The following is a 72,089-nucleotide window of genomic DNA, read 5'->3' on the forward strand; positions in this document are numbered from 1 at the left end:
ACATTTAGTTCCGTTTTAGAGTCTCTGTGATATTCACATCGTCTCCAAGATCCCTAATGTGACCGAATACTTGAGTATTTCCAATGTGGGGAAACTTGCTGAAAGCCTGAGAGCTTTATTATTGTTCATAATCAGAAATATGGTGACTGATTTTTTTTCCAGAGCTGATAAAATATTTGCAATGTAATGCTGTCTCTGTCATATTGTATTATTGTAGGGTCTACCTCACAATATAAAAAGCACCTTAAGGCGACTGGTTGTGATTGGGCTCTGTTTAAATAAAACTGAATTTAATTTAATCCGTCCTTATATTGAAAACTGAATGATTGTAAAAGCACCCACAGTGAACTAATGTCTTACTTACTCATTACACTTGAGTACCACCTAATGTGTGTGGGGTTGTTACAGCAACCCGACTGAAAGTCCCATGACGTCATTTTGTATGTGACACAAACTACACATCAACGGAGGATGTCAAGGCGATGGTATACCTGCTTCTTGGTGTATTACTTTTTGGCCATGCCATGCCATAGGGCAGGAGGCAGGGTACACCCTGATAGATTGATAACCATCCAGTGTGTCCCCAATTTCTCGTCATATAACAGACTCCAGACCAACCAAAATCCTGAAATGGATAACTGCAAGATTTTGAATGGAAGGATGGAAGTTATATATGACATTATATTCAAAATTATACAATGTAATTATGTAACAATCTAAGAATGTATTGAATTCCCAACTTATAAAAGAAAGAACTGAACTACTAAGAGACCTGATTAACCAGCGGTTTAATATTACCAGAATGGAACAGAGGTGTGTAGATGGAAAAAAATAAATAAATAATGACCTACGCACACGGTTTTATTTCATCACAGTGTTTTGGTCCAACTGACTTTTGTCACAGCGTAGTATACTAAGTATTGTTAATATTCTCCAATTGGTTGATAGAATTCCACTTGGTGTCCGAGTGTGAACGTATATGTAAATGATTGTGTGAGTAATTATATGAACTGACTATCCACAAAAATAAAAAGTGCATCACACCACACAAATGTACAGCATTTCATTGCTACGCATTGCTGGTAAATATATCCACATTATTAAGACAATAATTGTCACATGGTTTACTGACCATACTAGAGTGAGACTCCAGCAGCAGAACAGATGCAACAAATCTTTCTGTTTGCTGCTATGAATCGACAATAAGAACCAGAAGATATTCACAGTGTGATACAGAGAAAATCAGAATGAGATAGCCAGCGCTCAAGAAATAGATCCAACTTCATACCAACTCTTTCATTTGATCTTAATGATAGCCATTGTATTGATGCCTTTCGCGATTATTTCCGCTTCTTGCAACCTCCTTCGGCTCGCCTGGCTGCCGGCCTGTGTGCCCAGCTCCAACACATGACTCCTTTAAAGAGCTTGAAGGGGTCTTAGAAATGGAGCAAAGCAACAGCAACAGAGGAATACAAGAGGATAGAGTAGAGGAAGAGACAGACGAGCAGGGGGAGGAGGAGGGGAGCTGGACAAGATGAAAGAAACAGCTGTATACAAATGACAGGCTTCCATACCTCCCCACCACCAACAACAACACCAACAGATCCCCCCACCCCACCACCACCTGTGGTGATGTTGCCCTGTGCGGTCATCGAACAGCTTCAAAGAGCCAGGCAGGCGAGACGAGGCGAAGCGAGCGGGCCGAATCCTCAAAGAGACAGCCTCCCTCTCCTCCTCCGCTAACACCACGGCCTCTGACACACAAACACAATCTGCCTCGTCCACACTGCACACCCTCTTTACTCCCCACTCAGTACCCCCCACCCCCCATCACATGTAAATAGCCAGCAGAAGGAATACAGAAGGAGGAGGAGGAAGGCAATGAAGTGACTTTATCACAGCCATGTACTCAGTAGAAGTGACAGGCTCTGTTGTGGGGCGAGACCAGCAAACATGCAGCATACGTAGTTTCTGCATAAGGTATATTTTTATATACCTTATGCTTGTACACTATATCATTAAATCTAACCACAGGCTTATTTTCTATGTGAGACAATAAAAAATTGTTTAGAGAACACTTTTTTTCAGATTTTTCAGCTACATTTTACATCCATTGGTGTAAATTATTGACAGATTACATTTTACTTCAACACACTTAAACCTTGCATAAAGGAGGCTTTGTTAAACAGTGGTATGTTATAGACCTTATGGATAATGTGTAAAGAAAGAGTTCTTTACACATCCAGCAGACACAGAGGACACTTAACATTAATCTGAATTTGTATATACAACTTAAATATATTGCTCTTTAATGGCTAACTGCATCATTGTCTTCACAGGCTATTTCTTAGCTGCTAGCATACAGCATGCGTATGTAGGCAGAAGGGTAAAAGAATGATGGTAGCAATGATGGCTTTGTTTGTGTCCTATGTGGCAGGAGTGTAGTTTTTGGGTCCGGTGCAGGGGAAAGCACTGTATGCACTACAATAAATGAGAAAAAACACAGTCTGAATCCGGTGTGGGTCCTCGTCTCTTTGCATTGGTGCCAAAACCCTAAGTGGTCATGTCAGGACTGTAGCCCACGCAGCTCGCGCCGCATGCGCAGCCGCTGTGCCTGCTGACGCAAATGCTGGCGGAGATTTGCTGCAATGCATCAGAAGCAGCTAGCGGCACACAAAGCTCAGCTGGACTGGCTCCAGGCCTTCAAGGGAGGACTTGCTGCCTCCGGTGATTTGCGCCATGGAAGATTTTCCACTGAAGCAGTCTTGTATGACACCTTACGCCCATCCTTTGACCAAGTGATAGAGAATGGTGGTCACTTGTGGCGCCCTGAAGGCACGCGGACCTTCATATTGTTAAATGATAGACTTTATCAAGTGAGTCATGACACTTGCACAGAGGAGAAACACACCTAGTTAAGTGAGCCACCGGGAATCGGTATCAGGGCACATTGTTCATGTCTCGCACACTAAAGGAAATGTATGAAGTATTGGGTGTTAAATCTGTTCGGACTAGTGTGTACCACCTTAGACTATCGGGTTGGTGGAGCAGCTGAATCAGAAGTCAATGATTTGTAAGTTCATTCACAAGGATGAAGACAATTGGGATTGCTGGTAAGACCCTCTGTTGTTTGAGGTGGAGGTGCCCCAGGCCTCTACAGTCTGCTGTTCAGCAGGAAGCCACGGGGGGTGCTGGACCTTATTAAAGAAAACTGGGCGGAAGGTCCAAGCCCAGCCAAAAAATGAGATTCAGTACGTTCCGGACCTGCGAGCAAGCTGCACAGTTAGGGGAGGCTGTCAAGGGAAAATCAGCAGTGGCAAGGACCCTTTGAGGGCACACAGCGGGTAGGCGATGTTGACCATGTAGTGGTACGGTTGGACAGGGTAGGAGCTACACAGATATATCACCTCAATCTCCTTAAAGCATGGAGAGAGGCTGAAACCGCTTCTCTGGTGAGCCTGGTTAAGGAAAGAGAGGAGCTGGGGCCAGAGGTGCCAAATTCCACCATTCCCACCTCCCTCCATTGTGAAAGCCATCTGCATTGCAAAGCATTTTGCAGATGTGTTCCCTCCCTTGCCCAGCCGCACGGCTTGTTTGGAGCCCCTGCCACTTTCCAGTGCCTCGTGATCTGGGTGCTGCGTGCACACGCTGCTGCCTACCTGGATGATGTTATCATCTACAGGGACACCAGGGCAGAGCATGTGCAGTGGATGGCTGCGGTTCTGAAGTCTCTGAGGCAGGCGGGGCTCACGGTCAACCTGAAGAAGTGTGCAGTTGGATAGAGGAAGGTACAGTATTTGGGGTACCACCTGGGAGGCAGGCAGGTGCGTCCACAGGTGGAGAAAATGGGCGCCATTGCATCCTGCCCGTGTCCTAAGTCCAAAAAGGAGGTGAGGTGGTTCCTGTGGCTGGCCGTTTATTTTCGTGATTGGGTTCGTGGACCTGACCCACCACTTAACCCACCTCACCCACAAGGGTGCCCCAGATCTGGTCCAGTGGATGGAGCGGTGCCATTTGTGCAGGTGAAAAAAAAAACCTCTTTTCAATATTACCTCCTGGGACGCTCATTCACCCTCTGCTTAGACCACGCCCCGCTGTACTGGCTCCACCGCATGAAAGATGCCAACGCACCCAGTGGTATCTGGCTTTGCAGCCCTTTAAGTTTAACGTGGTCCATAGGCCGGGGGCGCACATGGTTGTGGCTGATTTCGGCCAGATGGGGCCCCTCAGGCGTGCATTGGGGGTGTGGTCTTTGGCTGGAGGTGCAACGGGTTCAAGGGGCAGTGTCGAGAAGACTGATGGGGCACTGTAAGCCCTACAACCAACAAGGAAAAAACAAAATGCATCCGGTGTGGATCCTCGTGTGTTCACATCCTATCATTACATTGTTTATATACATTTTTACTAATCAATACTTGACTGCTTTTATTGATGTAATTTATTGATGAACACAGGAATGCAACAGACTACCAAGCTAAAATCTAACAACAGACGGGAAATCTTGTCAAGAACCCAGATGTTACGCAGGAGGGGGTAACACAACAACTCCAGAAACTCGGTACAAGTGTAATAACAAAAACAAGTTTAATGGCAGCTTTCTCACAAAAACAGTAACCCAAATTCATACATGCGGGGGAGAAAGGGACAGTTAGGTTGTGCCAAAAAAAAAAAAACCACCAAAAAGACAAAACCAAAACTTAGCTGAGCTCTTATCCTAGAAAATCAAGAAAAGGAAAAGACCCTAACCCTCAACTCAAAACAAGCTCAAAATTACATGGGTGGCACCAACCTACTTACCCTAGTGTTTCTAACAGAAAGGACTCTACGTGAGGAAGTGTATGGGGTCCCCAGACTTACCTAGTCCTCTTTACTCCCACCACAACCTTCAAACAAAAGAAAGACACCAGAGGCGTATTACATATGTGCCAAACAATTCTAAGGGAAGAGAGCCACACCCAGCCACAGGTGAGTCTCCTTATCAAGGTGTGCACTCCTGGTTTGTCCAATCAAAGCCTCCTTCCTCTGATTAGCTGGAGATCCCCAAATTGACACCAGCCTGCAGTATGTGTACCTGAGGAAATGGCAAACAAAAGAAGAGGGAAAGAAAGCATTCAGCCTGCAGACACGTAACACAAGAAATGTCTTTCACTTGTGTGAAGATGAGCAGCTTCAAAACTGACATTGTGACATAACATTTATATATTTAGTGCAACTTAAAAAGATGCAACAATGTCTCTCTGTTTGGGATCTGCAGTAGAGTAGCTGGGCTCGACATGAAAGTGAAATAGTCAGATGATTTTAAACAGAGGCACAGCTATTGATATTAGAAATCTTCTCTATAAATCACCATTTAACCAAAAACGAAACCCTTCTTGGAAAGCTGGACGCATCATATATAGTCATCACCCTGACTGACAAACTATCAGACTTTCTTATCCCTAAGTAGCTTAATACAACTTACACATCCAAACACGTTTACATTGTTCTTTTATGAACTTTATGTCTTTCTGTTCCTCACATTCAAATTAAGAAGTCCACATATGCAATGCTGTATAATCAGTTCAATCAAGCCAACACAATTATTTACTGTACAGATCAATTAAATTAATGTTGTTGCACTCACAACATAATGTTTTTTTTGTATGTAATTTGTATAGTATTTTTTTCTCTCTTATTTTCTTTTCTAAATGTACTTGTATATTGTTCACATGTTGAAATAAATTACCAATCAATCAATCAATCAATCAATCAATCAATCAATCTTACTTCATCTTATTCTTTTTTTTCCATTGGTTAGTTTCTAATTGTTCTGTTTGGGGCTAGCTAAGAAAAGCTATCTGGAGCATGTACAAAGTGATATTTTAGTAGGGCTGTCAAAACTGATCTTAGTTATCTATCTTAGTTTGAGTGGTCACATGACTGCATCATGTGATTAAAATCCGTCATCATTTTCGAAAGGCTCCGGGTTCGCTGTCCACACTGCAACGTGAAAACGGCGTTTTCAAACGTATCCGCTTTGGAGAGCGTTTTTAAAACGCCAAAAACGGCGTCTCAGTGTGGACAGAAGGCCAAAACGGAAAGAAACAGATGCGTTTTCAAACCAAAGTTTAGTGTGGACATGGCCTGGATGAACCAGCCAGTCATCGGCATCACACCCATTTGCATGTATTTAATTCCATCCAGGTGCATTACAGAGCAAAATTGAAAAAGGTGATGACATTTTGAGATGGCATTCACGAATACAGTGTAAAAGTATAATGACCATGTTTAGTCAAAATAAATATGAAAAAGACATTTAATTATAAAACAAATAATCTGACACAAACATAAAAACATTACCAGAAATGTATAAAAAGTAACTGATTTGAGATTGTAGTGGAGAAAGCTGGCACAAGTGTAGGTGTGACAGACAAAGATAGAGATGGATGGGTTACAAATGCCAATTTGGCTGTGAAACAAACAACCTGAATTCACCTCAACCCTTCCCCTCCGCCATACCTAACTACCTTGATCAGGAATGACAGAGCTTGGGTGCAGGCCAGAGCCTTTTAACTGACACATGATGGATATGGACACATCTCTCCAAAGAAAAACATAGTAGGGTAATTCCAGAAAGCCATGTTGCTGTTCTTTTTCTCTTCTTCTCTTTAAAAATGTATTTCAGAAAATCATGTCCCATCCTCTTTTTTTTAAACCACACCACCTGAACCTCCTCAGTCTGGATGATGGAAGAGAAGGAACATTTTTGAATCTGAGAATGTCATCATCAAGAAAACGAGCTGCTGGATGAGCTCACACTACAACCTTCAATCACACACACTGTGCGCCTGCATGCACACACATGAAAACCAACCCCTCACTCACTCAGTCCCACCCTTTACTGGCCTGGGCTGGTAAATAGGGCCGGGTGTGTGAGAATCTCATTACCGCAACACAAAGCCGAGTTTCCTCTGAGGATTGGTGAAAGAGAGAGTGAGACAGTGTTTGTGTATGCAAAAGTGAAATAGAGCACAAGTGTGCATGTGCAGGCATGGCTGTTTCCAAAGTGTGTGTGCGTGTGCATGTGTACATTTGTGAGTGTGTGTGTGTGTGTGTGTTAGGCAAGCTCAATCAGCAGCAGGCTGATGGTGAGGGAGAGTGAGGCAGCTGGGGCCTCCTGCCCAGGCCTTCAATTTCCCTCCCAGTCCAGCCACTGGAGTGTGTAATTACTATGGGGCCGGCCTGGGGGCTGGCATGGAAGTGCAAACACACACACACACACACCATCTCTCAGTATCCACCCTACCGCAACCGCTACCACCCCCCAAGTCACACACCTCCCACTAATAGCCTCCACATACACAGACACACATACATATATAGATATATACACACACAGTTAAGAAACACATCAGCCTCCCTCCCTTGGCCTGTAGTTCATCCTGATGCCCCATGTTGCCCTGGGGTGGCTGAGCATCTATGATCCGCAACTGAGAGCACAATATGAAATCCCTCGCAGCTCCCACTTCACAGACACGCTGGAAAGTATCCACTCCTCCACCATGACACAAAGTATGGATTTCATATTAATCTATACTATATTTCTCCTTGTGATTTGCTGTGGCATTTAAAGCTATTTTTATTAGTTTTTTTGAATAAAAGTATAACAGTTTGTTCAGAAGATTTGTCTCTTGTCCAACCAAAAGAGTAAAAAACTTTCTCCTTGATTTAGTGGAATTAACATGTTACTGCAAGTATAACTGCAGAAGGACACCGTGGGATGGGAATGACCATATCGGACTACATCTGGATATCGTCACTTCTATATGTGATCACATGTCAGCCATGAGTAAATTCAGTATGTACAGCAGATCCACAATCTTCCTGCTTCTCTTGACAAAAGATGGCTGACCAGTGAATACTGAGGTACTGTAAATAAAAAACAGTCATCTTTGGGTTCTGTACTCTGCCGCCATGTTTATTTTTTGATTTTTGGTTAGCAAGACGCAAGGATAAACTGTACAGGTGAAATACGCAGACACAGATATGTGGTGATTAGTGGTAAGTAGCATACTAACAAAAATACATTTTCACTCACCAAGAAGTGGGCAAAAATTTGCTGTTGTGCAATTATTCAATTAAAAATACTCCAAAAGGAAGAAGCAGTACAAACACCGTCAGGAGATCCACTTCAGAGACTGCAATTAGCAAAGGTTATTCCTAACAGAGAGCAGTCAGCTACAGATTCCCATCAATGCAGCCACATCCCTTATTTTAGGCTGTAACACTATTCAAATGCATGAACTGCAAATCTGGCATAAAAATGAGAATTTTGACTCCAACTATAAAAAGAAGAAATGTCACACAGAGTCTTGATCTTAACAACTTAGAGGAAATATTTAAGGTGCAGAGGTTCCATCAAGCTCCTCGTTTTCCTGAGACAAACTGCAGGAATCTCCGAGGCGATGGTGGCACTCGGCTGGTAGGTTGGAGGTTATAAATCCAGACTGTCCTTTGTCAGAGCATTGCTCTCTTCTCTTCTATGTTCATGTTTTTTGGACGACAGGACGACGAAGATTCTTGTTACTTTCTGTTAGATTTCTGATCCCATGCATTTTGGATTCAAACTCAAATAAAGGTCCATTTTTACATTCACCTGTTTATCCCAAGAGTCTGGTCCTTAGTGGCAGGTACCTAATAGGTTGTTGATTTCTTCTGCGTTGTCTTTTATAATCCAAGACTTACTCAATGGTATTAAGATCAGAGCTCTGTGAGAACCAAACCTTCTGTCACAGGATGGTTAGTGTTGTAATTTTTGTCTGCAAGTTGTTGCTATATTCTACTTAACCAAAATAATAAAGTCGTAATGCAAAAAAAAAAGAAAACCGTTTTAACTTTAAAGTATGAACACAGCCTTTGTAATGTCACACATCAGTTTTTGACGTTTAATATTTGAAACCATGAGCAAAGTGTTTTTCTGGGGGATATTTAACAAGCTGCGCTTCATGCTCACATGGTAGATAACCTTTCAGTCATAAGGTAGGCCCACCCACAACCATAGTTTTTATTGTCTTTTCAGACAGTAATGACAAACAAACGTCACAAAATAAGCATCGTGTCGTATTAAATAAGATTAGAATTGTATGAACTCACCAGAAAAACATTCAAAGACGGCATGGAGCTCAGGGATCTCAGTCTGGTAACATTTGCGATCAATCCAACCAGGCAAGATGATCTCAAGATCATTTCAGGGATTTCTTTTGTACAACCAGTTCTTGTTAATATGTAAAGGGATTTTATGGCATGTGCATTGAAATGATGTTGGCACAATGTTTCACTGGTCATCTTCTAAACATGCAGATAAATACCTTAGGATCTGTACATTTATTCTATTCCAATTTTTTGGATTAAGAAATTCGATACCATGTGCATGATTAAAGATAGAAACTAATTTGTATGTAGTGGCAAATCAAGATGCAGCATGTCTATTACTAAAAAAAGATTTAGAAGAAGCAAGTGCAGACTTAACACTCTGTGTGATGGTTGATTCTCTAGTTGCTGGTGTGAAGCTGCAGTTTGTAAATCTGCGGGTGGGATGTGTGCACTTGTTTCAGCAGCCTTAAAACAATAGGCAGACTTGAGAGAGGCTCTTTGATATAACCACATTTTAATGGGACACACACTTATAGCGTGCTTGACAGTATCTGATTGAGACACTGTGGTTTTCTCCATATCGTGATGCACTCACTTCTTGTGTCTAGCTTGTGAGTGTGCATATGTGCACGTGTCCTCCTCGACGCAGTGGGAACACGCACATTCGCTCACTGGTGGGCCCTGGGACAGGCAGACAATTAAACAGGTCAGCGTGGGGTAACCGTGGCCAGCCTGCGGGGGGCGGTAGACGCGCAGCTGGAGGTAGCAGGACAGGCGAGAACAGCAACACCTCCAACGGACATGCTCTCTGTTTCACAGGCAGACACTGAGGGACACACACACATACAAACACACACACCCAGCCGGTAGGAGAGAAAGATGATTAAGAAGTTAGAGTGGAGGAGATGGAGCACTTCTGGACAGTGACATGAACTCTGAACCTCTAAAATTACACAAAGAGGTGATTTCACAATTTTGCCCAAAAATGCAACAAAACATAAAATTTAACAGACAATCATTTCTTCTCCTTTAACCATTTCCCCCTGAGGTTTTACAGTATTAATTCATAGTTATGGAAACAGAAGAGCACTAGATGAGGGAGCTGAAGCTTTCTTGACCTGTACATGCAAACTGAGTTTTTATTGTCCTTTTGGCCTTTACCCTGCGTTGTTCTCTAACTCCTGAATGCTATTTTACATGTTTTTCTTTAACCTTTGCTCCACTGAGAGTGTGGGGGGTTTTTTTGCTGCAGAGATGTTACAACAATTAAGAAAACAGGTGCCTCACAGTGTCTAACAAACTTCAGCCGTGGCTCCTCTGTGATAAAAGCAGATTAAAGCTTTTCTCTATGTTTGCGTGGTAACTGATTGCCAAGGCAGTGCTATTCTTGTTTGCTATTGCAGCCGAGGCGGAATTACCTCGATTTTGTACAAAATAGTCAATTAAATTAACTGTGAAAGGCTATTTATTTTGACCTGGGGATACATTTTTTTTCTCTCTTTTTCTTTCCTCTCATACGCGTTGTAAATGGGGTGGGGGAGTGAGGGGTGGTGGGGACAACAGAAGATGAGAAATTGGGAGCAGAACAAAGACAGAGGATTCGGCTGAAGTCCCAGAGTTGGAGTCACACTGCCATCAGGTGGACATCAGCTAACACTGCAGATCTGACAGGAAATGTGTAAGAAAGTATTTCTGTGAAGGAGAGTGCAGCCACAGTGCTGTTTTCATTTATGCATCGTCTCCACATTCAACAATCTTGTTCTCATGATAACCATAATTAGATATTTGTGTGCTGTGCTTCAGCAGTGTCATGTGGGCCTACAAGTTTTCTGCATCACACTGCACCTGGTTATATCGATAGTGTGCAAATGTTTTAATGATGAAAGATGTAACTAGTACTTTAATTTGACAGGGAAAAATTCAAATAGAAAAATACTCAAAACAGACTAGATTTGCCATTAGTTAGGAGTTACTGCGGCACGGTGGTGCAATGATTAGCAGCTCGCGGCAAATGAGATTTAGTTGAAATATTCTAGCTGACTGGAACTTTAATGTTTGTGGCATGTTCTCCCTGTACATGTGTGGGTTTCCACTGGGTACTGCAGCTATGCCACACAGTCCAGAGATATACACGTTAGGTTAACGATGGTTTCAAATCGTCGCAGGTGTCAGTAAAGGTAAAATAAACAGCTTGTTGTATAAAAGCACTCTGATGGCCTACTAGTGCCATTCCATTCCTTATACAGTAGAAGTCAAAGTGCCACTTCAATTCACTTTAACGAATAGAAACATATATTTATTACATCTAGCTTCGGTGCATGCAACCAGAGCAAAGCATTCTGCTTTCGTAATTGTCTCTTTTCCTTTGCAAAGGACATTAGAGTTAAGATGGGTTGGGTTATCTTTACTTAACCTTTCATTTACACTTGGCTAATATCTGGACGTGGACTATTCAGTTCATTTCAGTATTATTTATACAGTGCCAAATCACAACAGCAGTCACCTCAAGGCGCTTTGTACTGTAAGGGTAGACCCTAGAATAAAATAATTCTTCAACAAGCAAAAATCTAAAAGGCGTTTTGTGTGATGGTTTTTTGCTATTGTTGTTGTTTTCTCCTTGTTTAACATTACAGTTTCACACTATACATGAGAACCTTTAAACTTGATCAATTTAAAATAAAGAGGAAATCTGTAATAATGCAATCAAAATGAATATCCAGTCATTTTACTGAAATTACCCAAAAAATATATCTGTGTACAATTAATACCAGCAGTGCAAATGCAGACTAGTCAGCCATATATGGTTTTGCATCACCAACTGAATGCATGTAAACTCCCTGTGGTAATACAATTCTGACAGTGTGAGCTATGGCAAGGCTTTGTTTTTTGCCTATATGAGACGCCTTCCCTCACCTGAGAATCTGCAGTGCTCTTACAGCATATTGTCAGAAAAAAGGTGAATTTATTCTGAAACTCTGACCATAACCTCCACTGGAGGGTGTTAGATGTGGAAATTAAAGTTAACACGAATTATTCTTTTTTGTACTTTCACAACAAGAAAAAGTCCAGTACTGAAAAATATGGTAATGAAACACAAACTAACAATTCTACAAACGTCAGATTGTAAATTAAAATGCTATTAAATTCTGGTTATTAGACATATGTCACATGTGTCAGGACTGCACCGAGTTAGTTAATTATTCTAAAAAAAAATGTTTGACTTTGTCAAATTAAACATGAATGTTAAGAAATGGGTTTTCAGGGCCTTCACTTGTCCCTCACTACACCCAGCCAAACAACCAAACTTTACCCATGATGTAGTGTGGAGGCATGTCACAAAACAGGAAGGATGTGGTCACAGCTTTTATCCAAACCAGCCTATCGATGATTTGGAATTAAAGGACACAATGCTGCGTTTACAGTAAAATGTATTTTCATACAGTTGTCTTGATCCAAATAAGATGTCCACACACACACAAACACATATCAAAACCTCATTCCAGGTTTAAATAGGATTTAAAAGAATGTACAATACAATGATGTTTGTTAGTACAGCTCAGCATGAGGGAGATTTATCTTCTAACAGATGCATCCCAACACCAAGTGACATCCCAATGAAAACAAATAGACAAAAAACACAATACAGCAGCAGAAACATAAGGGTTTGCACACATGCATGCGCACATGGTGTCTAGTTAAATGAGGCATGTGATACACTGTAGTGGAATGTGTGTGACAGTAAGACAGAGAGAATAATTGTGACTGCGAGATAGAGCAAATGATGAGCTGGAGGGGAAGTAAACAATGCCAGTTCCTGTGATAGACTGCAGAACACTTTCCATCTCATTGACTTTGAATAATTTTTCACATCAAATGAAAAGTAATTACATCACAACAACTCATGCTGAATGGTTTCCTCTCACTCTATCTTTGTGTATCTGTGTGTGTAAACCAAGATGAGTATTTATGTTGGTCAGTGATTCAATTGACTCATTCATTATGTCGAATAAAAGGTGATGGTAGACTTTGCTGTTTGTAGTGTACCTCGTGTTTTGAGAACGAAACCCTTTTGAGATGCTACATTGTATCTAGGACGAGAGTCACAAGAGTGAATGCACAATGAGCAACATATGCTAAACTGTGGCATGTAAAAATGCAGCAAGTACAACATTGGGATTCTTTCTGTGTTTATGTATATTTTACCCTAAAATTTGCTCAGCATTTTGAATAAACTCTGTTTTAACTAATGACACACGAGCCATGTTACTGTTTCTACCTCCATACTGAAAACATCATCCACGCATTTGGTGTTGATGTCTCATTTGGAAAACAAACTTGCACGTATGAATATGGTTTTAGCAGAAAATCATCCAATAATTAGCTTATGCTGGTTATAAAGAAATATTACACCCAAGTTTAGTCTAATGCCAGACCTGAAAGGCTCCCTCTCTTTGCCCTCAGTTTTGCAGCTATGTACAGTATGCCTATCATTTCCACCCTTGTAATATAAGGTAACACCTTTCTCACTGAGGTCAGCCAGTTCTGTCTTTCAGTTTAATCTCACTTACTTTGTTAGCTCAACATTAGCTAATCCCGATTACACCTTCCATAGTGCATGGATAATATTGGATAGGAACTACAGTATATAAGGCAAAAACAGAGTTTGCACCATTTTAACAAGCTTGAAAGTTGACATTTGGCATTTTCTTTATTCTTCAAACCCGCCCAAACTCTCTTAAGCACACCTGTTTTGGAATTCCTGCTTCCTTCTAGTGGAACCAGGTCACTAGTGTTTAATGATGTTAATAAATATAACAGGGTATTCTGGATCTCTAGTCTTCTTGAAGAACATTCAAAGATGCTCTTTTTTATGTTGGCTGCCTTTTATTCTATTCTCTGTTAAGATGATCCCACACGGCTTCAATAATGTCGACATCTAGGTTGGGGAGGCCAGTCCATCACTCATAGGCTCCTAGTGTGTATTTTTCTATCCAGGTGGGTTTTTACTTCATTGGCAGTGTGTTTGGGATCACTGCTATACAGAAAAATGAAGCTGTTGCCAATCAGATGCTTCCCTGATGGGACTGCATGGTGGATCAAAATTTGACAGTATTTTTGTGTTTAAAATGTCATCAGTGTTGACAAGATTCCCAAGAGCACTGGCTAAAATCCAGCTCCCATCTGTGAAACAGCATCCCCTGTGTTTTAGAGATAATCATAAACACTCACTGTTGCCTCTGTCCTGACCTCATTTGCACATACTGATGGCAGTCTGGACCAATTCTAAGTCCGATTCATCCCTCTATATGCCACTGATTTTCAGTCCACTTCTTGTGTAACTTGGCTCCTCAGGCTTTTCGTCCCGCCTGCCTTCCTTAAGAAGAGCTTCTTGACAGGTAACCTCAAACAGAGGTTTTCAGCAGTTGATCAAACCAACATTTGAAAATGAGTGAAAATGCAGCTAATGTCCAAAGAAAAACTATGAAAGAACTTTGGAAGCTTTGGAGAACTGCTGCTCAAGATCATGTTTAAAAACTACATGAAGGTCTGGCTCCCTGCAAGCAAAATATAATTAAATGACCAATGGTTCAAGACTTGCACAGCATTGCATATAACAAGCTAAATGTTTCAAAATCAGCAAAGCAAATCAGAATTTTAAATGTCTAATTGTTAACATAAGACATGTGTATAGCATGAAGTATACATAAGTCTATAATTTGTTGGACAAGACACTTTTCAAAAACTTTTTCTCTTTACACCACCACAATATATTTCAAATAAAACAATCAACATGTGATTCAAGGCAGACTTTCAGCTTTAATTTAATTTAATGGTTAGGAAGTACAGCACTTTTTATACAAAGATGCTGGTTTTCTAATATTTTCTAATACTTGGATGAAAATCCTTAATATCAATGACTGTCTGAAGAAGCCATGGACATCACCAAATGCTGGACTCCCTCCCTTGCTCTGCTAGGCATTTGCTGCAGCCACCTTCAGTTGTTCATCGTGCTTATTTGTGGGTCCTGCTGACTTCAGAAACTGAAAAGCACACTCTGAGATTAGGTGACTGACTTAACCATTACAATTATCCCAGATATGACAGAACTTGTAAAAACAGTCTTGACCTGGGGAAACGGGAAGGCTTGGCAGCAGTTCCTGTCAAAGGCAAACAAGGAACACGAAAAGTGTCAGGAGAGAGGCAACATCATTGGGAAGGTTACTTTTCAAATGTATTCCACTACAGATTGCAGAATACATGCCCTAAAATGTATTTTGTAACGTATTCCGTTACGTTACTCAGTGAGAGTAACCTATTCTGAATACTTTGGGATTACTTGAGATATTATCATGCTTTTTACAACTACATGAATGTACTATTGCTGTGTGATTTATTACTATTACTGAAGGTACTCACCATTTTTGCAGCGATCTCATATAGAAAATTATTCCGTGCTTATATAAAACAGGTCAGCGGCCGTAGTAAAGGGACCTCTGGCTAATACGTCGTGTTCGTGTCGGGCTCGTAGCCGAAAACTAGCTTTACTGTGTTGTCTGGGTCGACTTTGCTAGCGAGAGACAGAGAGAGGCGTTGAAAGGCTGCTCCAACAAAACTTATTGTTTCAGAGGAAAACACGAACACAGTGTACAGTCGAGTCTTAATAGCTTACTTACAACTGGGTTCGTCAGGCACTCTTTTCGGCTGCAGTGGTTATTATTATATTTACATGCTTCCAGCTCCCGTTTCTGCTCAGTGACAGCTCGTACTTTTCCACTCTCCTTTTTCTCCCTCCCTCGCTCACAGACACATAACGGGTATGGCAGTCCATTCTCCCTGCAGCACGGACTACACTGCCCACGAGGCTACATTCTTTAGGGCGATGCCTGTAACACTCTGCCTATTGCCTTCATATTAAATAATTTTTTGCATAATAATTTTTAAAAATATTTCTTCATGTCATTAGAGGTGACATGGGCCACGAGATTGAGACACAGGCATTAGAGCCTCTTAATGCGTGTTTTGTTTGTGTTTCCACCAGCGTGGAATTACCAAAAATAGAGAGGGCAAAAGGAAAAGGCCGCCATGTAATCCCTTTATTTCAACAAAGTAACTGTATTCTGAATACCACCTTTTTAAACGGTAACTGTAACGGAATACAGTTACTCATATTTTGTATTTTAAATACGTAGCATTGGTACATGTATTCCGTTACTCCCCAACACTGAGTGTAACACCATGCAGCTTGCTGCTTTCCACGTCGCTCCACTCAAGCCCTCTCTCCACAGCTCTTCAGCTCTGCAGCAGCAGCTTTGGCAAAAGGACACCAAGGTGAATTTAAGCAAAGTGAGTATGCAAGCGAGGGAGCCAAGGTTGAGTAATGAGTCCAGTGCAACGATTTGGCGACAACTGAGGAAACAGGATAGGAAACAGGAATGTAGCCAGAATGAAATCAGCCTGGCTGCATTCAGGTGTGTAGTTCGGTAGCCGGTGTATAATTAACAATGGGCTAGACTAAACTGGTGTAAGTTGTCAGGTGGACTAATAAAGCAATGTAGCTGATAGTGTGAAGCACCCAGATACTCCAGATTACATAAATAGTAAAATGTTGTGTCAAGTGGTGTAACTAAAGCGTAGTTGTTTGTGAAGAACGTGCAACATTTGAGTTTAAAAGTAAATCATATCAAAGATATAATCATGCTAGAGACAACAATGTTTTTTAAAGCTGTCATTTCTAAACAGTTAATGCACCAACTTTGTGAAAGCCCTAATGTGTGACACCTTAATAACTGTATTTGCATCTGTTGCTGCTTCCTGTATTTTTGAATTAAACAACCATGAGGTACAGAAATTAAAACAAAACACATCTCTGTTTATTTCTGTTCCAACCCACGGTCTGCTTTTCATGGAGCACGTCATCACTTTGTCCATTTTTACTTTTTTTTTTTTGTCCTAAAACAAGCCGAGCCCACCAGCATTCTGAATGAACAGTATGATGACCAGGTCCGCGTCGACCTCATTGATAAACTCTTGATTCCAAATGTGCTCTGCCCAATCATAGGCATTGGTTGCTACCGACAACAAGAAATAAAGCAGGGCTGAACCATTTTCTAATAGGGGAGGGAGGATAACGCTATGCAATATATTCATTTTTTAGAATTTATATTCAACGTTCATTGCAGCTAGGCTCAAAGTGTTAATGCTAGCTTATTTTAATAAACAACATGTCATATGCAAACAACTAGGGTGTGGCAAAGATTATTTTAGGGTGGCACATGCCCACCCAATGCCACCCCTGTAGATCCACCCCTGTCAGTACTGAACTTGCTGTCTCAGAAAGTGAAAACCAAACTAGAGCTCAAAGTGGATCTAGAACAAGGCTGAAAATAACAGGCATAAACACTGAGTTTGTTCTTAGAAAATCTTTCTGTATTTACAGGTTTGAACAGACAAGCAGGTACAGACAGAGTGCTTATATACACAGCAGCACAAGATGTTAAAATGAGTGCTAAAACTATACGGTATTTACAGATGGACTACAGCGGAAAGTACAGACTAAGAACAAGTTTTATCACAAAACGTCTGGTACTCTACACAGTATCACAAATTCAATGAGCTGTACAGTTAAAAACCAAAAAATGGCAAATCTACATGAAATCCAATGTTTCTCCAATCGAGAGGCACTGAATTAAAATGTATTTACATTATATATACATGTTATAGTGTATAAGCATGTATGTTTTCATACATATATAGCTACCTGTGGTGCAAAAGCAGCAAAAGAAATTAGAATGTATGGAATTGAATACTACAAAGAAAAAAAAAATGTTTGTGCTAAATGGGCTGACTGACAAAAAGGTTACACCATACATAACTAATATACTGGCAAAAACAAAGATTGAGCCCAAGGAAGTAATGTTTGCTCAAAGTCCTAACGGTCCTAACGGTTACGTCAGTCATTTAAAAGAAAAAAGAAAAAAAGAGATTGTCAATAATACTTCAAGTTCATGCAAAGATATAAACCATTTAAAAAAAAAAAAGAAAAAAAAAGAAGAACTTTTCCCTGTTGACCAACCAGCTGTGCAGCTTTCCCTTCATCGTGACACAGAAGGTGCAAAATAAGAGGGAGGGCGGGGCTTCCTGTGCGGATTATGGAACAGAGTTAGAACGCAGTACGGGCACTTGGTGGGGAGGTACAGTCTCAGAGTCAGCCTCATCCTGGTTGGAAAAGCCGCTTGTTGTGGCAGTGCTGGGTGGTGGTGGTGTGGAGGTGTTAGCGGTGGTGCTGAGGGTGGTGCTGATGACACTGCTGCTGCTGGTGGTGGTGCTTGTGCAACTGGCAGCAGGTGTAGTGGCCTGCTCCTCTTTGGGCTGCTTACTGGCAAACTCAGTGATGCTAAAGACAAATTGGAGGCAGCCCAGTTTGATGTAGCTGCCATGGTGGAGCAGGGCCGTGCCCTCCCAGCCCGCCCCGCTGCCTCCAATTAGACTGGAGCTACTCGCTTTGCAGCTACAAGACGGCTCAGCACCACCCTGACGTTGGCTACTCATCACTCCTCCTACTGGCAACAACCCCACCATGGAGTTGGCTCCCTCGTCCTCTTCCCGTTTCTTACTGCGACCTACGCAAAGAAGAAATGCAGCAGGTCTGAGAAAGACGTCTGTACAGACTAGTGTCACAGTAAACTCCATTAATGTGGAGACAATGCAACCATGAAAAGATTTCACTGATTACATTTTATCCACAAAATAAAAATTAACACTTTGTCTTGAAAATGAGACTAAAATCATGTGGAAAGCTGAACTCTGGCAAACATGTTTTACACTCATCATCTATAAACAGTTTCAGAGAAATCTGATTTAATGCTGTTTCACACTGCAGCTCTTTACTAATCAAACATCTGTCCAAATGATCTTTAATAACAGATTAAGACTGGAAGCTTTATGTGATACAGCAACATTCAGACTTTACATAACGTGGTCTGCCACAGAACAAGTATATCTGACTGTAGGGCTGCTCAATTAATCGAATTTTAATCACGATTACGATCTGGGCTTTCAACGATCATTAAAAATGACTGAGCCGATTATTAGCCCCTCCCTCATTTATCCGCGACACCTTAAAGGCCGGTCCGTGAAAATATTGTCGGGCATAAACCGTCCGTGGCGCAAAAAAGGTTGGAGACCGCTGATTAAGAGGACCCGAGGGAAGCCCGGAAAGCTAAGCAGAAGTTATTTGGAGAGGAGAGTGACTGCCGCTGGTTGAAAAGAGAGGTAAAAAAAAAAACTTCAGTGGTGTTGCACACTATTTTATATTATTTTTTAAAGTCATTGTTAACCCTTTAAAGCCGGTCAGAGCAGCACGCTCCGTGTTGTGTAACTATTTTTAAATCCCTGTAGAACCTGAACCGTGTAAGCTAGCGCAATAATTTGTTTTGCATATGAAACCGGAGGAGTTGTACTTACATCTGATGCCATCAGCTTGTCCTCGGTCACGGTTTCCTTCCACATAAAGCTTTGCAAAAATTGCATAAAAAGCTCTTGCAGGAACAAAAACATAATATTCCAGAAACACGCTTTGCCGATCCGATCAGCTGTTCGTAACACTTCCCACAGTGAAACAGATGTCAGCGCGAACGATCGCATGTCCGCCATTACCTGCCCGAAACCGGAAGTGACGTCATTTTCGCGGAAATTGTAGTTTTTTACTTGTAGGCCTTAAAAGCCTATACTGGTCATGTTTGACCTTTCTGAATAGTTGCTGGGATGCTTAGAACTCGAATTGCACTGCTGGAAATAGTTTATTTTGATGCACATGCTGTTTTCTTTGCAAATTTGCATCATAGGATTGTTTTTTCGTTTTTCCTGCAGTATATAAAAATTGGTGTATCTCCAAAATAAAACTATGAAGACACTCAAAATAAATTTCCTGTGGTGGGAAACTATTTTTTGCAACTTTTTTGTATTTAAAGTTTTGAGGGATAAACCTCTTAAATTTCTCCAAGTAGAAATACATGTAAAAAAACAAAAAAACAAAAACGATTTTCAATTTTTTTGTAGTTTATTGCACTTTTTTGCAATTTATGTAGTTACTATGGACTTAATGCATACATATTATTAAAATATGGGCTATAACAGTTGCATAGCAAATTGAAATGCTCCCACAAACGGCACTACAACATGTAAAAAAAATAATATAAGCTCTGGCGGACTTGGTTCTATAGTAGGTCTTAAAGGGTTAAATAAATATCGTCAAATAATCGCGATCTCAATTTCAGTGAAAATAATCGTGATTATCATTTTTGCCATAATCGAGCAGCCCTATCTGACTGCTCATTTTACACTTTATTTATTTACCTTTCTCATTGCTACAATGCCACATGCACCAAGTTTACCACTGTACTGTACGTTTACTGCATCCTTACTTTTACTTTGAAATTGCAATAGCTAATAATAAGCCAGCCCGTTCTTTCCCATTTGGTGTTTTCTCTACCAGCAGGCTCGCTGGCTAGATCGCCATTATGGATGGAGATGAACTCCAACACCAAACTCGTGGTTTGTTTTTTTCCTGCACTTCAAGCTGGCACTCTAACCAGAACCTACAACAGACGGAGAACTGGTTCTCTACTCAAACTAATTACATGTACCCATTAAGAATGACAAATGTGACCTTGACCACAATTTGGATGAAGAACACTAAAAGCTGACCAATACTGCAGGAGCAGTGTCAGCGTAACAAACAGGACACTGACATTAAGCACATGGGGGGGCTACACTTCCTGAAATTCTAGCCAAACTAAAACTGATTCTTTTCAGTATTAGAGTATAAATTAAAGTATTCCTTTAATTTACAGACGCAATGATGTTATGATTTCTTCACAATTAAAATTTTAACTATTTTAACCAGAACACATACAGATGAGTGGCTAAGTGGAAGAAGATGGATGGATATTCATAAAAGGTTCATACAAAATCTATGAGTGACGACCTCATCAGCAGTCAAAGTCAAACTGGGCACACAGACCTGGGTTCCTTCAAGCCAATCCAAACAGATGACGGAGATGTACTTACGAATGATTCCTTGGACTTTGGCTACCAGGCCACCGGGTGGACATGGTGAGGTCTTCTCAGAGAAATCGCACGAGTACAGGACATTATCCACTGTGGTGCCATGCTCGCTATAGTTCAGAAGCTCATAATGCTTGGTGTTCTGAAGGACGACAAACACACACACACACAATTTACATCTTGGTCACTAACAACCACAGGAGTGCTCTGCAGAGTGATGTAGTTTAATAGCCTCACCTCGTCATAGAAAATACAGGCATGTTTCCCCGATACGTAGTTGCAGTGACCGTAGTTTGTAAGGCACACATCCATGTCAGCACCTTAGAGAAACAGTTAAAGACTTAAACACCCTTTCCCACAACACAAAGAATACAGATTTGCAACATGGATTTTTTTTCTGCAATATTGCCGTGTCAAAATGTATTTTAATGACCTGCACTCCAATGTGACATATTGTGTTTTTGTTCAGTAGTTTTTATTCCACATGGTCCTGTTGTGACCCTCACAGGTCTAAGAACTTACTTTCACAGACAACTTGCTTAAAATACTCCGATTTAAAGATGACGGTACCAACTATCACTCAACCTGACTAATGATGCAGAGATTGGGAGCTAGTACAGGCTCAGTACATTATTATATTATACTCTGTCGTGTACTGCTGCCTGTCGTACAGAAGTACAGTCATGGTTAAAAGGATACCTTCTGTCAAGGTTTACATATTGGGACAAAATAAAAAATCATCTTGTTTTTAGCAGGTCTTGAAATTAAGTCTTGATATATAACCTCAGATGAACTATAAAATATGACATTACTGTCATGTATTTGACAAAAAAGAAGCCAGAATGCAGAATTAGTGTATGAAGCACTAAGCAAACCCTTGTTGCTTCCATAGAAATAAAGATGACAAGTAGCAGGTACATACTGCTGATCAAACACAACTGATTAACTGATTATCAGCACGAGTGACCACCTCTATAAACTCAGAAGCATTCTGGTGTGTGTCGACATAATGCCAAAGAGGAAAGATGTCTTAAAGAATAAATGAGTGCTGCATGTCAGTATCTGAAGTTGCATGAAGCCAGTCCCAAACACGCTCATAATTCTACCATGAGAAAGATTATTCACTATTCAAGTGGAAAACATGCAAGACAACTGCAAAACATTCCCAGGAGTTAAAGTCCAAAAACAGTCACCAAGGATCAGGCAGTGCAATGACTCCAAGCACGTCAGCAAATCTGTCTGGTGGTTCTGCAAGCTGATGAATGATGGGGTGACCATCACACTGCTTCTGCATCACTTCCCAGTTTTATATCTGTAGGAGTGATTAGCTCAGAGCCAAGACACCAAACCAGGGGCCGTGGTACACCTGCTGTGTTGGCAGCTTTGTGTGTCACCAGTAAGACCATCACACAGCTATATCCATTCATGCTAGCTGTTACGGTGCATGTACGTGCTGCAGTATTCTTCTGAACAATAGGTGTTGCCCGTCCTCCAAATCAGCGCTGGTATAGAAGGAGAAGAAGTCAAAGTTGGAAGCCAAGGAATTTTAAAGTTTTTGCCAAGTTTCAAAGTTTCAACATCTCCCTCTGTGAAACCTGTGAACCTCTAAACTTCTGTACTGATATGATGTTAGGATGCCATTAAAAACAGACTTTAACCCAGCTGCAGCAGCAATGCAACAACACACCAGATTATAAAAATGCAGAAGTGCATGACCAGCAGAGATGACAGCTTACAACATGTAACATCAACTTTGCTGTACGGTGACATTTGCCAGGCACCACACAGCAGGTATGATGGGGGCCTACCTATGTTCTACTTCGGTCTTATTAAACTTTAGTCACGAGGCAAGAATATAACCTAAATCAAACATGATTAACTGGAGTTTGGTGAACTGGTATGATTTCAAAAAACTACGTGAGAGCAGCTTTAATGCTGTTCTCCTACGTGAACCTTTCCCCATCACAGATGAAACCTAAGAGTGGCTCAGAGCCAGGGCACAGAATGCAGCAGGGTCAAAGTCACAGCGACTGAATGTCCTACCTGATCCTATGTGTAACGTCCTATAGCACATGCTGACAGCTGCTCCTCTTCCTGTCAGAGGGTAAAAGACCGCTCTGGCTTGCACCTTTTTCTGACCTGGGAGGAGGAGAGTGTAGGTTTTAATAATTACAACAAAACAGCAATCAAACAGCAGAAAAACTGACTTCTTGACAAGTAAACAGACTAAACTGTAGTGCAAAGGTGTCTTACTGTTTGGGTGGGGTGCTGAGGTTTTTGGGGTAGTGCTGGTGGTGGGGGGAGGTTGAGTGCTGGCCACTTTGGGAGCAAAGAGCTGCTGGATCCTCTGATAGGCCAAGAGCTTGATCATCTCTGCATCCAGTGTGTCCAGCTCGATCAATGTGCACAAAAACACAAACACACACAACCGCTAGAAGCTAATTACATCTTCGTGTGTTTCATAGCAGAACACAGCAATACGAAGGCTCTTAAACTGTCACATGTGGCCGCAGAGTGACAAACTCACCCCCATCCTCCTCTTTTCCATCCTTCATGCAGCTGGACAGGTTGGTGATGGAGGGCAGTGTGTTGGGCAGCAGTGAGTCCGTCAGTGCAGGAGCAGCCTTTATGTCTGAGGGACAGGAGAGGAAAAAAGAGACAAACTGATGAGATGAGATAAAAGAAGGACCAGAAAAAAGACAGTTTTTGATAGTTCACTATAAAGGAAAAAAGTGCACAGGAACTATTACTGAGATAGAAGGCAAAGCAAGTTGTATCTGAATAACTTTTTTTTCTTCATAACTCAGTAACTGAAAATAAAATGTGCTCTTAAATGGCCATGTATCCTTTTGGTAAATGGGGCTGCACGACACAAAATATGCAAGAAAACTGTTAGCACCATCGATTATGTCAGCAGTGAGTATTCAATTAATAGCAACAGTAAACATTCAAAAGAGAGAAAACTCAGGTCTTTTAAAATGAACGTTTCATTTGTTTCCACTTTAGAAAATGCTTGTTTTGATAGTTTAACAATACACAGTATCTGCCAAAAGAGCTCAACTCTTTCACTGTATTTACATCCCATATCACAATCACATTTCCACTTTCTTGAAGAAACATTTTCCTAAAGACAAAAACTGATAAATTATTAAAAGTAGAAGTAACAGAATCACAATTTTAAGTGATCTGCCAAATAAAATAAGCTATGCATCCTAGACTGAGGCATGAAATAAAAAGGCCTTCTTCCCATCTGCTTGGAGCTCTTTCTTACATTATAAGGGGAAAAAAAAGAGTTCTGACAGTATTGCATCTCCTGGATGAAGCAGAGTTGGTCAGTGTGCACGCGTGTGAATGCATGTGTGTTAAAGTGTGCGAGTGAATGTGTGTAAGCCTTCAAACAAGCATGTAGTGGCTGCAGTGAAGAAAGGTGAGCATATAACCATTCTCAGTTCTGAGGCCTTCTCTGTGCTTTAATGCAAAACAGACGTTATGAAAGTGGAGATGTTAATACTAATAATAATTCAGCCTAACAGCATGACTATTAACACAATTTCTTAAAGTTAAAAATGTATTTATATTAATTTAAATATGCAAAATAATGTTGCTATAGCCTCAAATTAAATGTTCTCTCATGCACACCATGGCCACCGTTACATGTATAATGAGGAGAGAGTAACATAATGATTACTTGAGTATATTATTACTATTATTATCATCATTATTATTATTAGCTGTATAAAGTGATACATTTAGACTGCAGCTTTGACATTTCTGATGTGTACCTGGAGTAGGTGCTGATCCAAACTTTACTGTGTCGTGCTCCTGGCTGCCTCTAGATGGTGCATCTGTGAAGGAACTGCTGGTGATTGAGGAGGGCTTTTCATCGGTGCTCACACACTCCTCCTGGGGCTCTGTCTGGCTCCTGTGGTTCTGTTGGCCACTGTGGGGCCATATCGTGGGGGCAGTGGGGCAGTTCTGTTGGGCACATGCATTTACAGTGCTCTCGGGTTCCTTCTTAACCGTTTCTGTTCCTATGTGGTTCACCAGTCCAGGGGCAGAAGCTGATGCCGTTCTCCCAGCCTTCAGTCTGTTCTGTAGCTCAGCCTGCCTGCAGGAATCTGAGGCACTGTTACAGTCTACAGGTCCATTGGCTCTGGGAGGCTGAACCAATTCCAGAGGCCCATTAGGTTTCCTACAGTTCTGACATGGTGTCACGGTGCATTTGCAAAGAACTAGCCCTGATGGGCTGTCCTTGGAAAGAGAGGCCCCCTGGGAGTCACTGGGTGTACTGCAAGCTTTAGAGCAGGGGTCAGGGGAAGAAGTCCTTTCTAATGAGGCCTGAGTTTTCATGTCTTCTGATGCTCCACTTGATTGTGTATTTGCTTTCTGCTCAAAGTGCCACTCTGTTGATGAGGCCTTCTGTTTGATGGATAGGTGTCGCATGATACTGCACTGGAGAGCGATGACATCCTGAAGCCACTGTTCAACACAACACATGTATGTTTTTATAAAGAAGCAACCAGCAGTTCTGTTGAGAGGCCCTCCCCTTCATCAAGGATTCATTTATATCACACAAACAAACAGATACCAGAATTTATCTTTTGCTGCAATTTTCAAATTACTCAAAGCTCTACAGTCTGTGAAAAAAACAGACTTTCTAATGCAACTGTTGCAAAGTGCCGTGAAGCAGTTGGTTCAGCTTTCAGAACTTCTGAAACTGAATTTTCTGTTACTTTCTGATAAACACAGTACACAGGATGTGTCAGTGTTTCACTCATCTACACCAAAAATCTAACTCTCTAAAAACTTCTTGTCCAAACTCTCATCCAATCATCCAAAATGAAAAGGAAAGCGATCAATCATCCTTAACCTCCTAGGACCTGGTGTCCACATATGTGAACATCACATTTTGGGTTGGCTAGACCAAAATACTAAATGTTGCTCTACAAAGGCCTGATTTCCACATGCGAGGACGTTATACTGCCACTGTTCTATTGAAATTTAAATCGAATGTCCTCATATGTGGATCTCATTTTTCTCAGAAACAAACATCAGGTAAAAAATAAAATCTGATAATTCTTTGGTTTTACATTCATCAGGTCCCAATCAGCCCAAATAGCAAAGAGAAATTAAAAATGCATGCTATGAAAGAGTTTGGGTCTTAGGAGGTTACGCTGCTCTCCTATTAATCTCACATCCTATTACATCAGATGACACAGATTGTAGCACACAAAAGCCTGTTTTGAGGGAACTATCATTACAATCTGACTTAAAGAACATGTTAGGCAGCTGCTGGTTTCTCTTGTGCCTACCTCCTGCTGCTCAGCCTCTGTGGTGAAATGCTTTGTGGGCTGATGGTCAGGAATGCCACTACAAACCAGCTCCAGCTGGCGCACCCCTGCAGGAAGCAGCATGGGCGGAGGATTCTGGTACTGGGACTTGATGGCATCTGGCACCTGAATAAAAACACTGACTGTTAGAGACAATTTTTTTTTTTTTTTTTGCCTGTCCCGTTTGGCTCTTTTGCCATCAGAATTGTTGTCTAAAGGCAAAGAAAGATGCCCAACGGATTTACTTTACCAAACTGACCATCCCAGCCTTGCCGTAATGGTCCATTTGATTCACCTTTTATTGTTTATTTTATTTTCACTTACTGAATACGGGACAGACTTGACTGGGGGAAAGAAGGGGAGAAAGAAAGAGGGAAAGAGAAACAGCTGAGAAGAGGGACGGGGGAGAAGGGCAAAAGACAAAAACCAACAGGACGGGCAGAGAAAAAAAAATGCATATATCAATCACCTGGATCACCTGCTGAGAAAGAAAAAAGAAAGCAAGCAGAAGAGAACAAGAGTAATAGAATAAACAACATCACAATGATATATGGGAATATGACAGTAAATACTAAATGTTAAACATTATTGTGCAGCACATAAGGTCAACAGAACACAGTGTGCTTTGAGGTAGGAGCCAAAAAGGGTGTAGTTTGTGGGTGTGATCACCCGTGTGTACACCTGTGAGCATGGACGCGCTTGTTTTTTGTTTTTTAAAAGGTTCCTTCATGTAATGATCTGCTCGAGGGTGTGGGGGGGCCACAGCCCCGTCCTCCAGGGCGTGAAGCAGGTGTGGAGGAGATCAAAACTCCAGACATCCAGAGGCCCCCAGAACACAAGAGACCAAGGAAGACCAACAGAGGGGCAGCCGCGCCACTGTCCCGGAAAGAGCTGAGGAGAGTCCCAGATGAGGGCTCACTCAGCAGCCGCGGAGCAGAAGCCAGGGGGAGTTGCAGTGACGCGCCCGTGAGCTCCGCCGGCAGCCAGCTGCGCCTGAGTGACCGAGCCCCAGGCCGAGAGGCCGGGGGCACCCCACCTCCGAAGTGGCCCGAGCGAGCCCCAGGCTCCAGGCCCCGATAAGCGGCCGCCAAGGAGTGAGCCGGTGTGTACCTGGACGCCCATCCCCGGACACAAAGAACCACCAACGCACCGATGTCTGAGGGGGTCCGCCACTGGCAGGGGAAGTGGTGGTAGGGGGAGATAGGCCTCCAAACCTTGGAGGGCCTGAGATGTCCCCAGAGAGGTGGCGTCTGACACCCAACCTGACATATAGACACAGACATACAGGCACACAGATACAAACATCCATTCCCACCCTCATGCTCTCATATGCACTTACTCCACACTCAACCAACGTGGAGACAGACATAAAGAGACGCTGTACACACGATCACACTCCCCAAGCGTACTCTACAAACCGGGTCTAGGTACCCTTGCCCCTGGAGGGGGGAACTGCACCCAGACCCAGGTGGTGTTTCCCTTTTCCCTGCGGTGGGGGGAGGCAGACCGCCCCGACTCCGCAGCAGCAGGAAGGCTCCACACTCCAGACCGCAGTCGGACGGCCAACTCCTCCTCCTAGTCCTAGCCCCCCTGCTCCAGCAGGTCGCAGAGAATGGGGGTGAGAGAAGACTCCAAACCTCCCTCCACCCGCTCATTGTAGTGTTGATGCATGTGTGTTCTAAGGTGCATTTAAAACCCAGGAGGGCTTGGAGCTACCTGCCAGAGAGCAGCAGGTAAGCGCATGGTCCCTCCTGCTAGCCCTCAATGTCTACGTGTATTTAAAATTGAGAGGTGGGCAACGATGCCAGGGGTGGGGTGTACACCCTGATGGTAATTTGGACTCCGTGTATCGTGCCCACCCCCAAGATCCTATATGTATGTGTAATGAGAGTGTGAGTAATGTGAATGTCTAAGTTGTGGGATAAAATTGAGGCAGAGGCAGCCAGAAGGGGACAGAGGGGGGTAGCCTCCTCTGCACCCTGGTGACATACCCCTACTCCAAGGCCCTGCATGTGTGGGTGGTTGTGGTGGAGCGGGAAGAGGGAGGCAGCTGGAGATGGGGAGGGAAGGAAGGGAGGGGCAAGTGACCCCTCCCTGGGGCGAGCTCCCCCGCTGACCCCAGTAGGCACCCCCATACTCCGCGACCCGCCAGGGAAAGGGGGCCCAGGCCCATCCAGACTGGGCCCAGTGCAGCAGCGCCGCCCGGCCCCACAGAGCCCGGGACAGTCCACCCAACCCCACCACAGAGAAAACTGCACCCACCCCACCATCCACTCATCTTCCAGACTACATAAGACAATAAACACCCAGGCTGAGATCTTCCTCCACCTCTCCTGTATCTCCCCCTCCTGCAGAGAGAGCTCCTGAGGAGAGGAAAGCTCCTGCAAGATGTGACAATCTCCCCCACCAGTTGAAGAGCCCCCCAGGTGGCTCGACGCACCGGCGGCACCCTGCTCCAGGGCTGGGCCCCCATGCACCCACCCGCCCACAACCCCGGCAACACACCAACCAGGACCCAAGCCCCCGAGGCCCGGTCCGGGTCCCAGCCCAGAGACGGAGCGCCCCCAGAACCTCACGCCCATCCCGGACCCACCCAGGGGCAGCCAGGCTACCAGGTCAGTAACCCACGTCCGTCAGCACAGACCCTCCCCTAGCCCCGCTGCACGCAGCCGCGAGGAAACAGTCACCTGAGAGCCAACAGAGCCCCTAACCGGACATGACCGCTACCCCGGGTTGAGCCCCCCAAGGAAGATGCCTCCGGGGAACCCCCCCGACGCCCTAAGCCTGTCCCTACCCCCACACCAATCACAACAGTGAAGGCGGGACCAAACTATGACCCCCCACCCCCACTAGGTGATGGAGCTGATCAAAGGAGCCCAGAGCAATTGATCTGATGTGGTGGCAGAGGCTGTATCAAGACTAATGTAATCTAATAGATAATTTCTATATTGGTTAGAATTAAGATTATTTTTATTTTTCCAGTTCATGAGGACTGTTTTCTTGGCTATGCATAGGGCAGTGAAAACCATATGGGCGATATTCTTTTCTGAAGTGACATTATCTAAGCTGCCCAGTAAACACACTAAGGGGGAAGTTGGAATGTTACATTTCAGACACTTCGATAAGTCTTCACATATCTCGCGCCAAAACTTCTGAACTGGTGGACAGAACCAAAGAGCGTGGATATAATTGTCCGGTGAATTGGTTTGGCAGTGTGAGCAGTTGTTGGTAGACGTAAAGCCCATCTTGAACATCCGATGACCTGTATAGTGCATTCTATGTAATATTTTGTATTGAATTAATTGAAGACTGGGATTTCTAATTAGATGAAAGGTTTTTAAGCAAATCTGAGACCAGAAGTTTTGGTCTAAGTTAACTGATAAATCCGCTTTCCATTTTGCAATAGGAAGTGATATTGATTCATCTGTTTTAGAAAGCATTCTGTATATTTTGGATAGTAATTTGGGGGGGTTAAGAGTAAGAAATTGAACCACACTTGGTGTTAGAGACAATTTAACACTTTCTAGCAAATTAACCAGTACGTTCAGATGTGTCTAAACATAGCATCACTTCATATACAAGTGCACAACTGCTTAAATTTCAGAAGCTGAAAAAAAGACAGTATGTCAGTATCTAGGTAGAGCAGGGCGATATGACCAAAAATATTTCAATCAATCAATCAATCAATCAATCTTTATTTATAAAGCACTTTTCATACAGAAAAAATGTAGCACAAAGTGCTTTACATAGTTAAAAGCAGCCCACCCCACCCTCCAACTCACTCCCCACACTCTCAATACACATATATCCCCCCACCCACACACACATACACACACGCACACACTTAAAGAGTAAAAATTGGGCTGGGCTCGCATGAGCCAAGTGAGGAAACATTATAACAGAGAGCCGTCTGCACCGGGAGCCGGTCACAGGCACACAGCAGGAGGGAGGCCAAGGAGCCCCCCAACCAGGCTGAGAGGACCCCAGAGACCCAGCAGCCACGGTCAATAACAGCCCCGGTGCAGAGAGCGCCCTCCGAGGAAACACTGGAGATATGACGCAATACAATATATACAGGGTAAAATGATAAAATAAATAACAACAGGATACAATATAAATATAAATATAAATAGAGTAAGAAGATTAAAAAATGAATAAGAATAAAATCAAAAAATATTAGGTAAATCCTAAATTAATAATAGAATAACAGGATAGAATAAATAAGCATAAAAAATAAATAAACGCTAAGTAAAAGCTAAATTAAAAAGGTGGGTCTTGAGCCTGTTCTTAAAACTTATCACAATATACATTTGAAAATTTGCGATAACTATATAATTGACACTAGACAAAACACTTTACAACTCCTCAACTTTATTAGTGCAAAGAAAACCCCATCAATGTATTTTCACTTAATCAAGCAGCTGTTTTTTATGTGCATTAAAGTTATATAAAAATGTAACAGTGCAAATGCAAATTCCTTGCTGACAGTTTAACCAAAAAGACATTTCCAGTGGAAATTGGCCGACATATCCTCAGCATAACCATGTATAATATCCACAAAACTTAAGAGGTTATACACACAGTGTACGGTAATATTATGTTGAAGCACAGTACATATCACTCCGTGAGGCTCCTGCCTACGACAGCCGTAACACTCCGACAATCCATCAAGCAGTGCAGCTTCGTAGCTTAGCAAAGTTGTACTGAAACATTTGACAGATTTTCGAGCGCCGTGTACATAAAATCGTTTCGAGGTCAGTAAACACAACCAGAATTCATACATAAGGCGCACGGGATTATAAGGGGCACTGTCTATTTTGAGAAAAATCAAAGGATTGATTTTAAGTGTGCCGTATTTTCCAAAAAACACGGTAATAACGTCGGCCCGCTAGCATGCGCTACCAAAAATAGTGCTTTGTTGTGTATCTGAGGTACGAAAGCTAAACCAGTTCCACCACTGAAGTTGAAATTATTTTTTGTTACAGTGCTCCATTTTAAACCAACATTAAGACAAGACAGACAATACGCTAACTAAGAATAGTACAATATATACATATATATACATACATACATACATAAGTCACTTATAAATAAATAGTTGGAAAAGAAACATGTGTAGTTGTAGCAGCAAACAGTGTGTTAAGTGGATGCGTTGTACAGGGAGATGGCCACAGGCAGGAATGATTTCCTGTGTCGTTCAGTGGTGCTTTTCGGTAATCTCAGTCTCTCACTGAACGAGCTCCTGTGACTGACCAACATGTCATGGAGTGGGTGGGAGGTGTTATCCAACATTGTCTTTATCTTGGACAGCATCCGCCTCTCCGACACCACCTTGAGGGAGTCCAGCTCCATCCCCACAACATTGCTGGCCTTACGGATTAGTTTATTAAGTCTGTTGGCATCTGCGACCCTCAGCCTGCTCCCCCAGCATGCAACAGCATAGAGGATCGCACTGGCCACCACAGACTCATAGAAAATCCTCAGCATTTTCTGGCAGATGTTGAAGGACCTCAGTCGCCTCAAAAAATAGAGACGACTCTGGCCCTTCCTGTAAAGTGCTGTGGTGTTTTTAGCCCAGTCCAGTTTATTGTCAATGTGTACTCCAAGGTATTTATAGTCCTCCACAATGTCAACACTGAGCCCCTGGATTGAAACAGGGGTCAAGTGTTTCCTGGTCTTCCTGAAGTCCACGATCAGTTCCTTGGTCTTTGCCACGTTGAGCTGCAGATGATTCTGCTCACACCACGTGACAAAGGAGTCGACCACAGCCCGGTACTCTGTCTCATCATCCCTGCTGATGCATCCAACCACCGCAGAGTCATCAGAAAACTTCTGAAGATGGCAGGTCTCTGTGCAGTGGCTGAAGTCTGTGGTGTAGAGGGTGAAGAGGAAGGGGGAGAGGACAGTCCCCTGTGGTGCCCCTGTGTTGCTAATCACCTTGTCAGACACACACTGTGGGAGACGTACATATTGTGGGCTTCCTGTCAGGTAATCAACAATCCAGGACACCAGAGAAGCATCCACCTGCATCGCTGCTAACTTATCACCCAGGAGGGTCGGCCTGATGGTGTTGAAAGCACTGGAAAAGTCAAAAAACATGACCCTCACAGTGCTCGCCGGCTGGTCCAGATGGGTGTAGACACGATTGAGCAGGTAGATGATGGCGTCCTCTGTTCCGAGACGAGGCTGATAAGCGAACTGAAGAGGATCCAGATGTGGTCTTACTATGGGTCGCAGCTGGTCCAGGATGAGCCTTTCCAGGGTCTTCATGATGTGGGAGGTCAATGCCACGGGCCTGTAATCCTGGGGGCCACTGGGACGAGGCGTCTTTGGTACAGGGACGAGGCATGATGTCTTCCACATCACCGGGACCCTCTGCAGACTCAGACTCAGCATAAACAGTTTATGAAAGACTCCACACAGCTGGGGGGCACAGGTCTTGAGGACAAGGGGACTCACTCCGTCTGGTCCAGCAGACTTGCCTGAGTGAAGTCTCCTCATTTGCATCTCAACCTGGTATTGAGTGAAGGTGATGGGTGGGGGAGGGGTGTCAGGAATCTCACAGGAGGCAACATGTGAGGAGAGAGGCTGGCACAGTGGTGTGGCTCTGGATTCCAGGCTGACTGCAGGTGAGGTTGTGGGGGTGGGAGCAGACACTGTGGTGTCGAATCTATTGAAAAACAGATTCAACTCGTCGGCTCTATTCTCACCTCCCTCAGCTCCCCTGCTGTTGGTTGGCCTGAATCCAGTGATGGTCTTCATGCCCCTCCACACCTCTCTCATGCTGTTCTGCTGGAGTTTCCACTCCAGCTTCCTCCTGTAATTGTCCTTAGCCTCTCTGATCTTGTCCTTTAGTAACACCTTGCACGTTGCCTGGCGGAAGGATCGGGGTTCAAGAGTGGTATGTTGGTCACATGTCCGTCCGCCAGGCAACGTAGTCCCGTACGAAGTAGCGCGAAAAACAAACTTCAAAGTAGCGCTACGCATTCAGCGGGAGGCGTGGATGACGAGCGGCGATAAACTTGCGAAAAGCAAGTTATGCTCAACTCCACCGGTGGATTCTGACAGCGTGGAAAAGTGTGAAAACATCCACGATCACCAACGGATTTTGCTGCATGATGGAGAGGACACTGCCACGGCCCTTCTGAGGGTGTTCGACTCTGACACTGACAACGAGGATTTCTTTGGTTTTGAAAGTGACAACGAAGGAGAGAAGCGGAGAGTGGATGACGAAGCCATCCTGAGCCTGTTTGTATCCGACACTGGAGAAGAGGACTTTGGTGGTTTTAGAGCGCAGGAAGAAGAGAAAGATGGTGAATGACTGACTTTTCTTCTTGTTAAAGCCGTGTCGCTGCACCTGAGCCTAAAAGGTAGTCTGAATCTATTTTTCTGGTGTGCTGTAGGTTACTGTTATGTACTACATGTGCAAATATGTACCCATAACTTGTTTTTCAAAATATTAATAAAAGGGGTGTGTCTCCAAACAGCCATCTCTTTCCTGACAATTCCCTTTGTGCATATTCTCTTACATATGATAAGTCAACATTGAAACACCTGCGGCTTTTAGTCAGGTGCGGCTAATGTATGTACAAAACAGGATTTTCCCCTGATTTTAGCTTGTGCGGCTAATATTCAGGTGCGCTTTGTAGTCCGGGAAATACGGTATATTATTAAAGCCATTCATTTCCTAGATCTCCACCTGTGTTCCAGTGGCCAAGAAAAAACGATTATATGAAATCCAACACACTGCACCGTCACACTGAGACGTACGTCTACCTTGATGGTTTTCTTGTTGCGCTGGTGAGTGGTGGTTGGGAGCATTTTGTCGATGTACTCTACGCAGGAAGTCCAACTTAACTGCGTGCTGGGACATCCTGTCCTGGAACTGATCGAAGAGCTGACAGCGGCTGGACAGGCTGAGGCTCCTCTGATTCAGCTGCATAGCAAACAAAAATATATCAATAAAAATTTACATCAATAAAAGGAAAGGGAAAGCAGCTTTAGCTTAGAATCAGCACAGTGCATCTTACTACTAAGTGCTCCACATGGTTTGGACACATCCATTTGCCGGCAGGTAAAGCTGTGAGTGGAGGGTCCAGACAGTCCATGTGGAACAGGAGGGGACAGTAATCGCACTGGATCAATGGAGCCAACCTGCAACTCCTGAGAGACCAAATAAATAGAATTAGTACCTGCTGTCATCACTTCAGGGCTTCGTCTACCTCTTTGCACTGTGCTCCAGAACTCCTGACCTGTTGCATGAAAAGCAGATTTTGACTGGCAAAGGGACTAGACCATTGGGATCCAGTTCATGCTGAGGCCGCCTGAAGGGCTTTCCAAGCAGCTCTTCTTTTTTCCTCCGTTTACTGCTGCCTAGAAATCCAAACAAAAGAGCAACATTGAAGAAACAGTCTAAATTGCATATATAAAGAGGTATTTTAAACTTAGGGTGCTGAAAGAAATCATATTTTGGTGGTCATTATGACTGACTGACCTGGTAGTGCAGTGGTGCACGTGAGCTCACTCGGCAGCTGAAACTGAGTGGGGTTTCTCTCCATAGCAGCCGCTATTAGGAGCTGAAAGGGCCTCTTGAGGAGTCGCGGGGTCGGAGCAGAAACTGTAGAACTCTCGAGCTCTGCACCCTGAACTTCATCCTCAGGCTCTGCTGCCTCCTCCTCTCCATCGTTCTGCTCCTCTGAGGGGGTTGGGGTGGATGAAGTGTTGGAATTTGTCCAGGTTAGCTGCTTAGCCTGCTGCTGGTTCTGCGGTCCAACAGTTGTACCTGGGCCACTCGTAGACAAGGGCCTGCAGCTCCGGCCCCCGGAGGAAGACCCTCAAGCCGCAGTGGGCCAGCGTTGAGCTCCAGTTTCATGGCTGGAGAAGCAGAGCGCTTGGAGGAGGATTTCTCTGGCAGGCCGCTGGTCTGTTCAGACTTCTGTTCTCTTTTCTGTACATATTCGCAAACAAAACCCAAACACGGATTTAAAAAGCCATCTCTTGACCCTGCTGTCTTAGCAAATTATAGATGAATCTCTAATCTTCCTTTCATCTCAAAAATTCTTAAAAAAAATAATTTTTAAAAAGCTAACAGATCAAACTAAGGGCCCTGGTACACCTGCTGTGTTGGCAGCTTTGTGTGTCACCAGTAAGACCATCACACAGCTATATCCATTCATGCTAGCTGCTACGGTGCATGTATGTGCTGCAGTATTCTTCTGAACAATAGGTGTTGCCCGTCCTCCAAATCAGCGCTGGTATAGAAGGAGAAGAAGTCAAAGTTGGAAGCCGAGGAATTTTAAAGTTTTTGCCAAGTTTCAAAGTTTCAACATCTCCCTCTGTGAAACCTGTGAACCTCTAAACTTCTGTACTGATATGATGTTAGGATGCCATTAAAAACAGACTTTAACCCAGCTGCAGCAGCAATGCAACAACACACCAGATTATAAAAAGCAGAAGTGCATGACCAGCAGAGATGACAGCTTACAACATGTAACATCATCTCTGCATCCAGTTTGTCCAGCTCGATCCCTGCACACACACACACACACACACACACACACACACACACACACACACAACCGCTAGAAGCTAATTACATCTTCGTGTGCTTCATAGCAGAACACAGCAATACGAAGGCTCTTAAACTGTCACATGTGGCCGCAGAGTGACAAACTCACCCCCATCCTCCTCTTTTCCATCCTTCATGCAGCTGGACAGGTTGGTGATGGAGGGCAGTGTGTTGGGCAGCAGTGAGTCCGTCAGTGCAGGAGCAGCCTTTATGTCTGAGGGACAGGAGAGGAAAAAAGAGACAAACTGACATTGAATATGACGGCCCAGCTGTGTAAGTGTTTCAGTGTCTAAAAAGTCACTCCAACTGGTTGATACACTTGCAAAATTTCTACAAAAAGACTTCATTTAACACACTTCAAAGAGTCACGAGAACTTGTTGCAACATTATTTCATCTCCTTTAACTATCATGAGTGTGTTTGGGGTTTTGGGAGTCAAGGATCCCAATAAAAATCAACAGCACATCTTACTGCTGTGTCTACTGCATGAAGAGTTACAGCAAACTGACAGAAGCACTGTTATCAGAAGTAATTTCTGAGCACACCAATGTCCACTTTTTTCCCAGTTAATGCCAGTCGTTTATCTGGACCTCTCTCCTATCACATCGAAAATGAATCAAAACTCAGAACCTCCGATCGATACGGTCTTGCCCATGTCAGTTATTTTGGTTTGTAAAATCTGTCAATAGTCCACCCATGATTTACTGTCCCCTTTGAGACAGACATGTATGTTGTCACCTGACACTGCTCTGTCCAGTCTGTGGCAAGTAAACGTAAAGAGATGTCAGATACCAAGTCAGCTTCCCACCTGAGCAGTCTGTACCAAATAAAAATGCTGTTTTTTGTCTTACTCTTAGTAAACTAAATAAATAATTCACTGACCAAACACCATCCACTCTGATAATTTTGCATCTGCTGGTGAAAGAAACTGATCTGACATCAGTGTTAAGTTAACAAGCTCTATGTGACAAGCTCTAAAGAGTCATGCATTAAATGAAACAGCAGGAGTATTTCTTGTAATCAAATTACTCGATGAATAGTTGCAGCCCTGGCTAGTACTACAGGCAGAAACAACAAGCCTGTATGATGACTTTAGAATTACAAGTTTAGTTTACTTTAATTACTGTTAAACTACAGTGTTATGTTTTTACTTGTACTTACAATTTCCAGAGAAAACACTAAAGGCTGTTTTTGTGCTTAGATTTAACTCGTGCTGTGTCACTAATATTGCACTGTAATACTATTGGTACCATAGCAGTGACAATGGATTCACACTTCGGTCATCTGTCACCATCCCAGAAATGTACTAGTCAGTACTAATACAATAGAATTATGCAATTCTCAATACCAAAAAAAAAAAGATCATCCCATGTACATAAAGGCTGCCAACCGACACACTGCTCAAAACCCCCACAACACCTCCTCCAAGTGGTGAGCACATGGGGGGTGGGCCTATGTCATCTCTTTAGCCTGTACACAGCCAGACTGCATGGGCTAAAACACAGTCTCTGGTTAGACTCCCTTGAGCTCTTCCCCAGGCCTGGCTCCAGGGTGGGGCCCTCGTAATCACTATGGTTACTGTACATTATCTCTTACACTTTAAAGTATTATTAGAATAAATTATTATTATTATCATTATTACTATTATTATCATTATTATTATTATTAGCTGTATAAAGTGATACATTTAGACTGCAGCTTTGACATTTCTGATGTGTACCTGGAGTAGGTGCTGATCCAAACTTTACTGTGTCGTGCTCCTGGCTGCCTCTAGATGGTGCATCTGTGAAGGAACTGCTGGTGATTGAGGAGGGCTTTTCATCGGTGCTCACACACTCCTCCTGGGGCTCTGTCTGGCTCCTGTGGTTCTGTTGGCCACTGTGGGGCCATATCGTGGGGGCAGTGGGGCAGTTCTGTTGGGCACATGCATTTACAGTGCTCTCAGGTTCCTTCTTAACCGTTTCTGTTCCTATGTGGTTCACCAGTCCAGAGGCAGAAGCTGATGCCGTTCTCCCAGCCTTCAGTCTGTTCTGTAGCTCAGCCTTTTTCATGTCCCCTGATGTTCCACTTGATTGTGTATTTGCTTCTCAAAGTGCCACTCTGTTGATGAGGCCTTCTGTTTGATGGTGTCGCATGATACTGCACTGGAGAGCGATGACATCCTGAATCCAGCTGAAACTGAGTGGGGTTTCTCTCCATAGCAGCCGCTATTAGGAGCTGAAAGAGTCTCTTGAGGAGTCGCAGGGTCGGAGCAGAAACTGTAGAACTCTCGAGCTCTGCACCCTGAACTTCATCCTCAGGCTCTGCTGCCTCCTCCTCTCCATCGTTCTGCTCCTCTGAGGGGGTTGGGGTGGATGAAGTGTTGGAATTTGGAGTCCCAGGTCGGCTGATTGGCCTGCTGCTGGTTCTGCGGTCCAATAGTCGTACCTGGGCCACTCATAGACCAGGGCCTGCAGCTCCGGCCCCTGGAGGAAGACCGTCAAGCTGCAGCCGGCCAGCGTTGAGCTGCAGCTCCACGGATGGAGAAGCAGAGCGCTTGGAGGAGGATTTCTCTGGCAGGTCGTTGGTCTGTTCAGACTTCTGTTCTGTACATAGACACATAAAAAAACCAAACACTGATTTAAAAAGCCACCTCTTGACCCTGCTGTCCTACCTAGTTAGAGGCGAATCGCCAAACTTCCTTTTATCTCAAAGATTCTTGAAAAAATAATTTTTAAAAAGCTAACAGATAATTTTCAGAGGAATGGCTTATTTGAACAGTTTCAGTCAGATTTCAGAGCTCATCACAGCACAGAAACAGCTTTAGTGAAGGTTACACATCATCTTCTCATGGCCTCAGTGCAGCGTTCAAAACTTTTGACCGTAATATTTTATTAAAGCAATTAGAGCATCCTATTGATTTCTGCAGTGGTTTGTATCATATTTATCTAAGGTTAATTATGGATGTGCTAGGACCAATTCTGTTTACAATTTAAATGCAGTATCATCAGAAGGCATAGCATACATTTTCACTGCTATGCAGAGGACACCCAACTTTATTTATCTATGAAGCCAGATAACACACACACACACATAAAGACCTGGATGGCCTCTAATTTTCTGCTTCTAAATTCAGATCAAACTGAGGTTATTGTACTCGCCCTGAAAATCTTAGAAATATGGTATCTAACCAGACTCTTACTCTGGATGGCATTACCTTGGCCTCCAGTAACGCTGTGAGGAACCTTGGAGTCATTTTTGACCAGGACATGTCCTTCAACGCACATATTAAACAAATATCTAGAACTGATTTCTTCCAATTCCAATCTTTGTGTAATATCTCTGAAATAAGAAATATCCTGTCTCAGAGTGACGCTGAAAAACTACTTCATGCATTTATTACTTCTAGGCTGGACTAGATGTTTTCTAGTATTTTGGGACATCATTTTAGAGACAGAACATTACTTTTTACTTACCACATTGTTCATTCTCGCCAATGTCTGAGATGCAGAAGATGATAATTTACACTTTGCACTGTCTTCATGGATTATTGGTTCATTTTACGCAGATTACATAATAAAGTCAGTCTTGTAGTCCTTGCAGTCATATCAAACACACAGGCCAGCACCAAGAAATAAAGAAAAGTGCAAGACGCACTGAAAACGCTGACCTGTGTATCTCAATAAAAAAAAAAACCTATATACATATGTACAGAAATAACTCCTCAGACTAGCCGCATCATGATGGTCTCTGTGTAAGATGGAGAGGTGTTTCCAGCCTTTCCAGACACATCGCAGACATGAGGAGTTAGAAAGTTTGCTCCAAAGCACAAGGAAACATCCATATGTAACATCCATGTTCCATATGTCCAGGAAAGGCTTCATTGCTGATCACAGCCGGAGACGTTTCCTTGGTGGAGTGGGGCTCCTGCTGCTGCTCTCCTCCTCTGCAGGCTTCCTCTTTGCACCCTGTGTAAACCTCTTCAGAAACTGGCAGAGCACCGACATGATTACTCTGCCGTCAGAGGTGTAGTCCGTAACTCTCCATCGATTTGTCATTTCCCTTTCCTCTGTGCAATACACAGTGGAAATGACTCTGGTGATGGTGTCGCCATCGACATCCAGGGTGCAGACGCAGTTCCTCTGATCTGCCTTGAGGACAGAAAGATCTGCTTTCTCTGGAAGCAGAGGTGTGAGGAACCATGAATGGAGGTGGGACCCTGCAGGCAGCACCATTAAACCAGCTGGTGAGTTGGTAGGAGGAGATGGAGTGGTGTTCTCCAACTGGCTCTCTGGCACATGGGTGAAAGGTGTCGTCAGCAGCAGTTTGTTAAAGAATCCCCTGAAGGCAATATAAGGAAACGCCTTCGTCCCCGTAACCAGGTTGTGGTTTAACGAGAGGACCAGATTTTTCATAGAGTCCACATGGCTGGGGCTCAAAGGACGGTTCCTCAGGTTGGAGATTAACATCTGGCGTACGCTGACAGGACTCACCAGCTCAGCTACGAGAAAACAAAAAGATCATCTGTGTTAATCGTGACATAATCAGACAAATTACGGATTTAAATGTCAAAACATGGCTTTATATCATCATATGCTATTTCTACACATAGACAATGAGAGGCCCGCAGCAGAACTCACTCTTTATGAAAGCCTTAAGATTGGTAGAAGGTGAGAAAAATGGCTTTGCACTGTAAATGACTAAATTTCATGTTTTAAACCAAAGATCACAGCACCAAACTCTGCTTGTTAGCATGTTTAAACAGTAAAAATGTCCTGCTGATAGAATTCATTTGCAAATTCACATTTTAGCTGCATGTAAATTAAAAATGTACAGCTCATAGTAAAGAATAACTTTGTGTGTTCTTGGTGACTGTGAACAACATTTCATGATAAATGAATGTCATCCATAATATTTGTGAATTATGGACACATTGTCAGTAAGGCTGCATAGAGTTTCAGTGATGTTTAATAATGAATTCATGTTCAGCACTTATTCTTACTTTATTTAAGCATCAGTCTGTTGGAAATAAAACAGCTAAAGTCAGGTGAGAAACCTCCAACCTGCTTATTGCATGCACACAGTTTCAATTTCTCACCGAGCACATAACATACATCTGGACACCTGTACAGACACGGCAATACACAATGCACTCACATAAATATGATATACTTTTTTTTTTTTTTTTTTGCCTGTCCCGTTTGGCTCTTTTGCATCAGAATTGTTGTCTAAAGGCAAAGAAAGATGCCCAACGGATTTACTTTACCAAATTGACCATCCCAGCCTTGCCGTAATGGTCCATTTGATTCACCTTTTATTGTTTATTTTATTTTCACTTACTGAATACGGGACAGACTTGACTGGGGGAAAGAAGGGGAGAAAGAAAGAGGGAAAGAGAAACAGCTGAGAAGAGGGACGGGGGAGAAGGGCAAAAGACAAAAACCAACAGAATGAGCAGAAAAAAAAAAAAAGAAAAAAAAGAAAAAAATGCATATATCGATCACCTGGATCACCTGTTGAGAAAGAAAAAAGAAAACAAGCAGAAGAGAACAAGAGTAATAGAATAAACAACATCACAATGATATATGGGAATATGACAGTAAATACTAAATATTAAACATTATTGTGCAGCACATAAGATCAACAGAACACAGTGTGCTTTGAGGTAGGAGCCAAAAAGGGTGTAGTTTGTGGGTGTGATCACCCGTGTGTACACCTGTGAGCATGGACGCGCTTGTTTTTTTTTAAAAGGTTCCTTCATGTAATGATCTGCTAGAGGGTGTGGGGGGGCCACAGCCCCGTCCTCCAGGGCATGAAGCAGGTATGGAGGAGATCAAAACTCCAGACATCCAGAGGCCCCCAGAACACAAGAGACCAAGGAAGACCAACAGAGGGGCAGCTGCGCCACTGTCCCAGAAAGAGCTGAGGAGAGTCCCAGATGAGGGGTCACTCAGCAGCCGCGGAGCAGAAGCCAGGGGGAGTTGCAGTGACGCGCCCGTGAGCTCCGCCGGCAGCCAGCCGTGCCTGAGTGACCGAGCCCCAGGCCGAGAGGCCGGGGGCACCCCACCTCCGAAGGGGCCCGAGCGAGCCCCAGGCTCCAGGCCCCGATAAGCGGCCGCCAAGGAGTGAGCCGGTGTGTACCTGGACGCCCACCCCCGGACACAAAGAACCACCAACGCACCGATGTCTGAGAGAGTCCGCCACTGGAAGGGGAAGTGGTGGTAGGGGGAGATAGGCCTCCAAACCTTGGAGGGCCTAAGATGTCCCCAGAGAGGTGGCGTCTGACACCCAACCTGACATATAGACACAGACATACAGGCACACACAGACACAAACATCCATTCCCACCCTCATGCTCTCAATATGATATACTTGATTCAGCATCAGTAGCTATAACTGATTTTGCACATAATGCGTGCAAGATCAAATTTTGGCCACATGTCAGAAGACATCCTCGTCACCTTGACTCCCAGGGTCACGCAGGCGACGCGGAGTGATTCAGAATAAGTTTCCTATAATTATCAGATTTTTAAAAATAATAATTCTCCTTTAGTTTCGCAGTTTCTAATCATAAGTATTTTAATTATTGAATTATTGTAATATGCAAATATTACAAATATTTTGAAAATATCCACCCTGGCAGGAGTTTTTAAAAATCTCCGTTTTCAGTTACCGAAAACGCCGTTTACATGTGGACGAAAGGCGCAAACGCATAGAAAAATCTGCGTTTTCAAAAATACCCGGGTACGTGTGGACGTAGCCTAAGTGCCAAACATTAGGCAGATGGCAGAGGTTGTGATACGGTTGTTGACAATCTTCTTGTCAATGCTCAACATGAATGTCTCAGCAGCAAAGCAGAAGGAACCTGAGAATTTAAAAAAATCAACAACAAAAACTAATGAAGACCTTTAATGACAAGGGTTTGAATGTCTTACTGGCTCAACCTATATGGTTGTGTTAGTCAGTGTATTAGTGTGGAAGCAACAGCACATGAAACTAAACAAGCCAAGAGTATCACCTTGATGCATGCTCAATGATCCAGGTAAGTAAATCCCAAAAAGTTGATTCTGTTCATCAGCTTAGTCTATTCAATGTATACATCTGTCCCAAGACTTCGTATTTCTTCAACAACGGTTTGAATGGTAGATGTTGGCAGAAGATGCTGTCCCTGTGCTTTAATGTAAAACATACTGAAATTAGACCCATCCATACCAGGGTCTTCTGTAAATGATACACTGGCACCTTACTGTATGGTGGCACTTGTGGTTGGACTCTTTGTTTGAACCACAAATCACGTTTTCTAAACGTTTGTGTTTTCTACACATATGAGAGGCAAATGTAGATTTTACAGAGAACACACTTTGGCATCCTCTCACTGGGCAACTCACATGCTGTTCACAACTAAAGCGTGAAGTTTTCTTTGTGTGCACTCAAATGGAGTCATGTCAACTAGCGCCACCTGTGGCCAAGTGCCATAGTCTACAGCCAGGTTAACTTGTGACACAGATCTGCACCACGTTTGAATTCCTGTTTCATGCTCAGTGTATTTGTAACTTTCAATGTTGTCTGTTTGTGCATCTTGCAAATAAACCTTTGAACCTAATGAAATGATAGTATGTGTTTATTTTTGGCCTGCATCAGTGGGAAATGCCAAGTTATATACGTAAAGTTATAGAAATCAGCACTCCCGTTGTTCATCATGATCTTAGTAACTTTTTTCCATAACAAAGAAATAGGTCTTGAACAAATATATGACACATGAATATTTCACTAGTGTTGTAACGTCACATCCTGTTAGCTTTTCTCTGGAAATTATCATTTTATAATTCACAATGCCTCATAATGGTAATTCATCAACATGGCTGGAGAGAGTTGATTCAGTTAAAGGACTAGATGTTACAGTCCCTGATAATGCATTGCTTTAGATGGAGAGACTCTTGAGTGATGGCTGTTATGAGGAAAGGCAGCCCAGAAACTTTGTCAGCAGCACGCACCATTGTGTGCCTCAACTTTCGGTCTTTTACCCAGGCTAATCTGCCATTTTCCTTCCTTGGTTAGGTTTAGGAATTAGAGATTGATCTAGATTACCATTTTAAATTTGTGACACATCATTAGTTGTGGACCTTGGGTTCATCAGGTGTTTCGGCCGTTATCACCAGACACCCTCATCCAAGGAGGCCCTGCCAGGGTTGATCAGGCCCTGGAGTGTGTCGCCGGTTTATGTTAAAATTTTTCTCTTCTTCTTTCTTCTGTTTAGTTTCCTACATTTTCTTTCTATATGTTCACTGCAACTGAGAAAAAATAATAATTACCTCTTTAGCATTTACAGAGCCTAACTTCTTCAAAGGGATAGAAAAGGTGATAGAGAGAAGTAAGACAAAAGGGGACAAGATAGGAGAGAGAAGAGCCGGAAGGGGGGCACCCGGTCTGGCTTCCCACACCACCTTATATACAGTCTGTTTAAGTGTGATTAATTTAACAAACACTTGCAGCAGCATCTGCAGCAGTTACACAGTGATTAGTAATAAACAGAGCCAGTGTGATTGAGTCGAGAGAGTGAGTGGATTTAAGAAAGTGGGTGACTCAAGTGTGTCACTTGGTTTGTTTTTGTTTTTTTATTGTTGAGATGAGCTAGAATTTTTTTTGTTTGTTTGTTTTAAAGTTAATTTAATTTTCAAAACTTGCACATGATCTTCAATTTGTAGCAGATCTACTGACTATCACATAGCAGCTGGAGCAGTCTCAAATGGAGTTCAGTCCACTACTGCCACCTGTGGCCAAGTGCTATAACCCACTACTAGATTGACTTGTGACACATCTGCAGTAGAGGCTGAGGGGCTCCACTTACACCTGGAGCATTCAAACCTACCCACAAACATGTTGAAAGGCGCAATGTGGATTGTCAAGACTGAAACCAGTCATTAAGCAAAGACAACAGGGATCTTTTTTCTGCTTACTTAGTATGCACAACATTTGTAGTCGCCTTCTGCACAGGGGAAGTCCCAGCAACACTGTGTACAGCCCTGTGTACAGTCCCAGCAACACTCCAGCACATCTTGGTTGGTTGTAGGACTAGCCTTACTCAGGGCAGATACACATAGAGACACAATCAGGTCCTCAGGTGTCTAGCCGAGAAAGCTGAGTGCAAGAGAAAATCCATTGACGCTCAACCTTTTGCGAACCAAGAGAAGTGTCAGTTTTCATCAGCATTTGTCCTGGAGGGGGACAAGCCGAGGACTAGCCCTTCCGCCCTGGACCTGGGCCCGCTGAAGGTCGCCAGGGATTGGCAGATGCGAGTGGACTCTGATCAGACGCTAATCTTTTCCACAGAGATCGTAACAACTACTCTGCCACCAGACCTCGTCCTTTGGGCTTACTAAAAACTTGCCACTGAGCTGAAATCTTTGGGAAATCTTTTTGTAGCCTAAGCCTGCTTTAAATTTCTCAATAACTTTATCCCTGACCTGTCAGGTGTCTAAATCCAATCGAGAATCTGTGGCAAGATCTGAAAACTGCTGTTCACAAACGCTGTCCATCTAATCTGACTGAGCTGGAGCTGTTTTACAAAGAAGAATGGGCAAGGATTTCAGTCTGTAGATGTGCAAAGCTGGTAGAGACAGACCCTAAAAGACTGGCAGCTGGAACTGCAGCAAAAGGTGGTTCTACAAAGTATTGACTCAGGGGGCTGAATAATTACGCACACCCCACTTTGCAGTTATTTATTTGTAAAAAATGTTTGGAATCATGTCTGATTGTCGTTCCACTTCTCACGTGTGCACCACTTTGTGTTGGTCTTTCACGTGGAATTCCAATGAAACTGATTCATGTTTGTGGCTGTAATGTGACAAAATGTGGAAAAGTTCAAGGGGGCCGAATACTTTTGCAAGCCACTGTATATAACAGTGATGTACTGTTAGTTGCTAATTGTGAGAGGGAAGGATTCTTTAAAAAATATAATAAATGTTCTTCCTAATATTATTATTCTTCCTGTTAATAATAATAATAATAATAATAATAATAATAATAGATTAATATTAACAAAATAAAACACAATGAAATTATTGACAAGTTGTACATAAATGATCAAACTCAATAATAAATATTTGGCTGAAAATGTTTCCCATCAGTGTTGTATGGATCAATATTGTTTAAGGCAGAGGGCATTTTAAATACTTTAGATTCAGTTAGCTGTCCACCATCAGATTTCTACAAAATGATACATATGTATCATTTGTGCATGTCAGGACCACATACCTTTGGGAAAAAAAAGATTATTTTAAATATAACAATAATAAATAAAATCACATCTCCATATTGACATGATATATACAAAGTAAGTAACAATTAAAGCCACAAAACCTATGTTGTTATCACAATAAACAAACGGGGATTTCTCTAAGCGTGTGGATCATAATCACTGATAGTCTGGTCTAATGTGCAGCTTTGTTTAGAATTGTGCAAAGCTTGTTTCTGAAACCTCAATACAATTCGTGCACAGCTGCTTCAAATTATTTAGTGTTTCACGAAGCATTACTTTCACTAGACTATCACTAGTCCTAAGTATTTTGATTGCTTAACTACAGACACTTCAAGTCTCTTATTATGATGTAAATTAAAGACACTTGGAGGTTAACAATGACTATTAAGTTGTAAAAGCTTTATTTGTAATGCGACGTAATCGTTGTGTCCGCCTTTGCTGTTGTTTGGTTGGTTTGACGAGAACGTATCCGTGATCTGATTGGCTTTCAATGACACAACACAGTTCCGCAAATCTAGTCTGTTTGTGTTTTGACTGTTTTTTGCAGAGAGCTTCAGAGCACCACGAAGTGTATACACAAGGAGACTGTCAGCGTTCAGCTCCTCGGTTCGTAACTATAGCTGCTAGCTATAAAACATAATGCTTTATTGAAACATGACAAATGTATCTCCAGCTGTTGGGTTTTAACTCTATTCTTCTAACACTATGAGGGACTTTTATCAGCTAATGCTAGCTAGCTATGTTAGCCGTATGTTATCTAGTGAGATAACTTTCGCGTTAGCCAATGGCTGTGTTGTGTTCCCTTGACAGCTGTTACAATTGTCACCCGAATGGGTCTGCTAGCTGCTAGTGGTACTAGCTCGCAGAATAAGAGTTTCGTGTATGTAACGGAGGCTAGGAATGTCAAGCTTCTCAGGCATGTTGTTTACTGTATGTAGCTTTGTCTCTACCGCCACACAAGCTTTTGCCCTGTGTGATTATAACGGTTTTCGACTGGTCTTATTAGCCCCGGTAGTTGCTTGGGAATGCTTCCAAAGACAAAAGAAGGATAACTGAATGTGGTTTACTAAGTGGCTAAATGCATAAAGACCCTGTGTCATTAGTTTATAGGGATGCTTCATTTCGCCAAGCCAGTTTTTGTTAGTGTCGAGGCACTGGTATTAGCATGTGTAGTATACATAGTTTGCAGTCTAAATAAATTGTCAGACCTAGAATGTATTTGTCTTACTAGGGGCATAGCAAACAGCTGCTTCAGTATTATCGTGGCATATAGCTGCCCCGGCTCTCTGGTTCAAATTCATGGTGGCAGCTGTATCCATTGGCCCCATGTCCAGCTCCTCAGATCCTGTTGGTGCTCAGAGGTTAGCTTTGAAATATAAATCCACAGCTGGAATTATATAATCACAGAATATAATTCTGTGGAATAATTCCACAGCTTGCTTAGGCTGTGTGGAAGAGTGTGTGTCCTATTTTTTTACCAGCTGATTTGGACTATCCACGGGAATTCATGGTAGGATCTATAAATGTTAGCTGTCTTATAAAGACCATGTTATACCTTTTGCCGAAGTGTACTAGGTATAAGACAACACCTTAAAATCCTCATACTTCTGTTCTGTAAGTTTACTGTCAGAACACTGTCAGATCTTACTGTCTGTGCTCTCCCACAAGCTCAGATTTTGCAACAACCCCATTTATACTCTGGGTTTTATTGGTGTTTTTATCTTAGATTCACTGATTACAGGTTTTTTAACTAATACGTCTGTGATGCTTGGTGTATTTACTTTAGTCGCACTGAATTTCTGCTTTCAGTGCTGGATTTTCCAACTACCCTTCTGAAAGAATTTGTTTTTTTATTGTTATAAGCTGAAGCCTGTTTTAGTTTTCTGTGTGAACAAAATGCGGTAATTTTGCAAAACATGCCATAAAACTAAGGCCACTAAAGGTAGCAGTACCAGGAATTTATTCCACTGCAAAATTAAGACTGTTTTAAACTCCACATGTCAGCGTCTCTCCACACACCAAAAAAAAAGAAAAGGTTTGAGGTCATCAATTTTTTTATATGTTGGAAGCACAAAAGAGCACCCTTTTAATTTCTAGTCTTGACCACAGAGAGAGACATACTGTGACAGTATTGTTGTTTGTGAGAAACCTCTTTGTGCAACTGATGGTTAAAAAAAATGGCTAAAATAAAACATTTCTATTCATTCTGATTTTTTTGTAATATACATGGAACGGTCGATTTGAGTAGTAAACCAGTGCGATTTTAGGCACTATATGCTCACAAATAACATTTGTTTTCTGAGGTTTTTTAAACATATTGCGATATGTAGTGTATGGTGATGTAGCCAAAAAATATTGCGATATTAGATTCTCCTCATATCGCACAGCCCTACCTCCTGGTAGGACATGTGGAACACCTTACCTAGAAGGTGACAGCCTTAGCCTTTGTTGGTGATGACAGTTTCAAGACACCTCCTGTCTGGAGAAACTTGCATTGCTCAAGTGTGATTTTGGCATTTAGACAGTCTTCAAATTCCAAAGGTTCCTTGGGCCCCGTCTATGATCTCTCAGCTTCTTTCCATAGATTTGGATTCAGATTCAGGTCTGGGCATTCTAGCAGCTTTATTTCTTTCTCTGAAACCAATTGAGAGTTTCCTTGACTGTGTGTTTGGGATCATTGTCTTTCTTAAACTTTCACCCTTATTTTATCTTTATCATCCTGGTAAATGGCTGCAGAATTTTATCAAGAATGTCTTGGCACATTTTTCCATTCATCCTTACTTCAGTTGTATGAATCGTGCCAGTGATGTATGCTTAAAAACAGCTGCACCTCCCTTTTTTCATGTGTTCAAAACTTGAAAAACGATGTGTTTTCACATTATCACACTAATTTATGAACAACTATAGTTTGATTTCTTTGCATGTATGGATTTGATGGGTTGTTAACAACATCTTGTAAGAATTTCATGTCAATAGCACCTTTGAAATTGGTGACGGGTTCAATACTTATTTTACCCGCTGTATGTCCAGGTACTAGTTTACCATTAACTTGTTGTAGTATATGAGCTGGTATACTTACTATATCAATTCATATACTACTTCCTCTCTGTGTTAAGTCCCAGGGATGCATGTCTACATTAGCCCGGGTGGTCTTAGAAACTCTTGCAGTGTCATTTGTTCATCAATAGGGGTTCTCTGCAGTCAATACTGCTTTGAAAAGATCTTGGAGGGTGTGGTATGCCTTTATCTTCTTGAATCATAAGCTGACAGTAAAAAGTGGTTCTTGTCTATATGACAATTCAAGTTTGAATTTAGCAGAAAAATAGCTTGGTTGGTGTTGTTGCCTAACAACAAGAATGTTTATAGTTTAAGCCATGTAATTTCCCTCCACCATAATGTGTCGCATGTATAAAAATAATGATCATAATTAAAAAGCTTTAATCTTGAAAATAAAATGGTTTGGTACTGAATGAGTGGCGCAATGATCATCAACTTTTAAACTATTTATAACACCTGCATGAAATGTAATGCATAAATAATACAACAAAATGCTGTGCTCAGTTCCAAACCAAATGTAACAGGAAACAGGAAAACATTTGCACATGTCGAGGAGCGTGTCAGGTTACATTTCACTGTGTGTTATACTTGTATAACTATGCATGTGACAAATAAAGAACCTTGAACCTTGAAAAACACTGATGTTGTTGTTTTTTTGTTTTTGATCCTAATAAAGTGTAGTTTTAGAAAACACTCATTTCTGGTTGGGGAAATTTCAATTGGCTGTCGCAGCCATCAGTCTACTGCTCACCCAAACATTGTAGACATTTAAAAGTACATTTGCATGATTCACTGTCTTTTTATTGTTTTGGTAGGATAAATAAGCCCAGTGCCTTTTGGCTATGGTTTCATTGTTGTTGTTACTAGACTTTGTTGTTCTGATCTTTGTAATTTGAAAATGCTTTTTGAACTAAGCAAAGAAGCAAAAAACTAACCTTGGATATTTATTTAGGAATCAATATTCTACAATCAACATTCTGCTGGATTTTACCATCTAGATTAAAAACCTAAATCTACTTCCTTTTTTCGGACATTGTAACTGCTTATTTCATGTCAGTGTATACATTCAACATTCGGTTTGTTTGTCAGGTCAAGTTAGTCCAGCTTGCTAAATGTCTCTTTTTATCTTTTCAGAATATCAAACCCAAAGGACAAAATGGCCTCGGACTCTCCGCGCAGACCGAGTCGTTGTGCTGGGGGGGTTTTGGTGCGAGCACAAGCTGCTACGTAAGGACACATCTTTGTCATCTATGAGTAAACACATGCACTGTATTTCTAAATACCAAGGATAAGAAATAGTGTACTTGATGAAATTGGATGTTCGATGATTCATGTGATCTCATGAATTGAGCCTCCTTTAAGTGTTTTTACACAGTAGTGTACAAAATCTTAAGCCACCCCTCATTACTTGATATTTTGCTATTAAAATGGATGCAGCGATTTATTGAAACATGTGCAAACATATATGGCACAAACAAACTTTGTACAATTCTCACAAGCTTGATAGTCAATATTTGGTATGAGCACTTTTATTTAAGGATATTCCAAAGCACTTCTTTGTTCACTCACTCCTTTTGTTTCTTTTTCTGACAAGATGATCCAACATTACTTCAATTATTTTGAGGTCCAGCCAAGATTTGCTACACCACTGGTCAAATGCAGTTCCAAACTATGGAAGAGCCTCCATTGTGTTTTACAGATGACTGTGATACACTGTTCTTTGCCTTTAACGTATCAAGAATTTTAAATTTGGATTATTCACTCAGTAGTTGATTTAACTAACACATCTGTGTTGCTGTTGATTTTTGGTCCAGTTTTTGTGTAGTCTGGCATACTCCAGCCTTTTCCATTTTTTCAAGTACACACTCCGCATCATGCCGAGATCATGTTTTCAGCTCAAAGCTCTTTGGAAAAACACTGAAAGACCCCTAGAAAGACGGGCGAACTACTGCTCAAGAACACTTCAAAAATTACAAAAAGTCCAGCTCTTTGAAAGCAAAATGTAAAGAAATGAGGGGCTATTCTTGACTCTACATCCATTTGATACTTACTTTTGCTTTGCTCATGTAAAACCCTATGCATTAATGTTAGGGTGTAATTCCAATGCATTCTGCACATTTGTTATGAGCTTTTTGTTTTTACAGGGAGCAGTCTTACATGGAGAGTGTTGTGACCTTTCTGCAGGATGTAGTACCTCAGGTAACTTTCCTCTTTTTTTTTTTTAATTCAGTTTTTTTACTGAATAGACAACAACATTATTAGCAATTAGCATACAACATTGAAAAACCACACTGAAAACAAATTCTAAATATTTTCACAGCCTGTCCCTAATTTTATCAGTTTTATTGATACTCGATGTACATTGGTTAGAAACCAGAAAGGCAACAGGGAGGGCCTGGTTGAAAATGCAAATGCAAATACAGTGTTGCAGATAGGTCTTGCATCCTTTAGTATTATTCCTCAGTGTTGTTCATGTTTTTGCTGCGTCTGTTTTGCCTTCTTTCTTTCTACAGGCATATACTGGGGCTCCACCCACTGATGAGAAAGAGAAAATCATTTGGGTTCGATTTGAGAAAGCTGACATTAATGGTATGAAGTCATGACTCAAATATTGAAAAGCCGTAGTCATCCTCTGTGTATACACTGATCTACTAATTTAAAACTTTAAAAAGTCTATAATACGTTATGCCTTTCCAACAATGTATTGTAACAGTGTTACAAGTTTTAACTTTACTGTTATTTACTATTGCTCATTACACATTTTCTGTTTGCAAAGACACTGCACGCAACCCAGAGTTTATGGAGATGCACAGTGGCACTACTGACCCTCCACTCTGCCTCATGATTGGCTATACTGATGGAATGCAGATCTGGAGCGTATCTGTAAGTTGCATCTAATTGGTCCTTTTTTTTGCTTGATCCTTTTCTGCCTTAACTTTTCAGAGCTGTGATCACTTCAGTTTGTTTTCAGTGTAAGCAGTTAGTTCACTGCTGAGCAAGTTTTTTAAACCTTTCTAAAGAAAGTGAAGCTTTTCAAATTACAAAGTGTAGATAACTCATCTATAAATATGTCTGTGTGATTTTCTGTGACTCATTAGTGATACTCCTTTTTTGAGAGTTTCATCAACCAATATTGCCAATCTGAAAGATTAAAATAAACACAGCTTTTACTATGTCAGCAGTCAGCATTTGTTAAGCTTGTGCAGTTGGAGGAAATAAACTGTGCACTTACTGGGCTCAGAACTCAAATGTTGGCTACGAACATTTGCTACTCTTGGACCTGACAGGATCTGACTAAAAAATGCATATTAATTTGTAACTTGCTATAGCCAAAATACTTGCTGGCAGTTCATTGAATGAAATGCTGGCTTGTTAAAATTTAAGTACCAATGGTGTCCATTTATTCTACTGTAATGTGCTGTCATGATAGCTGTGTTGGAAAACGTTTCTTTTTTTTCCAGAGTGTTTGCTAGTGGTTATCTAGTAATTAGTTATTAGTTATCTTGCTAATTGAATTAATTGAAATTCTCAAGAAAATGCTTTGAATATTTTATATCTTTATGGTTGAAAAAATAATGAAACTGTACACAACTATAGTCACATACTTTGAAATGCACACAAGAAGCAAGAATGAAATAAAATCACTCAAGTAGGTTCGAAGATATTAAGAAGTAATATTGCAAATGAAGCTTACTAAAATAAACTTAAACAACTCAATATGTTCTTATGAACCCCTGTGGCTAACCTGGATCTAACCTAATCATCACTTCATGCTTTAAAGTCAAGAATGTGTTGCAGTGTAGGTCCGTGTCCACTAGCCGGCGATGTTGACCATGTTATGGGTTCTTTGATACAGATAGCAGCACTTCTTACAGCTCGTATCATGTCTGAGTACTATGTTAGGCATGTCCACCTTTTTGTGAGTAAAGGCTACGGAGAAAATGGAAAAAAAGAGTAGAAACTCACACAGCAGTGGCAGTGGTTGTCCCACATCTTCACGGGCAAGTGTGGCCACTTCAAGAATTCTCTTTGCAGTACAGAATAGATTGCAAAAGAGATTCAACACCTAATGCTCCTTTTAATGTTGTTCTTTCAGTGCCTGTGTTTATCACAGGTTTAAAAAGCCTGGCACTGACCCGTGCCTTCCTTCAGGGTCGAGTCTTTTTAACGGTGTGGGAATCAGTCCATTACAGCTGTTAGCTACTGCTGAAACTCTCCTACATGTCCATCAAAATTCATGTAATCACATTATCACGATATGTATCAAGACTGTACAAACCTATGATTTATTTTTAAAGCAACAAAATTTACTTTCATAGCTGGATGATATAAAAATACACATGGTACTGACACATAAGACTAGTGAGGAAATTGTGATTGTGCAGTTCAGTTAATGAAGGATACATAATTGCAATATTAAGCAAGTACTAATCATAATAATATGACTTTAACCATCTTAACAATTATCAAATAATATTATTAATATTATGATAAAAAAAATTAATGAGTATATTAATTAATGATGTTTTAAGAAAAATGTAGTTGGTTCTATTGTGTGTCCAGGATAATTTATAAATGTATTGTGAGTGATACCTGCAGTTCTGCCACACTGCAATGTCATGTTGAATGTAGCCACAAGGTGGAGACCTATTGATAGGCTGCCATGTTATGACATGCTACTGATTGACAAGATATGGATTAATGTGACCTCTGTTATCTGTAGCACGGCTCTGTGCCACAGATAATAATTATCTGTGGCAAAACGAGTCAAAGTAAAATGTTGTTTAGGGCAAAAGTGTTCTGTTTGGCTCGTATTTCTTTTTACATAATGTTGGTGAAAAAGTAGTTCCTGTCTTCAAATATGTTTTTGTAACTTGGACAGTGTTAAACCTCGTAGAGCCCTCACCCAGAGTGGGCAAGTTATTTAGTCTTTATAAAAAACGACTTCTTCAAAGTCAGACTTGGAAAATCATTAGAAGATTTTGTCAGCTTTGTAACTTAACAAATTATCCACAACACTGCGAAGGCTTCGCTCACCAAGTATCGCCTTTCATGTGGAGGCTGTCACAGAAATATGCAAACTTCACATACATCCTGTGAGATCTAAACACACCGAAGTCCTTAATCAGTCTCTTTATAAACATCCACAGGCCACGGCTAAAAAGACACACTCTTACTTTATTCATGATCACACACGTTGACCAGAATGATGTGGCAAATCTCGTGTTGTGAGCAGACTTTCTGTTGCATTGTGGAGGAAAGGATTACAGCTGTTTTAGCAATGCTACACACACCCGGTAAAATAGCCTTTTCTGCCTTTCTGTTGCAACTGACACCAATTCTGCAGCAAAGGCTGGCCTGTTATTGCACACTTTCCTTTTCTATTGTTTTCCTTTTAAGTTTTCAGAGTTTCCAGGATGTTTATGGGTTATGTTTTTTTCACAGGCTTTTTAAGTAAGCACCTAAGGTGCCTTGCTCTCTGGCTTTTGAGTGGCCGTGAAGTGTTTGTGACAGTTGCTAAGCCAACACCCTCTGTAATGGCTCACCAGAGTACGAACACACATTTACACACATGCTTTCACAGACTCATGAGGCGGGGACTCTGACTGGTTGTATGGATACTGACAGAGGTGTTCAGGTGATGTAGATTACAGTCACCTCTCACTGGAGAGGTGTCACCGAGCACTGCGTGATAAGAGGCAGACTGTCATAGACTAATTGTCTGCGATTGTGTTGATGAAATGCTAAAGTAAAATGCCTGTTCGGAGTGTGAGTCGATGTGTCGAGGAGTTGGAGCCATCTTACAAAAAGGGTCAAAAACCCTCTCCTTTATAATTCAGAAATATTAATACATGGATGGGCATGGGGAGTTTTTGTAATCCAGACACTGATATGCAAGTTACACAGAAGGAGAGAGCTAATACAATCTGTTTAATCTGCCATAGCTGTGCAGGGTTATTTATGTTTAATCAGTTTGAATTTATGTGCCTTCCCAAGGCTAATCATTGTCCGCTAATCCTGTTTATTAGAGCCTACTAAAATAGCATTTATTAGACTAACACTAAAATTCAAGTGTTAATCTTCATTTGAGAACTCTGATGTAGGTGTGCTTATTTTTTTTTCCCTCCACAAACTCAAACCATGAACCAATTTCATAAATAACTAAACATTTGTTATGTGTAGTTATTTATTTGTTCAACTACTCTCTGCTTTGATGATTGTGTTTGTGGTGTTCCACACACAAGGGAAGTCGCAGAGTGGACAAACTATGCAACATCAGCACTCATCTCTCCCATTACTTTTTAATTTTCATTTGTCGGGCATTGTAAATGCTGACACTGATAGATAAGCAACCGATAATATTGGCCTGTTTTAAACTGTCTCCCCCCCCAGTGACTATATAATATGTAAATCTACAGTAAAAAAAAAAACCCCAACAACTTTATTTTAAAATACATAGCACATAGTGGTGGGACTCTCAGATTGTTGCACATGAGCACTGAAGCAAAGTGCTTTCCTCCACAAGTCTCATTCACCCAATCACACAAACGTTCATGCAGTGCTTTTAACTATACTTAAGCGCATTTAAACATACACCCTCACACCCCTATGAATGCATCAAATGCAACTTAAAGTTCAGTTGCAATCCACTGACCTTCCGACTAGAGATCACCCACTCACCATCTGGAGCACAGCCACCCCAATTTTAAATCAGTTTTGACAGTTGAAAATTTTAAAAGCATACCGAGCATACATACAGAAATATTCATCAGGACTTCCGAATGGAAAAGTGGTGTGTAATAGAGACCAAGGGTTCCATTACCCTTACCTGTATTTTTATTCGCTTGAGGATTTGTATTTTAAAACCAACATAAAAAAGAAATATATGTATAGTTTGGTGATTCTTTATCAGGTTTGACGTTTCAGTTAGTATTTAAGTGACTGTTTGTGGACAGTGAAGGGACAGAGGGGGACTGGCCATCCTACCTGTGTCACGAAAAAGGACCTGAGTAAACCTAAATTCCTTGCACATGTATTTGTGTGTTAGTAAGTGTCTTAGCAGTGGGCACCTTTTCCTGGTTGCTTCCTTTGCAAGATGTGGAGTGAAAGAGTAAAAGCAGCTCAGTGACCTGCTTATGAGCTCCTGGAGTAAACCAATGGGCCAGGTGGGGGGTGTTTTGGTTAAGGTGTTTCTAATTTATATATAATTGATTGACGTGTATATGTTATTGAATTATTTATAGGACTTTGTATGAATAGAAATATGTCTTCCGTGTGTTGTATTGTGGTTTGATATTTGCTTATGTGGACGTTTGTTTTCTCGTTTGGTTTGCTAACCCCAGACTTGGGTAATTCCCGATGCTCACCTGAATGGGTAGAGTATAAAAGGAAGCCAGTTTAGAGTGGTTGGTTTTTGGTTTGTGTTGGTGTGTAACCAATAATAAAGCCCACCAGTTGATGGATAGATTTTATTCCAGCCTCGTGTCATCTTGTTTGAACCTACACATGACCGTCAGCCGAGCTGACACGGTGTGAAGTTATGAACCTGCATTCAATCCATCTACCTTTCTTCTGTGAGCTCTCTTTCAGTCCTGGTTATATGTAGTTCTCTTCTATTATTATGGTATTGTGCTACAATATGCAGCAATATGGTGCTAAATCAGTGAAGAGGAAGACTATTGCTTATAATAAATTTGAATAATGCTATATTTCAAATGCTTAAATATGGTTTAGCTGAATTTTCCTGAGAAGGAAAGACACTCAGCATATTTATTAGGGTTTAAGGATGCACACATTTTGATGAGCAGCACTTAATGTAAACTTTTAAATTTTCAACAGCATTCCTAAAGGTGCTTTATATTCTGCTATGTTGGAAAGTATTATTGGAGTTGCACAGATGTGCTCTCCAAACTGGTGATCCTTACTCAGCATCGTTGGTGTCGATAGACAGATGACTGAGGGTTCAGATCTGGTCCGTACATTATGAAGAGAAAACAGAGTGGCACATTTCAATTTGCGTTGCAGATCTGCATCATAAGCAGTTCACCAATCTGTGCGTTTATCACCTCAGTGGTGTGTGTTATGGGAGAGCAAGCACCTGCTACTGTCAGGCACCTCCTCGCTCCAAACCCCCAATATGTCCAGCGCTGTATTCGTGCGAGTATCCACTTGTGAATATGGCCCAGATATCTGTTCACAGCTTAAGGCATTACATTTGAGAGATTAAAACAGAAGAGCAGACACTGTGATTTCACAAAAACATTATGTGCCACAAATGAAATGAATATAATGAATAACTATATGCAGGAAAAACAAGTTTGAAAAAGCAATTTGGCATATTGCATACGCTGGCCGCTAATGTAATATTGGGTATGTTGTTGAAGGCAGTGGATGTCATATAGAGCCATGTAAGGCGAGGATGAGCAGTGGGGTAATGCACAATAACCTGCCGCATTAACCTCCAGCCATCCCCTCTTCTCATTTTAATCCAGCAAATTCCATTATTCCCCCTTGCAGGACCATTTGCCTGCATAGGAATCGTACCCTGCTGCCAACCTCCTTTTATTCCTGCCATCAGTGCTTGTATAACCTGCCTGTGTCTTCAGTGTTAATCTACCGCAGCTGGGCCTCAAGCACTTTGAATAAAAACACAGCTCCAAATCCGCCACTTTGAAAAGGCTACTAATTGCACAAAAGAGCGATCATCCCCTCAGATGGGTTTAAAGACTTAAAACAAACAGATTAAAGCACTAGTAAAGTGATAATGCGGGGTTCACTGTAATTTAATGCATAAAAGAGAAAGAAAAGTAGGGCATTGTATGCTTAGAACAATGTGCCATTACATACACCACACACTGCCAGGAACTAATATACTGGCATCACATATAAATGGATGAAGACTAAACCCAGCTGGACACACACACACACACACACACACACACACACACACACACACACACACACACACACATTAAAGTGCTTTTCACTGTGGTTAAATTTGCTCTGTAATAAAGACCAGAAATGCAGCAAACTTAAAAATCTACTCTAAGTTCGACTCTATTATTCTTACTGTTTATCTGTAAATGTAATTTCAAGTCTGTGCAAATGTGGTAGAATGAACATGTTTATTCAGTAAAGGCAGATGATGATGGCAGTGAGAAACAGACAAGCTCACTCCCCTTACACATCAACTGTACAACAGTCAAACATATAAACAAACAGCTGCTGGTTATGTAGTTTTTATTTCTCTACTAATTTTTTATGTATTGTGGTGTGTTTTTTTTCAGTAAATAATTGGCTGCACTATATAAGCTGGACTGTTTAACTTTTTAGTACTGAACAGATTGTGTTCATGTACTCAAATGGCTCAAGAAGGCAATCCGAGTGGAAGATGAAGAAAAAAGGAAATAATGATTGCGTTTTTATTATTCTCAAAATGTGTCTCTAACATTGAGTATTAAAAAACCTTTTATAAATTGATGATGTCAGAGTCTTAGGGTTATTTATTTATTTTTTTAATGCATTGGTGTAAATTTTATGCATTTACAATTTGGGTATTTTATTGGCACAAACATCAGAACATTTCGAATGAAACTCAGTCGTACACCTGGGCAGGGATTTTCAAATACTGAGGTTGGGAGTCTCCCCAACAACTCTCTTAGGCTCAGTTTCCCCAGATATGAATTAAGCTGACTTCTAGACCATAACTTCTTTCCATATTGATTGAATTTTTCTTTTAGAGTAGGACTAGGCTTAATCCATGCCTGGGAAGCTGCTGATAAACCTGCTGAAAATTTAGACTTGAAACTAAAACTGGCATTTCCAAATGTTTTGTTTGCCTTTTAATTTATTAAATTAAGTCTGCTATTTCACTCCATGTGGTTCATATTTCTGGGTGGGAAATTACCTAAGATATCATCAAATATTTATGCAACTAAAAGAAATAAAATGCAGGTGAAACAAATTAAATGAAAATGTTAGCCTTGACTTTATTAAGGAAAAACTACAATACACTGCATATTTGTAATGAGAAAATTGAATTACTGCGGTCATTTACACACATTTAAGGGTGTTTTATTAATTTGTGAGCATGACTCGTGGTAGAGTGAAATACTTTATTTATCCTTCCCACTGTCCACTTTTCCTTCTCAAAGTCGGACTGAAGCCTGTTTTGTGGCTACTGGTCTTGCTGCACTAATGACACTGCCATCATTAGATTAAAACCAAATTACAGTTTTGACCATTAAATTTTTCAGTGTGGACAGATTCATTAAAAATGTGATAAGAGTTGCAGACGTAAGTGAAAAAAGAATCATTTGCCATAATTAACATAAAATACAGAACTTTGCATTGAACCCATCGTCCCCATTGTTCCCATTGCCCCCAATGCAAAATGCACAGTTCCCTCCAAAGATGATATAGTAGCTGAAAATTCTGATTTATTTATTTATTTATTTTTTAAAAATTAATTTAATTTTTTTAATATAGTGTAACACAAAATCTTGGCAACGAAGAAGTCATCGGGTGGTTAATTAAGAAAGCCAGTACCTGAAGTAGTGGATGAAAAATGAAATGATGGGAACATAATTTACAGCATAAATCCAAAAACTGCTAAAGATGACAGACACCGTGGAAATAATAAAGGTTAATGAAACATTCAGCTACGGGTCTCCCATCATTCTATTATGTGCAGTAAATCAGAAATCAAAGATAATTCTGAATTATGTTAAGACGCACTGGCTGTTTCTTATGTATTCTGCTACAGAGGCATTATGGGCTGCTGCTCACTTGGCATTGACCCACATCCCCAACCTCTCCTTGTTGGCTCTGTAAGTGGAGTCAGCTCATTTGTGTTGTGATTCCACTGGGACTTTTATTTTGTGCTTGGTGGATTTTACTTCGTGGTTTGGCTGGAGCTTAACAACCAGACCACCATGTGGATGTTCCCCATCCTCCCTCCCTACCTCACCCTGCCATTTTCTATGAAAAGTAGTTTTACACCGCGAGAAAACGTGTTGTTTTTCTTAGTGTGAACAGATCAGATCATAGGTTTAAAAAAAAAAAATGACAAGAAATTGTACGCTTTAAAAGAAACGTGTGTTTTGAAACAGTTCCCTACGTGGCCGGACATAAAGATCTTCGAACGGCCTAATACCTAAATACGTTTTGTTTTGGATTTTTTCATCCTGGTCTGTACTACTGAGTAAAAATACCTCTTTTATTGTGCTGATTTGTGAACTTCTCTTACTTTCAAGTCTAATATATGTTTTTTTTTTCAGCTGGCAGGAGAAGCTCAAGAGCTTTTCTCAGTGCGACACGGTCCAGTGCGAGCTGCTCGCATTCTGCCAGCTCCTCATAACAGTGAGTATTTTCAGTACCGTTACTTGAGTATGATATGCACCTACCTGCAGTTAAGCACATATTGCATATTCTTGCTTGAATAATTATACAGTAGTGATGACATGATTATACAGCATTAAAACCATCGCCAGGTGAAGTTGACAACATTTGTTGTCAGTTCTTTTATCGGTGCTGCTGAGAAACATTTCTGCTGAGGAAACACAGAAAAACAAACACAGCAGGTGTCAGTATTTTTCACATCTCTGCTATAAGGGTAGAGATGGGTTCCTTTAGTTATTTTTATAAGGTATTAGCTTGTTGGCAGGATCTTTTGGGTAATGTGCTGTGGGATTTGTATTTTGTGCACAGGCTATTTATGGTGTTTTGCAGTGTGCAGCCCACATTGGCTGGTAGAGGAGGCTGCTACTGTCATGGAGCGTCTTTGCTTTCAAAGGCTGTTTAAGTCTACAACAGTGTTCAGCTGTGTATTACTCATCAAAAGTAACATCTGCATTGATATCAGGACCTTAGGTTTCATAAACACACTGCATGATTGAAATTATGAGATGGTCAATGTTTTCCATCCATCAGTGATTGTAATGCTGTTGATCATTATGTAGCTTTCTTTATGGTATCAGTGGTATTAAAGTTCCACATCTACATATCTGTGTCAGAAGAAGCTGCATTCAACTGTGAAACACAAGCTTTTATACCTTGTAGTAGATAAAATCTCAGCTCGTGTTGTGCCACCTTCAGATGCTGTCTGAGATTTTTTTTAACAGTAAATGTCTCTTCTGAAACCACACAGGGATGTGGAGGAAGTTCATTTAAACATTTTTCCTTTGCAAGTCTCCTGAAGTGTCTTTTCAGCATAATTCGGAAATGTCTGTCCTGGAAAAAAAAACTCTGGTTAACTTGATTTCAGCATCCAAGGTCAACACTTAAAATTAAATTTTGGATGGCCTATTGTAATGTAGTTTTGGGTTGTGGGCATTTTAAGTGGTGCTATATCATTAAAATTAAAGAGTGCTCCTTGGTTCCTCATCCTAATGTTGTCGTAAATCTATGATTACTGTTAGCCCACTCTCAGTCAGTAGTCCATATTACTAGTAATGCAGGCATTGGTGTCCTTTTGTCATGAAGAGTTTAGCCAAACAAAGGGTATCCCAAGTGCATTTTGATCAAATTTGAGTGTTGTATTTGCGTTAGTATTATGTCATTAATGTAACACACGGGCCGCGGTAATCTGACAAGGATGATTGCTACAAAATGATGCCACAGAAAATCTTCTTTTAGCAAACATTGAAAAAGAATCATTGTTCATTATTAATGATGATTTTTGGATACCTTTATTTCAGAAAAGTTAGTGAATATTATTATTTTTTTTAAAAAGGAAGTAGAAAGAAAAACATTTTCGTCCACTCATCCAATTCAGGGTCTTGAGCTGGAGCCTGACATGGGGCCACAGGCGTGGTACGCCCTGAACAGGTTGCCAGTTTGTTGCAGGGCAACAATAGAAAGCTCGTAGTGCTTAATGTAAAAGCTGAGATCACACAGACCACAGTGGCTGCTTCAACCTGAGATGAACTTTAAGTACAGCAAGGAAACCACATAGAAACTGCAGTCTGGCATCTGAAGCGATCAAACAGCACCTGAATAACACTCTGTAGCTTCACCAAGTGACGTGTGAAATGCTTCCATATCCACCACCTGGATGCATGCACATGCATAATTAGTGCGTTGTAGTGTAAATTCCTCAAGGACAAAAAACAGACTGGCACGCGGAGCCTCCTGCATAGACCCCCTCTCTTACTATCTGATAGGGAGATTTCCGTCACTCACCCTAAAGTTGACTCGCAGATTTGGAAAGTGTAATAGAAGCTTTCAAAATCAGCATTTTGTGATTTACATTACTCACAATTTGCTTTTATGAGTAATGTAGTGTGGTCCAAATGAAAATTACAATGCAGGAGGAAAATGAGAATTTTTGTGAATCAGTATATTGAACAGTACTTTCAGATTCATTTCTTTTTGGAAGGAAACATTTCCCATGATGTTCTGTGAATGCACGTTTGATCTGCTTACCTAATGCTGTTTTATATGACCTGAATTACAAACAGCGTTAAAGCATTTCATTTCATTTGTAATGTAAGTGAAATAGTCCCAGTAATGACAAACAAATGTGGCACTGGTTCCACTCATGGAAGGTTGAATGCAGTATTAATTGCAGTTCACATATTCTCAAAGTCATGGTGCAAATGGTCGACTTGTTCCACTGATGAGACTCTTTACAGACATGACGTTTAAATTTAATCCCTGCAGGTGTCAATCGGTTCTGTGAAAGATGGTTTGTGGCTTTTTTTTTTCCGGTGAGAAAATCGTCTTTGGGCTCTCCGTCTATGTTGCAGTCTTTTGGCAGATTTCAACAACACACAATGGCAGCTTTTGAGGAGTGCTGGAAGTGGATAAAAGCAAACCACAGTAATAAGAAGCAGCAGATAGCCCCGACACATGAGGGGAGTAATTCTCTCAGCAGAAAATAAATATGAATTGTACCACTGCAGGGAAGGACACTGATTGTAATCTGTTAGGGTGCAAACAGTGTTGCACTGTGGCGAGCCATTAAAAGGCCAATTGTCTGGGATATGAGGCTGTGGGTGGGTGGACTCGTAAAGCCCTGAAAATAGGTGTTGATTATAATAAGGAAAGGTTCCTCCTTCCTGGAATAGAGAAGGAAAAGCTGGTTTTCCAAAGGAAGTAAACGCGTTTATCCACATCTCGTTTACGAGCTGTGATCTTTTGTTGTTTTGGAAAATGAAGCAATGACTTCTCTGTCTGACAACAAATGAGCATTGAGGAGATACTTTGTGAATGCTCTCTGGTCTTCATGCTAGAGGAAATGCCATGCAGTTTAATATGTAGCCTGATGTTTCGGGCGATGTCATAGTATTATTTAAACATACACTTACTTGTTTCTGTTACTATTCATTGCAATATTAATCAAATCAAAGTTGCTCTATGCATCTTCCCAGAATGTTTTCTTTTTTTAGTTAAATGTGCCATTCACCAAGTCTCCAAGGAGCATATTTATGTTCGGGCTCAATATCTTGACTGATGACAGAAACATGAAAGGAGAGAAGGATCCTGTTGGTAGTGTTAAAGGCTGGTACGGAAGGCACGTTTGCTCTCATGCCATACCACAGGAACTTGGGCTGATTACAGTCAACCCTCAAATTACAGTCCTCTAAAGGGTAACATCTTCTTCAGTCTAAGCACCCCCATCCACTCAGTCCCCTTATCCTTTGCCAAACTTCAAAAATGAGACAATTAGGGAAAATATGGGATCAGAAATACTTAATGCAGCATGATTTCTCTTCATTTTTCACATGCCCACTGGACTTTGCATTTTCAGTAAGATTTCTCCATCATTTTTGAGTTTTGTTAACTTTTTTTTGGAGGAACAAAAATGTTTGGTTTTTTTTTTTTAAATTATTTTACATCAAGCTTCATTTATTCTTTTAGCTCAAATTTACAGTAGAAAATCAGTAGAGACTAGCAAACAAAGTCTTTAAATTAAGTGATTCCATGTTTTGGATGGAAAAAAAAAATCTCCATTTATCAAAAAATATTTTGCAACCATAATTGGATTATGGGGCAACCATAGTAATGTAATCAGCACGTTTCCTGCCATGGTAATAGCCTGCCTGTTGTATGAGGGTGGGGAGTGCTCGAGCCCTCACATGTTTGGTAAAGAATGTCTCTCTTTGTTGTGTGCAGATTCTGCTGTTTCTCATCTGGCTCTTCCTCTGACTCCTCTTCCTCCTCAGGTCCTGTAAAGCTGGACAGTTTTGCTGACAAGAGGCCCCTCCTTGGGGTCTGCAAGAGCACGGGGTCCTCTGGGTGAGTTCAGGCTTCGTTATAAAACTGACATCACTTCCTGTCGGTCACCCATAAACTGCAATGCAAAATAGTGACTTTGCTTCCCCTCTGTTTATAAGTGATGAATTATAGATTCACATCTTTCTGCTATAATGTTGTGCTATTCTGTGCGATAAGTGACTGACAGCTTAACTAGTGGAGGGGCAAAAAATGATGTTCTATAATGTTGTCTTAAACTTAAAGACTAGATGGCCGTTAAGCTCTGTCTTTGCCTAGTAAAGACAGGCATCTACTTTCTAATTAAAAGTGCACTTACTGGAAAGTGAGAAACTAAAGCAACCTGTGTCTCATGGGATTTAGCCGTCCTTTCTTTAAAACCTGCCAATAGTGTTTTACTTTCGGTGATGTTATGAAGGACAACAAATGCTCCATCTGAAAGTCATTTTTAAAAATAAGAGGCATCAAAGGACACCCAACATTTTGTTACGAACCCTTCACATGCAACTTGAGGTGAGCCACTCATGTGGGCTTAGTGACTATTAGTGGCAGTGTGGCTGGAATGCGAGCAGTACCTGAATGCCCCACAGGCTGGGAGAAGGGTGATGGAGCAGATGTGCAGAAGCCTGGGATTGTTAGGGTTAGGCCTGGGAATGTCATGTCTTTGTTTAGTGCAAGAAAACTTACTTCAAAAGTGACAGACCCCGAGGCATCTTGCACTCCCTTCTCTATACCCAGTTTGTGCCCTCCCTTCTTCCCCCCTCTTCCACTTACTTATGCTGCTCTTCCAGAGCAACACAAAATTTAACTCAATATATCCTCCCCAGGAAATGAAATAAGGAAGTCTGTCTTCAGCTGGGTCTCGATGGAGACCACCTTCTTGATGTTTTCCAGGAACTGCCGCCACTGTCTCTCTGACGCCATTGCCATTGCTTCTGCTTTTCCTATGTCCTCACTGACACTGAGACAGGCAGCGTTTTGACGGTTTGGCAAATCACCCAGGCGTCGTTCAACACTAATGCTGAAAACATGTACTGTGTTGAAAAGCAGAAACCCTGACCTCTGGCTGAATGGCACAGCCTGGTCCTTCCCTCTACAGAAGTGCTCGGTAAATAACACTTTGGTCAAAGACAAGAAGGAAAAAAGCTTCCGGGTGCGGCGCTGTACTTTCCATCGGGCCTGTTCATAAACTTACTAAGGTCCTCGCACAATTTTTAGCATATAATCATTTTGAAATAACAGCTTTTGTTAACCACCAAAAAGGATGCCGTCCTGACACTTAAATGGAAAACAGATTGGACTCTTGGCTGCTATAGCAGTGCTGGTTTAGAAGTCGGTTCAGTCAGCTCTAGGCTTAGATTACAAGATTTGCAAATTAAAGGAAAACCAGAGAAGGGAAAAAGCATGTGTGCTAAAGCGCTGTACTTGTGGATTTCCAGCCAGGCACACTCAACATAATTTTATCAATGGAAAGGATTATATGTAAAGTCCAAACAATGTAAGGATCCAGTGATTTTCTTGACAGTAAAGCTACATATGCGTCCCTTTCACTTTGTACCAGTGCCAGAGGGCTTTAGGAATTAGTAAAGACTGCTGGTGCCCTTGCAGACCTTGGTGTGTACGTCTGCTCACATTTCTGGAAAAGATTTAAGTTTCCTTCCCTTTCTAGCTGTTGTTATTATTTTCAGTCGTTTTAATTACATCCACAGGTATTAGTATTCTCAAAGTGATCCTCAGTGAAATTTTATGGGAAAGACCAAGGCGACTTAACTGTTTGCGGGTGTTTGAGTGCACACATATCTTGGGCAAAAGTTCAGTGATGAATAAGTGTGCTTTGTTCTCTGGAGTGACATTTCCAACCTCCATCTACCCCCTCACAACATCTCCACATGCCGAGAGGATGTGGTCCCCTCAATATAGACTTCTTTCACCATCAGAATTAATACTGCACGGGCTATTTCTAGACTCTAGTTAATACACATGGATGAACAGTCACTACTGAGGCCATGGACAGGCTTTTTTGAAGGGTTGTACAGTATGTCAAACAGTAAACAGTGTTCTACATCCTGAATGCCCACCTCAAGCGGCCCTTTTATTATATTGTTTTTTAAAAAGAGCGCCAATTTCAAAAGGCGGATGCATTGCACCACTGCTTACTCCTCTTGTGCGTCACTGCTGAGTGTTTTTCTTCTAAAAAAAAAAAAAAGCTACACACTAGGCTGTGTAGGTTATTTATTTATATTACAAATAAGTATTTTTATGTGTTGCTGATGGGGCTGAAAATGTCTGGTAGTGATGTTAGAACAACAGAATCATCAGTTCACTTTAAATCTATAATTGTCAGTTGACAGCTAACTTGATTGAGAGATATTTTTTTTAATTATTTTGTTTTTTAAATCTATAAAATGGTGTATTTTGTTTTTACTTGATATACAAAAATTAAACATGATAATAATACTTAGACAATAAATGCATTAGTACCTAGAGGCACGACACGGATGGATTTTAGTGCCACTATAGACGTGTCCATGTGTCGTATACATTGCGTGCTTACGCCTTTGAAGGACAGATGGTTAAAAGCTTTCCTAACAAAAAGCCCTTAAATGGCGGGTGAGGTAATCGAAGGAACAACAGTGAGCATACACCCAAGACGTCAATCAAAGAGACTAGAGTCTGTGTATCACACGTGGTTATTAAAAGTCATTCAAAGTTGTTTTTTAAAAAAAAATTGATGTTATTGTTATTGGTTACAGCTTAATTAGCCAACAGAAGCACTTAGTTAGGGGCTTGGAAAAAAAAAATCATGGTCTGTTTTAGAAGTGACCTTTTCATGACATTAGCCACATGTCCATTTTTATGGTTACCAAGGCAACATTTTCCTCATCTAATATGATCGGTTGATCACATTAGTCTGCTGTTCAGAGACAACGTGCACAACACACATGACCCTAAGTAGTCACCTTCATAAATATGGCTCCTTTTAACCCTATTTAAGCGATTGACCAGTGTTTCCTGTTGAGATTGGGCAAGCAAATAAGCCATGCTTGCACAATAAATGTGAAAAACACATTGACAAATGGATATAGTTTTCATCTTTAAATGTTGAGGCATCAAACTATGCAAATTATCGGTGCAAGCTGATGTGCTTTGATTTCAGTTTCTACTACCTAACTCTAATTTCCCATAAGTCATAAGGTGCTGTTTCGTGGTGCAGTGTTACTTTAAAAACAAACCTAAAAAGCTACACAGAGGGTTGGGTGAAGCGTGCCTCCTCCCACCACTCACACTGACAGTAAGTGCCATGCAAAATCCAAAGTAAATGTACAGCAAACACAATTTCATCCTCCTGCACATTTGCATTTAATCTGCTTTAAATCCTTTAGTGAAATATCACAGGTTATTAACTACATGGTTGGAGGCAACAAATTCCACTTAGCCCACACAAACACTTTTGATGGCAAAAGCCCATTGAAGCACTAAGCACTAAGTGTTTCAGTGCATTTTCATGACAGGTTTTGCTCTGTGCACCGGATGTATCCTTTTTCTAAAGTGTATTAAATGGAAATCGTGAAGCATTTGTATAAAACAAGCCACCAGATTAAGGGATTTGGAGAAGTGATGCTTTTTATCCACCATGAGGTTATGGTATTCTTCACTGTCACACCATGACCATGCGCACAAACGTGCTGTCCAATCTTAGCTGGAGGGTGGATGCTGCCGTGAACGTATTTAATTTGTCCTGCATCAAAATTGCGGTAAAGCTGTATCAATTATGTTCAAGATGATCGGAGTATTTAGACACCGTGTCAGCCCAGAGGACAATCCACAGTCCTCCTTGTGCCCTGGCTGGCAAAATTGGCCTTCAATTTGTGGAAAGGAATGTCATGTTCTCCACTGAGAAAACCATTTTGATCACATTGTTCCCTGACACTTTTGTCATGCTCCTGCGTGGAAATGAGAGTAGCTGTAATCTGTTCTTTCACTTCCCCTTTTTCGTTGCCCCACATGTGGACACACATACGTACTTGTGCAGTGCATAGGCAGAGCTCAGGGGCTCAGGCTTCACTGTGGAACGTTTATTTTGACTTCCATGTCTGCTTTATGTCTGTCGAAAATGTGTTCTGCCTCGCCAGTTTTCCTCCTTCAAATAGGAAGTCAGATTATACTCAGTAGTACTGGAAGTGGTGCATATAAACACAGCCGACAGGCTGAATGATTAGTAATGACTTTTCAAACTTTTACCACAGCTTCATTCTTTAAGCCAGGCCCCTGTGGTCAAAGCAATTAATATTTTATTTTACTAAAGTTTAAACTTTTCCTTTCCTCTAGATTGAAGTATATTGCAATACTATTGTAATTTTCTCCAGATGTTAACTGTTAAGTAACACCCACTGTTGGAGGGCTCGCTATCAGTCTTAGATTAAGGCTTAACTGGGCAAAAATAATCAGATGCCTTTTTATGGCTGTAAGTAATGAAGTTATGAAGTTGGGGAAGTCTCATCTCTACCGATATTTAAAAGAGGTCCAAAAATGACTTTACTTTGAAGCTTCCCTGAGATGTTGGAGGAGACATACTTTCTGATTACATAATCCAATTAGAAGATAACAAAAATTGCATCCATGATAAACATGGGGCTGTAGAGATGGCAATCTCCATCCACCACTTCTGCCCAGGCTTAAATATACTAATAACGACTGAGTGGCATAATCTTTCATTTCATTTCATTTATTTATTCATTTTCAGGCACAACAAATACCTATATTGAACATAAAATACACAAAACAAAAAACAAAACTTGCCTGAAAAAGGAGTGGGACGAAGAAAACTTATTAAATCCCACCCCTATACTCACTCATCAACAAAAAAAAACAATAAACTTCCCGCAGCTACGCCCATCATTGCATACAGACCCATCAACAGCCCCGGGCAGATACAAGCATCTAAGCGGCAGCTCGCAACCAACAATTAGAGCCTTCATAACTGAATACAGAATATATAAATTATAAATTGCATTACCACAGGTAACAGGCAGTAATAACTACAAGTAACAGACACACATACATATACATACATATATATCTACACACACAAGTACATATATGTACATACATACGCACACTTTATTTTTTCTCTCCAGCATGTCCTTCCCTGCAGCCACCTTCTAGATTACTGTGAAATTTTGTACAGATATTTATGAATCCAATGATTTGGCTATGATTCCCTTTCCTGTACTACTTTTGGTAAGTGGGCATTGCACCAGCCACTATTACATCCCAATTGTGATGCATTTATATGCCTCCAGCAGCTCATTGTCACTCCCTTAACAGGAGTCCTGTGCCTTTATGACTAATAGGGCACACAGGCTTTTCTATTGGTCTATTGATTGCAGAACAACAAAGATTAAAAAGTTAATTATTACTTTTTGAGTTATTGCACTAAATATATTTTACTAAATGCTAGCAAGTAATTTTGTCTTTAGAGCTGATGAAATAGTCATGAAAAGTTTTGCTCTGAAAAATATAAAAGTTGAACACCGGCCTAAGTTGATACGTCACATTTCTTATATAGCTTTAAGATGTCAAAGCAGAAGAAAGAACTGCTGTATGACCAGATGTTTCTTGTGTCAAGTGCTTCCACTTAACATAGACAGAAAATTGGCACATGAGGTTAAAATGGGATCTAATGCAAGCCATGGTTTGGGTAATGAATATTAATACCCACTTCACTGCTGTCAAAGAAAGAATAAGCTGAATTTATTGGGTGCATATACATAAATCCCATGTTGATTTTTCCCCCATTGTTGTGCTTTTAATGTTACACATCTTTGAGTCACAAACTTGTAGGAGTTTTTTTAAAAATGTTTTGTAGCTAGTATAGTCAGATTTAATGGGTTTGTTATCTATTTAGCTGCACTTTTCACTCTAATGCAGTATGCTTTAACACATAAACACTAACAATGAGTAAAAGCCTGTACATGAATACACATGGACAAACACAGGGTAGTTTGTTTTCAAAATGCTGGCAATTATTCTTATTATTATGTGAAGTATTAAATAGTGGAGGAAATGTATTTCTGGCAGACATGGAGCTGTGGTTGAACTTTTTACCCTAATTACTTTCCTGCTAATGCCTCCAGCCTGCCGGAATCACTGTGGCTCCCCCAGGCCCCCAGTAGGCTCTGATGTGGCTAGTATTTGTGTGTGGAGAAGGGGAGCTCTGGGTTTCAGCAGAGAGCCAATAAGAGTCATAAGAGAAAACAAATAAGGAGGAGTAGAGAAAAAAACGTTGCACTGCAGTTTTTCTTTTCTTTCCCTTTGATTTCATAAATATAGAATTTTACATAAACTCATCATGGGGACAAATGTCATGGTAATTTGAGAGTTTTAATGATTTCTTTGAACTGTTAGAATTATTGTATGTATTGTTAATTTCTTTAGCTCCATACAGGGTCATAAGTATACATACAGGCTCAAATATATATACATATACACCCAATAACATTTTGTTAAGTGTCCCTTATCAAGTATGCTTTTGGTAGCCATTGACAATTTTCTGGTGTAATTCTAGCGGGTTATTTGACCACTCTTTTTGCCAGAATTGGTAGAGTTCATTGGACTGGTTGGGAACTGGTTTGGGAACGCCATTCTAGAAGCTTAGTGTTAGTCTGCTTTACCCCTGTAAAGACCAGTTTTGATGTGTTTTTGGAATCATTCTCACGTTGGACCACCCAGTTGTATGGTTTAAGCCATCAAGCTGTTGATTTGAAGTGAAATTAAGGAATTTGGAGGCAGTCCTCTTGCAATGTACCAGTACCACTGGCAAAACAGCATAATGCTACCACCACCATGCTGGACAGTTGGTACTATGTTCTTCTGTTTGAAGCTTCACCTTCACCTTCAAACATACCTCTTGTCATTGTGGCCAGATGGGTCAATCTTTGTCTTCTCTGTAAATAAAATGTCCTTTCCAGAAGGCATTTGGCTTGGTCATATGGGCAGCTGCAATTTTCAGTTGAGCTTTAAGGTGTTGATTTTCGACTTGGTCAAGTAAAACTCACTTTGGACTGGAAAGAGAAAAACTACAAAAACGGAAACTGCAAGTTGTAATCATCCATGATCTTGATCACTAACGAGAATAAGCTTTGGCCTTGTCAAATTAAAAGACACTGTGGAACCTTCAGCATGAATAATTAAAAGTTTTAAGTGTATGTATATGTTCGAGCCGGTATGTGTACTTGACCATGTGTAAATGAGAGAAAATCCTAAATAAATTCAAATTGTGCACCCATTTCTTCTTTTTTTTAAAAGTCATATTTAAAGTCATAAACTTCTGACTACAACTGTAAATGGGGTGCGTATGCAGGTGGAGGCTAGTGCAAGTCTTATGCTAGTCCAAGATTTTGGTTGAGATACAATAGGCCAAAAATTTTTTATATTGTTTTCCAAATTTTTTGTGAACTAGAACATTCGAGGCTGTTCCTACA

At 41.3% G+C, this 72,089-nt stretch overlaps 1 protein-coding gene and 1 pseudogene across 4 annotated transcripts in view; one reads left to right on the plus strand and one right to left on the minus strand.

The window, feature by feature from the left end:
* Positions 1–17,537: 17,537 nt before the first annotated feature.
* LOC309687285 (PHD finger protein 12-like) lies at positions 17,538–39,763 on the minus strand (annotated as a pseudogene). Its single transcript, XR_014280748.1, has 15 exons — positions 39,551–39,763; positions 37,816–38,680; positions 36,206–36,310; positions 35,023–35,475; positions 34,781–34,901; positions 34,559–34,691; positions 34,305–34,464; positions 26,511–26,654; positions 24,981–25,677; positions 23,718–23,830; positions 23,452–23,590; positions 23,242–23,337; positions 21,436–21,518; positions 21,202–21,340; positions 17,538–18,752 (listed from the first exon to the last, which is right to left on the minus strand). The product of XR_014280748.1 is annotated as a PHD finger protein 12-like (transcript).
* A 7,049-nt stretch (positions 39,764–46,812) lies between these two features.
* Positions 46,813–72,089, plus strand: part of bcas3 (BCAS3 microtubule associated cell migration factor) — a 319,739-nt gene continuing 294,462 nt past the window's right edge. For 2 of the 3 annotated variants that reach the window (XM_082502294.1, XM_082502295.1), the window contains exons 1-7: positions 46,814–46,938; positions 50,524–50,616; positions 51,534–51,588; positions 51,903–51,978; positions 52,166–52,272; positions 60,669–60,750; positions 64,557–64,629. In XM_082502294.1, coding sequence (XP_082358420.1) covers positions 46,823–46,938; positions 50,524–50,616; positions 51,534–51,588; positions 51,903–51,978; positions 52,166–52,272; positions 60,669–60,750; positions 64,557–64,629 — 602 coding nt within the window. In that variant the 5' untranslated portion in view covers positions 46,814–46,822. Of the gene's footprint in view, positions 46,939–50,523; positions 50,617–51,533; positions 51,589–51,902; positions 51,979–52,165; positions 52,273–60,668; positions 60,751–64,556; positions 64,630–72,089 lie in introns of all 3 variants that reach the window. The other variant, XM_082502293.1, reaches the window with a different exon arrangement.

Source organism: Aulonocara stuartgranti, assembly GCF_965226115.1.
Source record: "Aulonocara stuartgranti genome assembly, chromosome: 14".
In the NCBI taxonomy this organism is placed as follows: Eukaryota; Metazoa; Chordata; class Actinopteri; order Cichliformes; family Cichlidae; genus Aulonocara; species Aulonocara stuartgranti.